Here is a 65069-nt window from a genome sequence, read left to right as displayed (position 1 = left end):
GCTTGGGCTGAACCTCCCCGCTGCTGGGGGAGACCGTGGTGGGCCCTGCTCCTGCCAAGCAGAGCTCCCGAGGAAGAGCAAATCCCGCTGTTTATTTTTGTAGGGGATAATAACACTTACCTACCGTGCATGCAGGTCTAAAAAGTACACTTGCTTCTTTGTGTGAAAATTGTGGCATGCACTCTTCACTTAGGAGGACTGGAAATAGTAGTATTTGTTCTGTGAGGATTCTTATGAAATACAGTCATGCATTGATGTAATTTCCACATGTTTTCATGGACTCTTAAGTTTTTCTTGTCTTAGACTACTGTTATAGTTACAGTTTGACCTTCAGTCCAGCAAGTCTTCCTCTGGAAAATATTCAGAAATGCCCAGAACTATCAGAATTATTTTCTTTATTTTCAAACTTTAAAGAATTATTTCTGACACCGCTGTTCTTGACCTAGGCGAGAGAACGGTGCAAAACAATGGCTATAAAATACTACACCCCCCAGTGCACTGAGCGTGTCTCACTTCTGCTCTCTTTGCCCTGTGCGTGTGATTGTACAGCATTGTGAATGCTCTGAAGTCTCTCCGTGCAGAAATCCGCCTCTGGCAGCGTCCTGTGCGTCCTGTCCGGGGCAGCTCTGTGGGAGCGTGTCCTGCGGGGAGGCAGGGCCCTGCTGGTGCCACTCACTGCTGGGGCACGCAGCGGCACCCGCGCTCATCCTCGGCCCCGGCCCCGCAGCCTGGGCTTCGCCTGGGCTCGGTCCCCAGGAGGCAAAATCTGCCCTTGGCCTGGGCAGGGCTCGGCCTCCGAGCCACCGGCCGGGGCTGTGCCTCAGCTCGTGGAGAGCTCTGAGAGAGCGAGGAGGGATTTCCACACCTGTGCCCGCAGCTCCTGCTGCTCTCTGTGCCAGGAGGGATTTCCACACCTGTGCTTTCAGCTCCTGCTGCTCTCTGTGCCAGGAGGGATTTCCACACCTGTGCTTTCAGCTCCTGCTGCTCACCTGAGGGATTTCCACACCTGTGCTTTCAGCTCCTGCTGCTCACCTGAGCTCTCTGTGCCAGGAGGGATTTCCACACCTGTGCCCGCAGCTCCCGCTGCTCACCTGAGCTCTCTGTGCCAGGAGGGATTTCCACACCTGTGCCCGCAGCTCCTGCTGCTCACCTGAGCTCTGTGTGAGGAGGGATTTCCACACCTGTGCTTTCAGCTCCTGCTGCTCACCTGAGCTCTCTGTGCCAGGAGGGATTTCCACACCTGTGCCTGCAGCTCCCGCTGCTCACCTGAGCTCTGTGTGAGGAGGGATTTCCACACCTGTGCTTTCAGCTCCTGCTGCTCACCTGAGCTCTGTGTGAGGAGGGATTTCCACACCTGTGCTTTCAGCTCCCGCTGCTCACCTGAGCTCTCTGTGTGAGGAGGGATTTCCACACCTGTGCCCGCAGCTCCCGCTGCTCTCTGTGTGAGGAGGGATTTCCACACCTGTGCTTTCAGCTCCCGCTGCTCACCTGAGCTCTGTGTGAGGAGGGATTTCCACACCTGTGCTTTCAGCTCCTGCTGCTCACCTGAGGGATTTCCACACCTGTGCTTTCAGCTCCTGCTGCTCACCTGAGCTCTGTGTGAGGAGGGATTTCCACACCTGTGCTTTCAGCTCCTGCTGCTCACCTGAGGGATTTCCACACCTGTGCTTTCAGCTCCCGCTGCTCACCTGAGCTCTCTGTGTGAGGAGGGATTTCCCCACCTGTGCCCGCAGCTGCCCCTGCTCACCTGAGCTCCCAGAGCAGTATTTCCCTGGGGTACCTGCACCGAGGGAGCCCCATCCTGTGCCCTTTTACATTCCAAATGTAGCATCAGCTGACTGCTTACATTGTGAAATTTCACATTTCCATTTACAGTTTACAGTTTCTTCATAGACGGGTTTTTTTTGACCTTATATTTTATTCAAGCTTTTCTTGACAGTTTTAGGTAAATGCTGTCTTTGCTTATGCATCATTTACAACTGTTCTTTAGCTTTGGGCACAGTTCACACTGCATGATTTGTGACACTATTCCTCTTTTTTCACGGACTGGGTGCTCTCATGTTTATGAGTTTTATTTGTTTTCCCTGCGACAAAAATCCTCTGCCCTCAGCATATATTATCACCCTGATTATTAGTTTTTGTTTACACATCGAAGCTTGCTTTTACTATGTAAATAATGTTCTGCTCTGATGGCTGAGACAAAACAAAATTCACAAGAGTGTTTATAAATATTTATTCCTGTGTCTTCCCAGGTTTTGTGTATCCTGTGCTCTGAAACACTCCTGGAACACCCTGCTGCATCTTGGATAACTTCATGTCAGATGTCCTGGATAATCTTCATAGCTGATGTGGTAGCAGTAAAGAAAAGGTATTTTGCCTTTTACCTCACAGGCTGCTTTTTTACACTGTGGCTGATGCGACACTGGTTTCTAAAGAAGCCTTTAACGCTGCCGGGCTGATACATGAGAAAGCACTGTATCTTTCATAAAATGAGATTAGAATGGGAAGGGTGTGTGAGACAAGACTGAAATGTGACTGCTGGGGCTTTTCCTGCTGAGCCTGTACTCCCTGGAACTCGCTTGCTCGTGTCACACCAGCACTGGAACATTCCATCACCACGGTGGCTTGCCTGTGGCTGCCCCCTGGCCAGGAACCAAATCTTTGCTGATGCAGTCGTCTTGATGGCACTTCTGAGGAGATTAAAGGATGAGGTTTCTCAGATGATTTTGCTAAGAGTGATTAAAACAAAATAATTTTTCATTATCTTTTATATGATTTAGTGAAGATTAGAGGGAATAATCCAAATTTTTGGAGGATTTAAAAACGAACCATTCTGCTTGCAGCTTTTTAGAAGATTAGAAGTTTGAATCTGTGAAGATGTTCACAGCTTTGTTAAGATGCATGCAGAGTTCCCAGCTTTAGTTATTACAAAGATACTGACAAATGATACTTTATTTTTAATTTTCTTCTCATCTTGTGGTGGAGAATCACAATCAGATTTTCAAACATAATAATAATTAAGTTTTTTTTTCTTTATCAGCCTTAAAATAAGATGCACCTGAATTTCTTCTGTTTGTCTTTAGCTGAGATACACAGAAAGCTTAGAACGTGGTGAAGAGTGAAGAGGGAATACAGATCCAGGCTAGTGTGACATTTCTGTACTGGTGGTAGGGCTCAGGAGCAGGGGACAGGCAGTGGTGGTTTTCCTGTTCTCTGAGCTCAAACTCAGAAGATTTAGAAGCTCTGAAATTTCAAAAGTTCTGAAGAAGTTTGTTCTGAAGTTCTAAGGTTTACCTGGCTGGACCACTTGCTAAGTTTAAAGGCTGTGGGTGCCAGGGGATTGAATAAAGCAGCTGAGGAGGTGGCACCACTGCCTTTCCATGCCCTGGTTTTGCTAGAAGAAAGTTAATGAATGTGTTTATTACAACTCACCTCCCCCCCAGAAATGTCAGTCCCCACATCTGCTTTGGTTACAGCTGCAGCTGCCTCTGCCTTTGGAGAAGCTCTGACCTGCTCTGGGCCTGTGTCTCTGCTTCCACGGCAAACTGAGGAACACCCTACTGTGAAATCACAGCTTCCCTGGCATAATCAGACAATCTTTGGGAATAACTTAAAAATCCAGTGTTGAAAGGAGATCCTGGCACTTTGAAACATTAACAGCCTTCCCGGGTGACAGCCCAAGGAAGATAAAGGATGGGAGCAGGGAGCTTTTGGAAAGAGTCCCAGTTATCCTTTGTTTTGAAACACTGATCTTTCCCTCTTGCCAGAAAAGCCTTTCCCCACTGTAACTGGTGGAACTGGGATGGGCACTGACAGCTCACGGGGACGGGCTGAGCCCCCAGGCACTGAGGGTGGGGAGGTGGGCACAGACGCCCTTGGGGTCCCTGGAGGCTGAGTGCCCACAGATACTGAAAGCAGCGTTTCTAAGAGTGAAAACACTGCTCACGTAGGTTTCACTGCTGGCCTCCTGTTCAGTGGGACGTGTCTGAAACGGCTCTGGGTCTCTCTGCCCCTGCTTCTGCCATGCTGTGTGTTGGTCCCAGATGTTCTCACTTGGGCTCTTTGCTGGTTTACAGTGAGAAGAAGCAGGACAGGAATGTTTGAAACGTTACAGCAGTTTCTAACACAGCACATACTTCCACCATTTGTTTCCAGGTGGTATTTAAGACGATGCAATTTTACATGCTAGAATTATCCTCTGCCAAAACAAAGATTAACAATTCTGGGTTTTGTATTTTCTAAAGAAGAGTGCTCTGTGGTTACCTACCAAGGTATATTCAGTGAGTGTTTCAGTTTTCTAGAGCTGCAGCCATTTATAGTACACATCCCACCTGCTTTCCATTAGTACTTGAATTCATAAATTATTTACATGCTTTTGGAAAAACCTAGGCTGTCTTATAAATTCTTTTCTCCCCTTAACTGCACCAGAATAATGGGTTTTATGAGGGCCTGGTTCTGTATCAGTCAGCTGCTGTTCTTACCAGGAATTTTTATTTAGTTTATTCCACTTCCCGTGTGAGCTGCAGAAATGAAATCTCATAACTCAGTGTGAGCTGCCCGTATGTGAGGGAACAGTGACATGTCATTGTCTGAATGTAAATGGAAGATATTTGGAATTGTCTGAGAACAATGCCTGGGATTAAAGGGATGCTGTGGAACATGGAGCACTGCCACAGGAATACAGCTGCCAGCTACAGGACATCCTTGGGTGGTAACATTCCAAGTCACTTTGCAGAAGAGGGACATGAAGTGCCCCAGGCCCCTTAAATTAAGGCTTCAAAGCAAGTCTGGGGTGAGGCCCATTAAAGGCAGGGCTTGCAAGCATGTCCCAACTCCAATAAATGTTGAAGCAGGAGGGTGGTTTGGGACAGGAGGTGTGTCATGCAGCTCCCCAGCAGAAAGAAGTCAAGTGGTACAAAGCAAGGAGTTCACTCCTGTGCATTTGGAGTCCTCATCGTGATGGAGGGGTGACAAACTGAAGAAGTTGTTGCTCCCTTGGAGTTTCAAGCACAGTTCCTGGTGTCCCCTGCAGTAATCTTTGGAAGATTTAGGGTGGAAATAGGCCCAGTAGAATGTGTGATAAGTTGTACCTGTATCTAACAGCTGAGAAGCTGGTTGGGATTTTCTGTATATAAACACTGAGAGAAAACAAGGTGCAGTCTGGTGTTGCTTGTTTGAGGAATATAAAGAAATACTAAACTTCATACTCTATCCTCATTTCTGTCATTCCTAACGAGCCCACTCTCCCAAATTAAAGGTGCTGTGTATGTAATTTGAATATATCTTATTATAATAGAATCTTCTCCTTACTCTTCTTACGTTTAGCAACTGTAATTTAGATTTCATATTTCCATCTGAAGTTAATTGTTATTCCTCCTAGTTCAGAAGAAGCTGCCAGGGGTGCCTAATGAAGAGAACTCAAGGTAAATTATGCCTCTTGTCAGTTAATTTAAATTTTGTGCTGGCATTCAGAAGAGATCCGTCTCATAAACATTATTAGCATTATTTATTTGGGGAAATTATTGTGTATATGAAATAAGCTTTTTGGAGTGAAGATTTCTTCTGGCCAGACCCCACAGTGCTCTGCTTTGCTCTTACTATTTTAAAATTGTGTAATTTTGGCAGCTGTTTAAATACATGTTCCCAACATAATAATTTTCCATACACACTTTTCCCCAGAATGACAGGGATTGGGCTTAAAAAGTGTTATTTTAGGACACGGTGCGGGAAGGAAAGAAACACTGACTATGTTATACAGAGGTTAAGCAAAATCCTGGTGCAGCACGACAGGCACAGAGAACAATTCCAGTCGTGGTAGCCAGAGCTGGCACCATCCATGGAGCCCAGAGCCCTCCGGAAAGGAGCAGGGCTGTGTTTGCTCTGGTAACACAGAGAGAATGAAAGCTCTCGGGCATCTCAGCACCCTGATCTTCCGGGCAGGAGACAGGATCCTTAAGGGCAAACGGCTCCGGAGTTCCTGGGTAGTGGACTGTGCCGGCTAAATAAAATGCTGCTGTGAAGTGAAGGTGGGACCAGCCTGCAGGTTCTGTGGGAAGGATGTGTAAACTCAGCTCCTGAGGAGAACCAAGAAAACTCTGAAGAGATGAAAAGGACCAGAAGAGAAATAGCTGAGTCATCCAGTTTTCCAAAATACAGCTGGAACTGTTCCATCTGCGGTGTGTGTGTCCCGAGTCAAGCTCCAGTTAGTTCCCTGGAGTCAGATTCAGGATCAGTGCAAGGTGGACATGCTTTCATTGAAGTTGACAGCCTCACATTCTTTCCCACACAGCTGACTTTAATCCAGCCACTCAAGTGGTTGTAGATGGTTTATGGAGCTGGTAGCAGGGTCATAAATCCAGATTAAGAGCCCTGGGCTTGCTCATTCCAATTTGGTTTATGGCAGCGATGAAATGGCCCTGCCAGTGCCTTTGTAAGAGAATCCTTTCAGGGCTAGTCTAAGGCAGCTGCATTCCTGGTTGGAGTTACCTTCTGATTTCACATGCTGTAGGAACAGAGCGATGGCGTGGAGCAGCTCTTGCCAGCTCTCAGTTGTACCTGTTTATGTGCTGTGGCCTCTTGATTTGAGTCCCCCTGTGGCTGTGGCACACCTGGCAGGTGCCACACACCCATGTGCCACCATGCCACGGCCACTGGCCACTGCCCAGGGGCACCAGGGCTGTTGAAAGAGCTGTTCTTGCATCAGCTTTATCCCCCTGGCCGCGTGTGCTCCGTGTTTGGTGTCAGTGCTGGGGTACAGCTGCTCTGGGATTGCCTCACTCATGGCTGGGTGACCTGCAGCACAGCTGCCACCCCAGCAGCTCTGCAGGAAAGAGAAGCTCAGGGTCCGGGCTGCCTGCTGAGCTCAGCCTCCACTGCCATAGCCAGCACAATGTTTTGGTGTGTAAGGCCTTGAGAAGGCACTGCTGAGTTTTGGTATGCAGATCTTCTGATTACAGCTGGCTGCTCTGTGGGCACAGGCACAGCTCTGTACTCTGAAGAGTCTCCTGGTAGTTTCTCAGCCGATAAGATAAATTCAGCCTAAACAAACAGAGCAAGTCAGATGAAGTTATCCTTCTTCAAATACACATATTGATTATGTTATCTGTAATAATAACAAAATAAAGAAAATGCACCACTTCAAATAGAACCAAGGGGAAAATCTCACTATGCAGATAAAAGGAAACCAGTCAGAACTGATATTAAAAATACAAAAGAAAAAGCAGAACTGAATGACGGGTCTGATTATCCCCCAAACATTCTGCAGTACTTTTGCTGATGCAGAATTGCCCAACACTGAGCTCAAGGGGCTGCTGTTGTTACTCACCTACTCTCTCTTGGTGCACAGGGCGTGAGGACACCAAAACCCAGCGTCGGAGCAGAGTTTCCAGGCAGTTTTCACTGGGTGCCTTGTTGGGGTTGGTGTCTGACAACAGAAACACAGATCACAAACCATGACTCTTTTGCACTCGTGTCTGAATAAGTGCAGGTGTTTGGCAGCAGGAGCACCACAAACCCCAAGCACCGCGTCCCAACAGAGCAGCTTTTGTTGAGCAATAAGGAAACCTTATTCCCTCCCTGTGCAGCAGGGAGCAGCTGCAGCTGGTGCTGGAGAGCTGCTGAGCACAGGGACCAAACCCTGCCCTCGCTGTGGCGCCCAGGCACCTCTGCTCTGTGCTCATGCAGAGCCCAGAGCTCCCAGAGCTCCGTGGACGAGGGGAAGTGCTGGGTCCACCCAGCACTGCTGCTCTCCTCTGGCTGCTCTCCCCAGGAGCTGGGACGGTGCTTCAGCACCCGGAGTATCCGTGCTGGAAGCTCTCCTGGAGCCCTTGCCACTGCCAGCATCGTCATCAAATTGGCACTGAAATATCAGCTCACCGTGGTATTTTTGTGCTCTTAGTATTTGAAACCTAAGTCTTTGCTGGTCTTCTTCCCTGTGAGGGGGGTGAGCTCCACGGGAGCTCTCATGGGGTGGCTTGGTTTTATCACCTGACCGTGAGCACACGGGTGTGTCACTGGTGGCCATCTGTGGACCACACAGCTCTGCTGTCCTGGACTCAGCTGGGAGAGACTGGGAAACGTTTCCAGCTGGAAAGCAATCTGTGGCTGGATGTCTTGTTCTAAGCTGCAGTGGCCAGCAAACCCCCAGTGGGGCAGAGCCTCTGAACGCCTGTCCTGATGGGCCTGGGATAGGTGCTGGTAGCAAAGTTTCATCTTGGGTGGAGGCGTTCTCAACTCTAACATGCAAGTATTCATTTCCTTGAGCTATCACCAAACACACACTTTATCCCTTTCAAACAAAACATTGCCAACTTTTTACTGTGTCCAGCTGACAGAAATATATTTTGATTAACTATCGTATCACAACTTTTGACTTTCACTGAGTGTTTAAATAACCCCAAGAATCTTGCTGCTAATTCAATATTAGTATTTCACTCTGCTCTAATTTATGTTTAACAGTGTTCGATTTGAATCTCATTATTGTTTGTCAGGAGTTAATTCTGATGATCTTGGAGTTCATCTGCTCTTTGTGGTTTGGTCTCAATAAACACCATCATAGCAGGAAAAGGGATTGATTCCTGCAGTCTCCTTACACAAAGACACACATCAGTGCTACAAACCTCTCAGCAGATACGTGATGTGGGTCACATTCTGCCATGCCACTGCCGGAATTGGTAAAACAGGTGTTTTCTTGCACCTGATTATATATGCAAATTGAAAAGCTGGTCAGGTGGATGAGGTATAAAATAGAATCAGCACCAGTTATCTGGATGCAACATTTCTACAGAACTGTGTGTTTTGATAAATCCTTCCTAACTAAAGTGAGCAGAGGTTCTGTGAGTGAACCTTCCAGGGTTTATAGTCCTGAGTGTTCAGTGTTGGCATAACCTGCCAAGGTCAGTGATAACACTCCTTTGGAGTCAGGAGTGGGAGAATGAACCAGGATCCAATGCTTCAAAAATCCTGTGGGTTGCAGGATTTTGTCTGTCTTAGTCCCCCCACTCCGTCAGTTTTGAAAGTTTTATGACTGTTCTTTGAAACAGCAGTGATTGGTCTGGTAGAACCAAGATGCCCACAAAATACAGCCCTGAGACACAACTGTGTGAAGTTACAGGGACTGACCCCTGAGGAAAGAGACTTTCCCAAATCCTCATTCCGAAACATCTTGTTCCATCAGGAAGTGCACTTTGTTCATTTTAAGAACCAACCTGCTAACAGGCATTTTGGATTTAATTCAGCCCAGGAGTGAGATTTCTCACTCAGCATGGGTCTCTATTTCGTGCTCGGTTTGGTCTGGAAAGCAGAAGCCTGTCTGGATTATGAACATTGCTTGGTGACTTGCTGATTAATGTATATGTCAACATAAGAGACTCTGCCATTGTCTTTTTCATTTTTTCTGCTGAAAAGACAGTTATATTAATAAAGTGGATATGAACTGTTAGTTTGGGGTTTTTTAAAGTAGGCAATCCAGCTAGCATGGGACAATCATATTTATTCAGTTTGAGCACTTTGGTTAATAATGGGGGTTTGTTTTTCAAAGGACAAATAGGGTTTAATATATTGGAGTGAATTTCCATAAAGTCAGAAGCCCAAGGCAACACAGAAATATGCTGCATTTTTGTGTGCTTACCGTATTTCTATGCACAAATCAACTTAATTGTGTGCGTGCTTTTGCTTGGGGCCTTGTGCTTCTGCTTTAAAATGAGGGAGTCTTTTATTTTGTTTTCTCTTAAAGCAGCCTTTCTTAGGAATTGGCTCTGCAGCTCGTGGCTGCTGTGGGGCAGTAGCAGAGACAGTGGGAAAAGTCAGGAATGAGACTGTGTTTATGCTCCAGGACTGCACCCAAAGGTGCAACGGAGACTTGGTTCCACAAATCCACCGTGCCTTAATAGCCAGGCTGAGCTCAGGCTGCCCAAAATCTCAGCAGGCCAGCTTGCACTCCTTCTAAGAACGACTGGGAGAGAATGGAGCAGCGAGGGCAGGTGAGAGGTGTGGAAGCAGGGCTGGTGCTCCTGAGGCCAGGGGCCCTGGGAAGGCAAGCAGACATTCCCAAAGCACTGAGGGCTCCCAGGGATTCCCGCTCCGGGGTCGGAGGGCAGTTGGTCTCAGAAGCAGCAGAGGTGTTTGTGGTTTCTTGGCTTGTCTGAAAACAGCAGCAGAGCCTGTCCCAGCTCGTGTGTGGAGCACAGCCTGGGAAGCTGCTCCAGGCTGGGCTGGTTCATTGTGCTCACCTGGAAACGGGAGTGTAAGGCTGGACACCTGGTTTGGACTGAGTTCAGCAGTGGGTAATGGAAGGGCAGACCCTGGGGGGGTCTGGAACTGCACTTTGAGTGCAGTGACACTCAAAGTGACACCTCAGCCAGGTGAGAGCTCTGTGAGAAAGAGGGAACCTGACCTGCAGCCACGTGAGTGCTCACCTGGGAGGAAAGGCAGAGACAGACCATCCTGGCTGGAGGTCATGTTAACCCTGGTGTCCTGCTCAGTAATTCTGGGATCAAAGTTAGGCCATTTCTCTGTGCTCTCAGCTCTGTTATTGGTGTTGCTGTGGCAGCTCCAGCCCCTCAGTGCACGGTGCCACGCCACACTGCAGCATCCAGCAGGCTCGCTCTTTTTCTGCTCACCCTGCAGCTGAGCCACCGCTCACACTCGAGGTCTCCACTCTTTGGCCTTTGCTGCTGCCCTTGACCAGCTTGGAAATGACTCTGATGGGAGCTGGGTGTGGAATAGCAGGAGTTTGGAGAAGGAAGGGGTCAGTGCAAACCCACATATCCCGTTAGTCCTGATGGGACACGCACAGAGAGGTGGTGCTGTGGCCATAGCTCCATGGGCTCTGGCAGTCTCTAATCCCCCCAGCTGTTCCCGGGGTTTGTCCGTGCTGGCAGACAGGGATGGCTCCTGTGTGGGCTGGGGTTCCCAGTTTCCTGCCAGCACTCACCCAGTGCTGTGCCCTGCCGTGGGTGAGTGTGGCTGAGCTCTGCCTCAGGGAAAGCCGGGCCAAACCCCTGGGCTGCTCCAGCCCCATCCCAGAGCAGAACTTGGCAGGCACTTCTATGAACTGGCAGAGGAAGGTAGAGGCCCATAAAGTGGTGCTGATATGTGGAGTGTGTTTCAGCAGGAGGGAGACATGCTGTTCCCAAGCCTTTGAGACCTTGTGGAGAAGGGAAACACACACCTGACTTCTCAGCTTCCAGCCACAGGCACCAGTTGTGGCAGTGCTGGGATATAAAGGCCAGGTCTAACATGAGAGCAGGAGCAATCCTGGAGTTGTACCTGCACAGGCTGGCTCAATCGCTGTCTTTGATCTGCCAGGGAAGAACTCATGCAGATGCTAAAATAAAGCTGACTCTTTCACCGCTCCAAGAAGCTGTCCCTTGGAAGAGCCAGTGCAGCTGGAGAGCCCCCCGGGCTGGGTGGCTGTGGAACAGCTCCAGTCTCACTGCTGGGCCACAAAGAGCTGCTGCTGTCAGGAACAGGGTCCAGCTGAGCATAGGGCTGCTCCCTCCCTGCCCGGGGGCTGTGCTCTGTGGGACAGCGGTAGGATTAAGCACCTTGGCAGTGCAAACCTAACGTCCATGTTAGCTGGAGGAAGGGAGAGGAAGGAAAACTCTGCCCAGTTTTCTTCCACAGCTCATAGTTTAGCTGCATTTGGTTGCTGGTATCAGGAAAAAACATGTTTTCCATCAGGAATAGCATTTTTCCCCTGTAATGAACCACAGCATCTTTGTTACATGGTTCTGATTAACTGAGTGAGAAGTAAGACCTGTAGGATTCTTGCTTCTTTTTCTTTCTTCTGGTATTCAGTATTTGTATAAGAATGGCCAGTGGCCAGCTTAGCTGGTTGTACAAGAGTGAGGAACAGTTTGCATGCCGGGTGTGTACATGTTACATTTGGGGTTGGTATTAATCCCGAATTTGCTGTTCATGGAAAGCTCATTGGTGTGGCTGCTAAAATCTGCAATACACTGAGCAGTCACTTACACCCAGAACCCACCGTGGGCTGGCAGCATGCCTGCGTGGATCGAGTCAGAAACGGAAGAATTCCATCAGGATTCAGGGAGACAATTATTTCAGTCATGGAGGGATTGATTTGGGAAGACTGCAAGACAATTTCTAAATTTGTTCTCAGATTGCAAAATCTAAATTCTTCCTGGAGTCCCACAGGTGATGCCAGGTTATGCTGCTCTGTCTTCCCACTGCCAGTGGGGTCTCCAGGGGGGCTTTTCATAACTGGGGGCTGGTGATCTCACCACATATGGGTGAGGTGAATGTTCCCCTTCCCGTCCTCTCTCCTTCCCTCCTGTGCTCTCTGACTCCACAGACTTTGCTAATTCTCCTCGGCTCCCCCATGTTCTCCTTCAGCCTCCTCCAGTGCTGCTTTTCCTCGTGTTTTGCTCTCCCTTTCTCTCCATTTCCATGTCCTGAGCAAGCTCCCATCCCTGCTGCTGTTCCTGTTTATACAAGCTGCTTCACGTGAAGGAAATTAAGAGGTTGTTTAGCCAAACTGTCTCACTGCATGTTTTAATTCTCTAGATTTATGATAGAGCAGCTGTGGCTGAATCCCATTTGAAAGCTTTTGGGACTTTTTCCTATAAGTGTGAAATGATATAAAACCTTGGAAGGGGTGAAAGATTATATCTAAAGCAATAACAGTAAAATCTGTTTATGTTCGCGCTGTTTGTAATACAAGACTGATGCATTCTTTCACCAGGGAACTTGCACCTATAGATAATTTTAAGCCCACTTGCCATGTGGATTGGTGTCTCCCTAAAAAGTCCCCACAGTGCTGTTGTTCACCAGAAATGACACCTGAATATTTTAGGATTGAGGGGGAAACGGGGCACCACGTGCAGCTTAGCCAACATGCCAAGCAGGTCTGAGTGGGCGTGAACACAGATTGCTCCCATGTGGAAAGCAATCACAGTCTGATCAAGTCATTCAGCGCTGAATTCTGCCCTCAGAGGAGGAAAGGAAGGAAATTCCCTGTGGAAGGATTCCAGGAATGGCAGTGCGTGGCAGGCACGTTCTTCTCTCTTAGGATTTTTTCATCGAGCAGCACAGAGACAAGAAAGAGAAAACAATTTCTATTTCTGCTCCGTGTTTCCCCATGTGGAATGTGCCTGGAGAATTGTTCACCTGGGGTGATTGCTTGGTTGGATTCTGGTGAGGATTGTTGGAGCTGATGGCCAATCCAACCCACCTGTGGCTGCACTCAGAGAGGGTCAGGAGTTGTGAGTGAGTTAGATACGGGAGTTAGAACAAGTAGGTTTGTGGTGTTAGTATCTCCTTTAAACAGTATATTAATGGTGCATTAATAATACAAATATTAATGTATTATGGCATTCAGCCTTCTGGAGTCAGACATCAGCATTTCTTCCCACCGGGTTCACCTGCACATACAATACCAGCGCAGGCAGATTTGCTGTGCAGGGGAGTTTGGGTTTGTCTCCCCTTGCCTAGGGGAGCAGCCTGGTGGCATCCAAAGTGACTCAGGTCACCAGCTCAGAGACCTGACAGGCCACTGCTTCGCTGCCTTCCTGTGCCAGCTACCACATCCATGGGGTGCTGTCCTCCCAGGTGACAACAGCTTTATCACTGAGGAGGATCTCAGTTTGAGTTTTCCTTCCAGGCTCTTCTCCTCTGCTTGTCACTTGGGGAGTGAGGCCACAGGGATTGGAATGGTGTCCCTGATCCTTATCCTCACCCTGCAGGGATACTGTGTTCAAGCTGAGTACAAAAGTGTACTTTTCCTTTCCTCTTTCTTTGCATCCTCCGGTGGAATTAGGAAAAGAAAAGGAAAAGGACTGTGTACAAATTAAGTGTAAAGATAGTGTGAAAATGAAAGACATTTCCATGGCTTCTTCCATGTGATTTTACAGAAAATGCAGGAATATTTTCCCAGTGGATTTGCATCTGATGTATTTCTTCTTTCTACATAAGGAAATGTTAAAAAAACCCAGAAGCTTTAAATAATAAAAGAGGAAGACATTCCTAGTGAGGCTCAGCAGAGCAGTCCCAATTTAAGTAATGTAACTGTACATTCACTCTGGACCTTTGTCAACACACATTAAAAATACCTCATCAGTTTAACCCATTTCCTTCTCTAGGAGAATCCTGGGAGATCCTTGCTGCTGAGTGAATGAGGAGCCACAGCCAGGCTGGGAAAGGAAGCTCTGAATGTTTAATTTCCCTGTTGCATAATGCCCTGAGTGGCTCGGGCTGTCTCAGCACGCCTCTGACCAGGCAGTGGCACCCTGGCAGTGAAATGGGGGTCCTCTGCTATTGCCAAGAGAATTAATCCTGATTTGCATAAAACTTCCAACTTCCACCACATAGAATTGTGGCTGATGAAGTTGATGCATTTGATGTACCCCTGAACAAAGAAAAAGTTAAAGTGTATTTTTTTTATCCTGCTGTGAGACTGTATTTACTGTAGTTTCTATCACTGCAATGGGACATTTAAGAGAATAACTTGGTTTAATGGGCCTAAGTTATCTCATATATTCATTACTATGAAGAATGGATTTTGATGAAGTAGTATTTTCCTTTTTATAAATCAGGCATTGCAGCAGTGTCATGTAATGCCTCACTGCCCCATCTGCTTTTCAATAATCAAAGTTCTTAATTTAGATTTGTTTGCATTGGGTTAAAATTAAGTTTGATTCCTTTGTGCCTTTACTTTGCACTCAGCATGGCCCAGTAACATGAATGGATTTGCTTGATTCGTGATTAATTTTGGAAGGTCAGATGTAAACAAGTGAAGGAAGAAATACTAGGAGGGGTGAGGCTGGAGCACCAGGAAAAGGGGTGGCTTTGTGGGAGCCCCCGAAGCAGCAGCTGATGGAAAGGCTGTGATTAAGTTGAGGCACTGCTATTGTGTCATGACTGACAGCCCCAGCCTGCTCAGGGTACGGAGGAAGGATTTATTCACAAACTGTGCCCCAGATGAAGGAGAAGCCTGATCCTTGTGCCAGGAGCTCACCCAGGTGTCAGGGTGCTCTTCAGGGGCTCAGTGCGTCCCAGCACGGCCAGGGGATAGCTTTGGGAATGTCTGCTTGCCTTCCCAGGGCCCCTGGCCTCAGGAGCACCAGCCCTGCTTCCACACCTCTCACCTGCCCTCGCTGCTCCATTCTCTCCCAGTCGTTCTTAGAAGGAGTGCAAGCTGGCCTGCTGAGATTTTGGGCAGCCTGGGCTCAGCCTGGCTATTAAGGCACGGTGGATTTGTGGAACCAAGTCTCCGTTGCACCTTTGGGTGCAGTCCTGGAGCATAAACACAGTCTCATTCCTGACTTTTCCCACTGTCTCTGCTACTGCCAGGGACGGGGGCTGTGCCAGGGTCAGGGGCTGTGCCAGGGATGGGGGCTGTGCCAGGGATGGGGGCTGTGCCAGGGTCAGGGGCTCTGCCAGGGACGGGGGCTGTGCCAGGGTCAGGGGCTGTGCCAGGGACGGGGGCTGTGCCAGGGACGGGGGCTGTGCCAGGGTCAGGGGCTGTGCCAGGGACGGGGGCTGTGCCAGGGTCAGGGGCTGTGCCAGGGTCAGGGGCTGTGCCAGGGTCAGGGGCTGTGCCAGGGATGGGGGCTGTGCCAGGGATGGGGGCTCTGCCAGGGTCAGGGGCTGTGCCAGGGATGGGGGCTGTGCCAGGGTCAGGGGCTGTGCCAGGGACGGGGGCTGTGCCAGGGTCAGGGGCTGTGCCAGGGTCAGGGGCTGTGCCAGGGATGGGGGCTGTGCCAGGGTCAGGGGCTGTGCCAGGGTCAGGGGCTCTGCCAGGGACGGGGGCTCTGCCAGGGTCAGGGGCTGTGCCAGGGTCAGGGGCTATGCCAGGGTCAGGGGCTATGCCAGGGTCAGGGGCTATGCCAGGGACGGGGGCTGTGCCAGGGACGGGGGCTGTGCCAGGGACAGGGGCTGTGCCAGGGTCAGGGGCTGTGCCAGGGATGGGGGCTGTGCCGGGGACGGGGGCTGTGCCAGGGACAGGGGCTGTGCCAGTGTCAGGGGCTGTGCCAGGGACAGGGGCTATGCCAGGGTCAGGGGCTATGCCAGGGACGGGGGCTGTGCCAGGGACAGGGGCTGTGCCAGGGTCAGGGGCTCTGCCAGGGACGGGGGCTGTGCCAGGGTCAGGGGCTGTGGCAGGGATGGGGGCTGTGCCAGGGTCAGGGGCTGTGCCAGGGACGGGGGCTGTGCCAGGGTCAGGGGCTGTGCCAGGGATGGGGGCTCTGCCAGTGTCAGGGCCTCTGCCAGGGTCAGGGGCTGTGCCAGGGTCAGGGGCTCTGCCAGGGTCAGGGGCTGTGCCAGGGACAGGGGCTATGCCAGGGTCAGGGGCTGTGCCAGGGTCAGGGGCTCTACCAGGACACCCTCGGACCCCCCAGCAGCCTTCGCCTGGCAGAAGGAAAGACGTGGGCACGGTAAACAGAGGAAATGACTCGGGATGCCTGGAGCAGTTCTGTGTGGGGAGGTTCAGGCGTCCCACCAGGAGCCAGCTGAGCCTGTAGCTCTTCCCTGGACAGCTCAGGTCTTCTCCCAGGATGTGTAAGCTGCCCCACACTAAACCCATGGATCCTGGGGATGGAGGCTCTTGGTGAGGAGTGCTAAGGGAGAAGTTTTCTTGGTTTTCTTCGTCCTGTGAATCTGTATTTGATCCAGGCTCCTGTGCTGGGCTTGGGGACACATGGGTGTCCCTGAGCTGGCAGAGGTGCTGGTGCCAGCAGGATTGGGCTGGAGGCTGTGTGGCCTCTCTGCACTCCTTGCCCCATTTCTGGAGGGAGATTGGGATGGAACCACCAAACCAATCCTGTACACAACAGCGCACGTCAGAATCAGGGATGTGTTCCCACAACTGGGAAGGTGAAGCGTGTTCCTTGTGAGTGCTCACCAGCAAGAGTTTCACAGTCAGAAGTGACACCCGCGGCTGCTCCTCAGGGAGCTGATATTCCAGCCCTGCCAGGCCTGGTGGGCTCAGCAGCCAGCACAGGCGCTCAGGGGGCCACAGCTGCCCTGCCAAGCAGCCCAGGATGGGATGAACTGCTCCTGCACCCTCCTGCAGCACAGACTTTGCTCCAGTCCTACGCTGGAAGGGTTCCTGGAGCCACTGGTGGGTTCTGTGCTGGCCTTGCTCTTGCACTGTCACAGTTTTCAGCTGCACATTTGCTTAGGGAGGTGCTGCACTTTCACTGAAAACAATTATCAAAGGCTGGGGAGAGTTTTAATTTCAGGCCATTTATTTTAACAGAATTAGAAGCAGTGTGATTTCTGTGAATTTTAGGGGAAGTTCTGATACAGTTCTGGGATTGACTCCTGAATTTGATGGACTGTCACACAAGGATCAAATCAAGCTGAAAGGAATTGAAGTTGTAGCTGTCATGTGGAGTATGACAGCTGTAACTGCAGAGAGGGATGATCCAAATGGCTTGCCTTCAAACCCCTTCATTTTCCTGCTCACTTTAATCTGTTTGGACAATCTCAGGTCATCTGCTCTGTTACCTGCCACAATTACCTGTCATGGAGAATCTAGAGTCAATTTTACAGGGGGAGCAGCATTCCCAAAATATCTTAGTGTTGTTCCAGTGTATGTGGAACAATCCCTGGGGGAAAAAAAGGATCTTTTTTTCTCTTGGCAGTTCTTTATGAAAAGTTTGAGCTTGCTCACTTACAGGGTTAAAATGATGTCTATTTATGCAGGATTTGTATCAGAAAGGATTTACACACGGAATGTCCCCAGGTGGGATGGACACAAATGCCTTTTTGTGCTGGAGTCCATTGTTTAGTCCCTTTCCTTTGAACGCTTTCTCCCTGGATCCCTAACATGCCAGGTCTATGGGCCAGTGTGCAGCCAGGCTCACTGTGGAGGGGAACGTGCAGAATGGATCTGACCTCCCTGGGGGATCAGGATTGTTGCAGGGATGCAGCCTCTGTCACCAAGCACATACTTGAAACATGAGCATTGAGATATCTTGGAACAATCTTGGGACCCTTTGCTTTCTTCCAGCATCATTCCACCCTTGTGAAGGGGGTGGCTGAAGGGGGCAGGAGGATGAAAAAGCAAAGAGAACTTTTGCAGGAACGGTGTTCATATATTTAGTGGCAGACGAGATTGGCACAGAATGTTCAAAGGCACATTTCTGCCTGATTTTCCTGGTATTAGTGAAGCTAAAATAATTTCTAGTTTCATTTCTAATAATGGTTATAAGGAATGGACTGGATTCCTGTTATTGGGGTATTTTTATACCTCCCCAAAACGGAGCTCTAAGTGGGTGCAAATTACCTCTGTAATTCACAGGTGTAAGTATCTGCATCCCATTATCAGAAAGATTTAAAAGAAGAGTTGGTGGAGAAGCACTTGCCTAAGCAGGGCTCACTGCAAATTAATTATTCCCAACCTTCTACTTTTTTTTTTCCTTCTCCCTCTTTCTAGAAAACAGTGGAGAGAAGCTGATGCTAAAGAAATGATGATTTCCCAGCCCTGAAGACCTGAACCGTGCTTTGGTGAGTGTTTCCCTCCCAGTTCAGCCCACATGCCTCAGCTGGAACTGTGAGTCTGGGAGGAATCTCTGCTTGGAGCCCTTAAGTCCTTATTAGCTTGTACTCAACACTTCCTCGAACAGGCTAGGACCCAATCGAGCTGAAATTGCCTTGTTTAGTGTGTGAGCGAAACCCTGAGCAGGCTGTGCCGTGACACACGGGGTTTGTGAGCACCCAGGGGTGCTGTGCCCATGCCAGGGACACACTGGCAGTGTCAGGGTGGCAGCTCTGCCCAGGGACACCCATTCCTGGCACGTTGTCACCGGCCAGAGCTCACAGTAAAGCCGGGTCATCCTGCTTTCAAACCAGGCACATTCTCCTGCTCCAGCTCCCACGTGAGCACACATTCCTGGAGGATTCTCTGCCTGAAGGAGAATTACTTTGCAGCAGCATGGCATATTCACTCCAAGGCGGTGCCATGTGAGCGGGTCAGGCTGCAGCCTGAGTGGCCTTCCCTGAGCCTGACCCCTGCGCAGAGCTGTGCCTGGCATGGGTGGGTGCTGGGGGTCCTGCTCTGCTCCTGGCACCGTGTGGGGTGGCTGCAGCCTTGTCCTCGGGTGCTGGGGGTCCTGCTCTGCTCCTGGCACAGTGTGGGGTGGCTGCAGCCTTGTCCTCGGGTGCTGGGGGTCCTGCTCTGCTCCTGGCACCGTGTGCCTCCAGCCTTGTCCTCGGGTGCTGGGGGGCCCTGCTCTGATCCTGGCAGTGTGGGGTGCCTCCAGCCTTGTCCTCGGGTGCTGGGGGTCCTGCTCTGCTCCTGGCACAGTGTGGGGTGCCTCCAGCCTTGTCCTCGGGTGCTGGGGGTCCTGCTCAGCTCCTGGCACAGTGTGGGGTGGCTGCAGCCTTGTCCTCGGGTGCTGGGGGTCCTGCTCTGCTCCTGGCACAGTGTGGGGTGGCTGCAGCCTTGTCCTCGGGTGCTGGGGGTCCTGCTCAGCTCCTGGCACAGTGTGGGGTGGCTGCAGCCTTGTCCTCGGGTGCTGGGGGTCCTGCTCTGCTCCTGGCACAGTGTGGGGTGCCTCCAGCCTTGTCCTCGGGTGCTGGGGGTCCTGCTCTGCTCCTGGCACAGTGTGGGGTGGCTGCAGCCTTGTCCTCGGGTGCTGGGGGTCCTGCTCAGCTCCTGGCACAGTGTGGGGTGGCTGCAGCCTTGTCCTCGGGTGCTGGGGGTCCTGCTCTGCTCCTGGCACAGTGTGGGGTGGCTGCAGCCTTGTCCTCGGGTGCTGGGGGTCCTGCTCAGCTCCTGGCACAGTGTGGGGTGGCTGCAGCCTTGTCCTCGGGTGCTGGGGGTCCTGCTCTGCTCCTGGCACAGTGTGGGGTGCCTCCAGCCTTGTCCTCGGGTGCTGGGGGCCCTGCTCTGCTCCTGGCAATGTGGGGTGCCTCCAGCCTTGTCCTCGGGAACCAGAGGGTTTCCTTTGCAAGGGCTGCCTGCACAGGAGGGGAGCCAGAGGGGCACAGTGCAGGTTTGTGGCTCTTTCCAGGTGGGCTGGACTCGAGCACTGAGCTGGGCTCCCAGCAGAAAGCAGCTCAGAGACATGGTCTGTCTGTGCTGTGGCTAGGGCTGGCTGAGGTCATCGAGCCTCCTGTGTGCCCCATTTGAAGCTGGTCAGAATGTGGGAGAACAGCCAATAACACACAATTGTCAGCAGCAATGTTCCAGTCTTTGTCAGTGGACAGCTCAAAATGAGGAACACTGACTAGCACTGCTCTTATTCCCAGTGGAGAATTAACTCAGGTAGCCAAGATGGTCACTGGGGAAAAGAAGAGATCCCTCACAATTCTTGTCTTCCCTATCCCCTGTACAGAAATGCACATCCAGCTGTTCCAAATGGCAGTATTCCCACTGAGAAGTGTTAGTTGGCAACAGCAGTGGGGCAGTGCTAAAGGAATGATGGATTATTAAATTATAATAAAAGGATTACAGAGCTTTCTCTTCCTTACAGCCAGGAAGGAATTAATGCCTGTAAGTTCTGCTAGCCAGGGATGATAAAGATACAGAGCCACAGATCTTCATTAATGCTGCTGTACACAGAGGTTGCCTATTTGAGCTTGTAATATCCCAGCTGGTGTGTCCAGACAGCTACAGAGAAGGGGCAAACAGAGTCAATTCTGCTCTCTGAAAGATGACCAGAACCTGAGGACAGTTTTCCAGATGAGCTGGGTTACAGACAGGATTGAAAGACCAAGTTCTAGAAATATCAGGAAGGTGAGAAAACTTACTCCAGTGAGTCAGTCCTGTGAGCTTCCACTGAAAACTGACTTTTTTCACTCTGGGATTAACTCTGCATCTTAAATGTCCAGTGAACCACATCCTGAGGTTTTGATTCAGCCCTTGTTCATGTCTGATCCAGTCAGACTCCCACGGAATTCTGTGAGAAAAAATGAGTGATAATCTGTCATAAAAGCTCCTGCAGTGTGCGTGCACAGGCAGAGATCTGCTCTGTCTGAGCCAAACTGCCCAAGTTCCTGTAACTTCTGAGACACTCTAGAGCAGTGTGAGGGGATTTCAGGGAATATTGACCATGTGGTTTACATTGCTTTTATTCTTCACACACCAGGGCTTGAAACTCCGATGAAAGACAGGTAGAATCTGGCTTTGGAGGGGCCAGAAAGAGAACTCAGTCCTACCTTCTGGCTGGTGCAGCAAAGGTCTGTGGAAGAGTGGGATTACAGTTCTGTCACCTGGCCTTTAAGGCCTGCTGCAGGTACCCTTAAGGGCTGTGGGAATGAATGCAGGGAGCTGGATGACACTGTCCAGCCAGAGCATTTATGTCTGAATTGATTTCCACAAGGAAATTTGCCCGAGTTCCTTTTTTCCAAGACTGCTCTTCTGGGAAAACTCACTCCAGTGTCTGATCATGCTGACCTAACCTTCTGCAGCCTTCCTCCTGCCGCCCCTCCTGTTGTGACAGCAGTGGGAAAGGGCTTTGAGACATCGTTTTCTCCTTAAGTGTCACTGTCCTGCTTTTTATCCTTTCCCCTTGCTGGGGGCAGTGAGATATTGAGTGGCACCGGCCATGCCCTTAGGGAGAAGGAGTTAAGTAAGCTGGCTCCTGCCTGGAATGAGCGCTGTGCAGCTCCTCTCCCCCACGTTCTGCCTGTGCTCTTTATTTCTGCTTGCAGGGCTTCTGCTCAGCAGCTTTACTGAGCCTCCTGTGCTGGTTTCAGCTCCAGCTGCTCCCATCTGCACAGGGGGATACAATTCTGTGTGTGCTGCTTCTCCTGAAACAGCAAATTTTAGTGTAAATAAATTCCCACGTGAGAAACACACAAGAGAGAAGGACTTGGAGCAAGTACAAGTAGGGAGGTCTTAAGTGTTCCCAAAAATTCCTGAAAGCTCTCAGGGATTGCCCTTTTACAGCAAACGCTGCTGAAAACTGGGAAATGCTTGACAGGAACAGCTCCAGGACCCCCTGGAAGTGCCCGTGAACCACTGATGCTCTGCAAAGAATTCAGAGAACATCACTGGGTGGGGACTACTGCGAATGAGGAGGGATTATCTATTGCCTCAGAGTCTGGGTGAACTTGAATTACTTAGCACAGAATGCACAGTTTAAAAGAAAAGTTCTAGGAGATGCTTTCAATCTATACATTAGCCTTGCTCCAATTAGAGCAGCTCATATATTTGACATTTAAATTAGACTTAATTTAATAACACAGCTTAGAATATCATTTGAGATCAAAGATGCAGAGTCTTTGAATCTTTTAGCATCCTTTTAAATCTCTTCAAGCCCTTGTCAGTGCTGTAGCATTCTTTTAGGACTAGGTAGAAGCACATACAGAAATTTACAATGTTTTATTACAAATGATTGCTTGTTTCAGTAATGAAATGTAAAAAAGATAACACACTGGCCTAAAAGTAGGTGAGAGACTGTAAAAATTAAAAAAAAAAAAAGTACCTGTTAAAATAATAACCACACTGAGTCATTAAGGGCTATGTGAGTTCCTCACGTGGAGATTAGACAAGAAAAATGCTGACTGAATTCCAGTGGCAGGTACTCCAGCTCCCCAGAGGGCAGAGGTATTTTAAAAAGAGGGTTTTTCTTACTTATGAAGGCCTTTGTCTGTGTTACTGCTTCTGCCGAGTCCTTTCCATGCAGTATAAAACTACGAAGCGCTGTGGAACGAACAAGAAGCACACAGGAGATGTGGGTTTTAAAGAAGTCTCTGGCTTATTTCAGTTCTTGTTCATACTTGGTTTTGCCACAAAACACCTTCTGTTTGGGGTTCCCGGCCGGGGGGAAGAGCTCCTGGCAGTTGTGCTGAGGAAGACACGAGAGGGCTCCGAGGCACCTCTGGCACACCTGGGTTGGGATGTGCATCCATCCCCTGCCTCTCGGACCTGCCAGGAGAGGCTGCTGCCCCTGGTCAGAGCCCTGGGCCGGGGAGGGAAGGGAGATCCTTCAGGACTTTGTTCTCCTGAAACAAAGAGGAGTGCATTGAAAACAAACACTTTTTTATATGGCTGAACTCCCCCACCTGCCCCCAGGCCTTGCACAGTACAGGCATCTCTGACTTGGCTGAGAGGGTTTTTTAAGAATCGACTTCACAAATTGGTTTTGTTTTGCTCTTGCTGCGGGGGATCAGTAGGAATGCCACAAAGGAACAAAAGGAAACACTCCTCCAGCCAAGCTTTGCTCTCCCAGCCCTGCAAACCCACTCAGGCCAATTCACAAGCAGCAGCAGAACTGAGACAAAATGTTTTAACTCCAGAGATCCCCGGAGTACTGATCTGTGGGCAGGTTAGGGAGACAGAAAGTGGCTCACTGATGAAAGCACAGGTCAGTGCTCCACTTCAGGTGCTGCAGTTCAAAGCACACCTGAGTGAGCAGGTTCCCAGCAGTGCCACCCCATCCCACAGCCAGCCTGGCTCTGCTTCAGAAACAGGGCGAGGGAAAACATCATGAGACCCATCACTGCAAGAAAATGTGTCACAACAGGTGTGTCACTGTGCCACCCCTGACACACAGGGGATAGGAAGGAACTCAGCCTTTCCTCTTGGTTCTCAGGGCTGAGCTGGAACCTCAGTAAATGATCTCCTTATCTAGGGATGCAGAAAACAGGTTCAGTGTCCCATTTTTACTGATAAAGGGAAGGGTATACCTTCCCTTTTACTGGAAGGGAAGGTAAAGGCACCGTATCTTCCAGTTACTCATCCATCCTATAAGAACATGAAAAAAACCCAACTTGGATTAGGCTCTTCAGCATCTGTGTACAGTCCTTAATTTTCCCATTCATTCTTAGGGATTTTACCTTTACCTAACTTTGTATAATGAGGCTCTGAGGAATTAGCTAATTTGTTCACCCTATACCAATCTTATATAAGTTTGATTTTTGTTACTTTGAATATTCAGGTACAGAACACTTGGGGTCCTGCCTGAATGCCATCAAGGTGTCAGGGAAGACACCGAGTGCACAGGATTGTGCAAACCCCACGTGGTGGTGGCAAAACACCTCGGGGTGACCCAGGGAGAGCAGCTGGAGCCAGGTGCTGGGAGAGGTGCTCGTGTTCCTCCCTTTGCACTCAGTCGCGTTCGGCGGTCACAGAAGCGTCCCACGGGGCAGAGCAGCTGTCCCCTGAAGCAGCCCTGGTGAAGCACGGCAGTGCTGCCGCGCTCCGGCTCCGTGCGCTGCGTGTCCCTGCCCGGGGTCCGGTGTCCCGGCAGCGGCGCCGTCCCTGTCCCTGCCCCGGGGCCGGGCTCAACGGGGCTCCTGGGCAGCGACGCGGGAGGCAGAAATCGGTCCCAGAAGGGAGAGCGACAGAAAGCGGGAATTGGGAAGTCACTGTGATGCTTGGCAGTAAGTAAGAGGCTGGTTTCTCTACGTTTTGCAGTGCGGTGTCCCCTGGCAGCGGGCACAGCACTGCCCTGGGACCCCGAGGGTGGCCCCGGCTCACTGCCGGACTGCCCAGCCCAGGAGCGCCCCGAGGGAGGGAAATCCCCGGCTTTTGGCACCCGGAGCCCCCTTCGGCTCAGAGGCACAGCGCTGGCACGGCCCGGCTCCCCGGCCCGGCGGCGGCGGGCCGTGCCGGGATGTCCCGGTCCCCGCCGGGCCGGCAGGGCGCAAAGGCGGTGGAAGTGCGGGGCTGCAGCTCCCTCTGCTGCAGGAAAGCCCCGCCGGAGCCGCGAGCAGCGGGGGCTGCGGCGGCCGCGCCCGGAGCTCCCGGCCCGCTCCCGGCACAGCCTGCAGGTGCTGGGCGGGGACGGAGCCCCTCGCACGGCGCTGCACCGCTCAGGACAGGAGCCTGCCGTGCATTTCGTGCTAATTCCCCCAGCTCCCCGGTGGTTTTAGCGCCTCGTCCTGCACAAGGGACCAGCGCAGTTCTGCTCGTTTCTCGCTCAGTGTGTTGCTTGGGCTAAAACTGCCTGTAATTATCACTGCTCATTTTCCACGGAGCACGAGCCCAGTCTGGACTCTTAGGAAAGCCACAAAACCTTTGAGGACTCGGTGCTGAAGGCGTTCCATGTGCTTCCAGCAAAGCTGCCAGAGGCTGCTGGCTTTGTCCTGTGCTTGCCTTTCCCCCCCTCTTTCAAACTCAAAGAGGGGAAATGTGGGTTCAGTCTTGGGAAGGAATTGTTCCCTGGCAGGGTGGGCAGGCCCTGGCACAGGTGCCCAGAGCAGCTGGGGCTGCCCCATGATCCCTGGCAGTGCCCAAGGCCAGGCTGGACAGGGCTGGGAGCACCTGGGACAGTGGGAGGTGTCCCTGCCATGGCAGGGGTGGGGCTGGATGGGCTTTAAGGTCCTTCCAACCCAAATCATGTTGTGATTCTATGACTTTAAAGTCTATAAAGAATGGAGATGTGGTTAGTAATGATAATTATTAAAATATTATCAATAATAGAGCAGATTATTACCTCCAAAATAACTTTCCCCTTATGCACAGGGAAAGAACCTGGTTCTTCGTTAAATTCCCTTTAATGTTGACATTTAGGGGCTTTCGTTTAACCTCTCCAAGGCTTCAAAGCAATTTGCACAGTAGATTTCCCCCTTTATATATCAAGCTCACATCAATGCACTTGTATGGAATATGTAGGTTTTTGCTTTGATGTTATCGTACCTTTTTTTCCCTAGTTGCTTGTGTTTTTCTGCTCTCATAGTATGAACTTAATTGTTATAGAAAGCATATTCACTCCATGAAATTTTCCATTTACATGTACAGATGAATATGATTTTATGAGAAACACTTGTATGCTTCCAGGCCCTTTCTCTGGGTCTGTCGTGAACACTGGTGGCATATCTGGAAAAAAGGGGTGCCTAAAACCCACAGGAGCTGCTCTGTCCTTAGTGCAGTTTCTTTGGTTCAAAGCAGGTTTTCACACTGTGTATATTTAGCAGCAGTCCTTTGAAGCACCATTGGTCTTTGCTGTGATTGCTGCACAGCAAACGTGCATTTGGCATTCCAGCTGCTGTGGCATTCCAGCTGCTGATTCACTGCTGAAGAGCAGGAAAATGTGCAGGAAAATCGTGATCAAACACCCCCTCCGGAAAATACACAGAGGAAATGCTTGAACTGAGCAGACACTGAGAAAGAAGGTATTCCACTTCGCGCTGTGCCAAAATGGCATTTTTATTTCATTATATGAAGCTGAACACGAGAAGTGTGTGGTGAAGTGACTGAAACCCCTTGCCATTAGCCGTGCTGCTAACCGCACTGATTCCAGAGGAAGCGCTAAAGTAATTCCACGGAGTTTAACAGGCTGGTAACCAGCAGTGCTTGCAGCTCGGTCTGGAGAGGAGCGTCCCCGATTTGCCGCTGTAGTGAGATGCTGGCAGAGGGACCATGCCCCCGCTGTGTCAGGCCGGGCAGTGTGTGGCACTGCATTAGTCACTGACCGAGCTGCAGCCAGCCCGGGGCTCTGCTGCCGCAGCCTCCCTTCCTCGTGTCCCCCAGCCCCGTGCTGCTCCTCGCTGCTGAGAGATGAGGTCCTGTGCTTTCCCACCGCCCCGCAGCCGCCGCAGCTCCAGGTGACACTCACCGTCACCACCTCCCTGGATCTGTGCGTGTGGGAATAGCAGCCTGCTTGGGCCAGCCAGCTGATGGGAGCAGCTTTTTTAGCTCAATTCCTACTTGCCATTTTTCAGTCATTCCTGCACTCCAGGCCTTTGGAGTGAAGCTTCTTCATGGAACATCCATATTTTACCACTTCATCGTGAAAATGGATGTGAACTCCATCATCTCCAGTGGTGGTGTGTCTGAACCTTAGCTGTCATTTCTTCACCCCTTTGAAGGGGTGACTGAAGGCAGAACTTGGCTCTTTTAGTGCAGGCATGTGAGCAAGAGCTGTGCTTTTTGTGACTCATATATATTTATTTTTCTTTGTACACACAGTTATCTTGCATATTTCTGGTGCCAGGCTTTCTGCTCAAAGCAGCTGAGCAAGAACAGAGACATTTAGAGTGGATAAGTTGTATCACCAGTATAAATTTACAGGTAATTAAGTGAGATGAAAAAAAGCAAACCAGAAATGCAAGTTGGAAAATGGTCCTTATTCTGTGCCAGGAGTCCTGGCAATGCATAAAGACAAGGGCAGATGCTGCAATAACCTGATGCTCATCAGCCAGCACTGAGACAGGAATCCAAACAAAGGGGAAAATGGTTTGTGGTGGTTCTTGTCACACCTGATCCACTTTCCTGGATGTCCATTCCCCTGTGTCCCTTCTCCCTCCACTGGGAGAGCCCCGCAGTGCCAGAGCCTGGGACCAGGTCACCAACCAAGCTCAACTCCACAGGAGTTCAAGGCTGCAATTTCAGAAGGGAAAATCCTCCTGTATTCCCAATTACAACTTGCTTTATCCTTAATTTTTTTTTTTAATTATTATTTCCTAAATAAATTCAGTTAAGTAGTAAGGATTTCCCTATTTTGGAAAATCTCACGGCCTCTTCCAAATTCTGTTATAATTAGTTCAAGACTATCTCCAACTGTTTTCCTGAGAGGAAACCTTTCCTTGGCTGCAGGAATGTTGGCTCCACTTGCCTGCAATCTTTTAGCAGTGTGGTATCTCCTGACAGGATGCAGGTTTCGGAGTGGTTGCTCCAGGCTTTAGCAGAGCAAGACACAGGTCTGGGAGCCATTTCTGGCACTGCTGCATGTTCTGGGAGCTCTGTCAGAGACTGACTTCCTTGATTCCAGGGGCTGAACTTTGGCTCCAGAAGTTGTTTTGATGTTCTCACTCTGCTTTCAGGGGCATTATCCTATGTTTGAGGAGGTAAAAATGGAACAAAAGCTGCTCAGGATTGTCAGGAAGGACTAAACTCGATCCATCAGGACTGAACAAGGCAGAAGTGCAGCACAGTCCAGTCTCCCCAGCCCTCACTGATCCCAGCTTTTGGCAGAGGTGACTGTATGTGATGAGATCAATGTTTCTTTAATTGTTCTGTTTAAACTTTAGAAGTGCCAGGCTGCCCTGAACCTGTGACATCAGCCTCGCTTTCTGAACTCAGGGAAGTTTTCCCCAGGTGAAAACCAGGAGCCATGAACTGGGCACTCCTGAACAGTCAGAAAAGCAGCAAATGAGGTACATGTGAGCAAAATGAAAGTTCAGATTCTTCAGTGTTGTCATGTGAGACCCTGTAAAGCTTTGATTTTCTTCCTTTGATCATACCAGAACCTCCTCTCACACACTGCAAATTCTTCTGTAATTTTGTCTGAACAATCCCGCTTGAGATCCCAACAAGCACAGATGTTCAGACAGATTTCAGAGTGAGAATGAATAATGAAAATTCATTATGTTCTACAATGTCCCATTTAGAGCAGTGAGCTTTTTCTGAGCACTAGTTTGAGCTGTAGTGGGCTCTGGGGCTTTCTGCATGGGTTATGGCACAGGAGACAACCACGGGTACTTCTTTCTTCTGCTGGTTGTGATTGGCAGGGAAAGGTTTCCTGCTTGGGAAGGTGCTCCGAGGCCTCCCCGCGTTCAGCAGGAGGGTGTGACTGCCAGAGGTGTCAGAAGATCTTTAAAACTTCTCATCCAGTGGCCGGAGTGGGAATGCTGATTTCTGATGGCAGTTTCCTGTTCCAGGGGATTCCATACAGAAGCTGTGGCTTCAGGCAGCCGCTGGCACTGTCATCAGTGTCTGTCCCCTGGTGGCAGTGCCCTCCTGTGCCCATGGCAGCTCTGCCACGGAGTGGATCTCATCTGGAAACAGATCAGAAAAACGATCCATTATGGGAAGATGAGTGTGGAGCAAGTTAAGAAGAAGTAAAAATCTCCCCCTGCATTGTTCCTACCCTAATGCACGCCCTCCTTGGGGCGTTGTGGTGATGTAGGGAGAGACTCCCTTGCCTGCTCCCATCCAGCATGGGAGCAGTGAGGAAAGAAGGAAATACCCATGGAAATGACTTCATTGTTTCCTCTCCACCATGTAAGGACAGCCATTCTGTTGTCGAGCTTGGAGGATGCAGTTTATAAAGGCAGGGTGGGTTTTCCCCTGGGAGCACAGTAAATGAGTGAAGCATCTTCCTTTCAGTTTTTCTTAGCACTTTGTGGAAAATGGAATTTTCCTGCTGTAGGTTTTGCTGGGCAGGGAGGTGGAGGGAGCCGGCTGAGGGTGCTGGGGAGCAGGGCTGGGCAGCAGCTCCCTCCCCGTGTGCAGTCCTTGGAGTGCAGCTCTGGGACACAATTTCCCACTGACGTCAGGCCCTGGACGTCAGGCTGGCGCAGCTGCTGGCCATTAGCCACACGGGAGGGATCACTGCTCTTCCAGCAGGCAAAGGCTTCGCTGTTAGCCCTGAGCCTGAAGCGTTTGCTCTCTGCACTGCAGATGTTGCTTCTGTTGTTTCACCTGCAGCTTGTTTTGCAACTTGTCGTTGTGTTGGGACAACACGTGCCATCTTCTGTGCCTTTGGGAAGCCACTGACTCCAGGTTTTTGGATTCTGATATAATTTCCACTGGAATTTGGCTTAGTCATTTTGTTTCCTCTTTCTACTTCAATGTGTTTTCTCTTAAATGTCTTCCTAACGTTGATACAGACCAATATTTATTGTCTGCTCGTGGCTGCAGTGCTGCACTTGCATCGAGTGCCCAAGGTACCCCACAGGGAGTTGCTGCTCTGATCATGATTTGCCGTTTGATTGAAATGTTTTCAAGGGAAGATAAGCAGGCTTTTAGGATTCCTACTACATCTGTAAGTGGCCTTGGCAATGCTCGGGGATAAATCCATCCTGTGCTTAAGCAGTTCACAGTTACCATTGTCATGGTGACCTTTGTCCTCATTCAAATCTGGCAGGAGGTAAAGGGTGGAACAGTTCTGAGAAGCAGAGGAGAGTAAAGAAAGCTCATTAATATTTCACTGAAGAGTGGTGAGTGAAATCACACGTTAATCCCATGAATTTTCTTATCAGCAGACAAAATGGAGTGGAGGGATCCTGGCACTGGCAGACGTTTTCTTGTAGGAAGAATTCAGTAGTGCCTTCTGTTTGAACAGATTTGGGGGGTTGAAGAGACGTGTTCTCATTGAGTAAAGAGCTGTGCCAGACTTGACCAGCTCCCAGTTTTCCCAGTGCCTGTTGCTGAAGGTTAGAGATACCCAGTGAGTGATACCGGAACACTGCCTTAAGATCTTTGTTCTGTTTTAATTGAAATTGAGGGCTGAAGGGAGGCTGGGCATTGTCAAAGAAATGGGAAATTTACTGTCTCAAAATAGGATAGTGGATAGGACACTGTTAGGGGCTCAAAGACCAGTGATATCTTCACTGTGAAAAGGCTTCTGGCAGGTCTTTCAGAGGCAGTGCTATATGAGACATTAAAATAATAACAGAATCTGATTCAGGAGCCAGCTCAGTTTCAGAACACTGTGCTACTGGATGTTGTCAGGCCCTGGTGGAGAGCTGGCACAGGAGTGGATAATACAAAATCTCTAATAAAAGCACTGGTGAAATGGCCGGGAAAACAAAATTACTGCACCTTTTCCTATGAAATAAATCTCTTTTCTGACCCCTAGGGTTTGTTTTCTGCCATTTGTGAGAAAGAAAGGCCCATTTTGCCATTGAATGCAGCTTACTCCAAACGAGTTTCAATTTTCTCTAGACTATGAAATATTTTGCAGAACCTAACAACTTCAGGAATTCTAGGAGTAAAGGCTTTTGGTGGGATACTGAAAATGGGGTTATCTAACTTAGGCTCAGGTCTAACAGTAACCTAGATTTCCAGGCCCAATGCATCTGGCATCATCTGGGCATGTAATCCTGGGAAAAAAGGGTTCCTGGTGATTAAAAATAATGCCAGCACCCCAACACCCCAGCCCAAAAATAAAGCCATCATTTTGGGCTTGGACTTAACAGATTATCTCTCAGGTTAATAACTGTAAGCTAAAGAAAGCTGAGTATTTACATTCATTTCTGCACACATAGCAGTGAAGTTAAATATAGTTTGTAAAAAAGACTCACAAAAATACTATGCAAGCATACAAATCAGGCTGTTTTGTGAAGCTCAGTAAACATAAAAGAAGCAGCATTTTAATCAAAATGAGGAATTGCATCCTAATCACCTCTCAGCACATGCATATTTCATAAGTACATGTTCTGCACAGCAAACGCTGTGTAAGGGGCTGCTGATCTCAGCTCTCATCTCCCCAGCTCTCCCAGCACAAGCCAGGCTGGCTCTGCGTAAGCCCAGCCTAATGGAGCCGTACTTGCTCATGGCTCTGGGAAACATTTGAGGAAATAAAACAGAGTAGCAGCCATGCTGTGCTGCGCAGCGCAGAGCACTGCTGCCAGAGCAGCCGCTGCTCCCTGCCTCTGCAGTCTGCAGGGCAGAAGCTCTTGGGCCCCTCCCTGTCCCCAGATGATGCTCACATGAGGGGCCTGGGGTGTCCCCAGGGCGAGGGGGCTGGCTGTCCCAGTGATGGTGTTTTACCAGCAGGGACACTGATGGAGACTCCACTTCCCTGTGAACACAGAGTCCAGTTTGTCATCAGCCCCAGGGAATAAGGTGAACACATGAAATGAAAAGATTCAGTGTTTGAAAATACTCCGGCTTCTTCTCAAGCATTATTTCTTTTATCTTTCTCTGAAACCTTCATCTCCGGGGCAGCGAGCCATGGTTTCCATCTAGGCTGATGAAGGGAGATGTCTATGGCAAGGCTTTCCATAGTCCCTGGTATCCTGCTGACACGCTCTGTCCAGCCTGTGCTGGCACTGAGCCTGGCTTCTGCAGTCCCTGTCACAATCTGAGTCTCAGAAGCCGCAGATCAGAGAGGCTGGAACCCTCACTGCAGCTGAAAGGCTGTTTGCTAAGTGTGATTTTATCGTGTTTGGGAGGTTTCCCCTCACAATCTCATTAAAATATTCATGAGTTCTCTCTCTTGGCTGGAATCATTAATAAATAGTTGATGTCAGTGGCATCGCTCTGCACTTCCTTTCTGGATGGATCTTTCAATATTCCACACGTTCCCGATCTGACACCTCCTAATCAGGGTTCAGCTCCGGGGCAGAGCTTTGTCAGGTGCTCATCCCCTGAGCATCCCTTCCTCAGACACACTGGGGACTCTGCACTCCGCACAGGGGACACACCGACCCTGCCAGGGCACTTCCCAAGGCACAGATTCCCAGGAACTACAGCTGGTGGCAGCCCTGGAGCCTGGGCTGAAGGTTCCCCATCAAAAGTAGGGTGTAGGTAAGAGCAGTGCTAACCAGCACTGTTCTTATACAAGTTCCTGGTCCTCTAGAGGCAGACTTTGGTTCCAGAGCTTTCAATCTGTCATTAAAACTCAATTTGATCACAGCTCCTGGGGCTGAATTTCCCAATCTGCTCCCTCTGCCTTCCTTGCAGCTGAATGGGAGAGAAGGTGATGGGGAAGTAAAGATGGAGCAATGAAGGGCTGAGACAACTCATGGCAGAGCTCTTGGGAGTACACAGCAGGCAGGGAAATGTGCATTTTACACATGGCTCTTGCAGCCATTAGTTTTACCATTATTGGAGAAAGTCCCATCTACACAGCTGATTTTCTGCTGCTTCCACATGGGGTCACAGCTGGGTCACTCCAAGCATATGCCATCTTCTTTTTTTATTCCCTCCCTTCAGAAAGAGACAGCTGTTTCTTCATCAGTTTGGATTCCACGTTTAACCCTCCCTGTGCAGTTTCTCACAGTGGTGTGGTGTTACAGACTGCACAACGTTGGCTTTTTCTCCAACATGCCACAGACACTGTGGAGCCTCCGAAGCAGGAGTGGCTCCCGAGCAGTGTGGCATGGCTGGGTTTGCTCAGTGACGGGCGTGACCTCCCTGGCACTCTGGGTTGCAGGTGTTCTATTGCTGCTGCAGCGACACAGCGAGCCCAGAATCACTCGCCTCAGGCTGTTCCATGAGCTCCACTCCCAGCCTGCTGGGCTCTGTGTGAAGCGAGGCCAGAGGGGAGGTCGCATCTCAATGGATCTTCTCTTTGGGACCATTCCTGAGCGAGGAGAATTCACAGCAGGATAGGGAATAAATCCACGTACAGTGAAGACAGTTTTGGTGTCGGGACCTGCCACCATGCAGGGGGCTGATGGCAGGGAAGGAAAAACAGGCCCTGAGGAATCTCCAGTGTCCTGCCTCCTGGCCCAGTCCTGGACAGACTTCTGGCACAGCCAAGGACACACGCAGAGGAGCCTCCTCCTGTCTCCAGGCTCTGCACCAGCATTGCCTGTGCCTTTTTGGCAGAGCTGTGTTATTCCATTCTCCCTGTTTCTTTAGAACATTCAGGACACGGGGGGCAGTGATAGATAACTGGAATCTGACCATTTTGTAAGTTATGATAAAAGCTGCCACAGAGAGTAGCAAGGTGCAGTTCAGATCGCAGATACACTGTGTGAGAAGACAAACTGAACTAATAAGTCACCTGGCTTGAAAGGGCAAGGCAGTAAAAAGCAGCTTTCTTCCCAAGAGCACGGATGAACATTTCCCGGCGGACAAACGGGAGCACAGGATGGACTGCCCTGCCCGCAGTGCCAGAGAGCTGCGGAGAGGCAGAGGAGGACAGCAGGGGCAGGGACCGGAGTGAGGAGCAAGACCCCGAGGGACCCTGCAGGAAGCTCCTTGCTCTCTGCCCGGGGCAGGCTGCCCATGAGGGCACAGCAGAGCAGTTTGTCAGCACCTGATGAGGCTCGCCTTGGGGTCGTGCGAGGAACGGAGGTTTTCAGAGCCCAGGCTGAGCTGAGCGGCCACGGGCAGATGCCAGCGGGCTGCCTCACTCACACAGCTCCCTGCTGTCCCCGAAAGGTGTCCGGGAGCGTCCGTGTGCCGAGAGGGAGCGGGAACGGCGGGCAGAGCCCGTCCTGCATGCCGCCCCTCCCGCCCGGAGCCAGGGAACGCGAGCACTGCAGGCGGCGGGCGAGCCCCGGCGCGGCTCGGCACTGACGGGAATGACATCCTGGGCTGACATCAGCGCTCGCAGCGGAGGTGTGGCTTGGCGGGGGCGCTGCTCCGGGCTGGCAGCATCCCCGCTGCCGTCCTGCCCGCGCGGCTCCTCCCTGCTGCAGCTCCGGCAGCAGCCGGGGCCAGCAGCCGCTCCTGCGGCTCGCCACCGCCCGGGCACGGCTCTGCCCGCCTCCAGCCGCAGCGCCCGCCACCCGGCAGGGGGAATGCCATGTGGGCACCCGAGCAGCCCGAATTCACCACCTGACAGCACGGGAACGATTTTGAAGAATTCCATTTTTTTTGTTCCAGCACCTTCGCTGCTTCATTGTTGCCTGGCTTTTTTTTGAGTCATTAGGGGTGCTGCCACCCGAATATTTCTTCATCAGATGCCACAGAAGAGATTCTAGGAAAACAAAGAAACTTGTGATGTGGAGCTGACAGTTCTGGTTTCAGCTGGTGAAAACTTGCAGAATCAGTGAGAAGGCAAAGGAGAAAAATGCCCAGGACAATGTCGGTAACTCCTGGTAATTTGTCACTCAATGGGACGAGCTTCTTGACAGACAATCACAGCATTATGGACAAGCCCAGTGAGCAGAGAACTTGGAATGTCTTTCTGTTCTGCTTGACTTTTGCCATTGCACTCCCAGCCCTTCTGGGCAGCATTTATTCACTCGTTTCCCTGCTGAAACTGCAGAACAAAACCCCGGTTTCGATGATTGTGGCCTCTTTGGCAGCAGACGATCTGATCAGCGTCGTGCCAGTGATTATTTTCATGCTCATGCAGTGGTCAAGCAAAGTCCTCCCCCAGCCTCTGTGCACCACCTCAGCGTTTATGTATTTATTCCAGGGCATTTCTAGCAGCCTGAAAGGGTCTCTTATAGTTTCTTACAACTTCTACACCCTCAACACGACCGGGACACCGAGCTGCAGCTCCTCCAAGCGCCGTGTGAGTGTGGTATGGGCCACGCTCACCATCTGGACTGTCAGCCTGCTGATGTGCATTTTGCCTCTCTGTGGCTGGGGCAGCTACATCCCCACGTCCTGGGGCTGCTTTGCTGACTGTGGCAGTTCCTACGTCCTGTTTGTGTTCCTTGTGTACTCGCTGTGCTTCTCCCTCCTGGCAGTGCTGGCTGTTCCCCTCACGCTGCAGCTGCTGTGCTCAGGTGAGCCCCAGCTGCTGCACACCGAGCACCTGCAGGGCTCTGGAGGCTCCATCTCCCCCGGGACACCATGGGGCTGCGGTGCTGCTGCCCCTCCGCTGCCACTGCTGGACCCTGGGGATAAAACCCGGGAGCCTTTCCAAAACTCAGAGGCAGTTTTTGGGAAGGGTGTGGCTGAGAGCAGCACACAGAGCAGGAGCTTCACGGTGGGCTTTGCCCAGAAACGATTCTCGCTGATCCTGGCACTGACCAAAGTCCTTCTCTGGCTGCCAATGATGGTAAATTCTCAGATGGCTTCACTTTCCAATGCTCACTTACATTTCAGTGGGACATCACCCGTGGGCCATGGATTGAAACAGATGAACCGTGGCCATTGCAGTTGTTCCTCGTAGCGTAGTTGTGCCAGCAGAAGTCCTCTCCAGCAGGTCTGTGTCACTGCATGAGTTTAACTGGTGCCCAGTGGGCTTGGCAGAGCCTGGCTCATCGCTCTGGCACTCTCCCATCACACCATTCGTGCCACATGAACACCAGGGGCAGTAAGGTCCCCCTTGGGTACTGCCAGCTGTGGGACTGGGTTTGCTCAGCATTCTGGGGCTGGGAATCGAGCTAAGAGCCCCTCTGTCCTGTCCTCTGAGACACATCCTTTGGGTTAAAAAAATAGGAGTTTGGTAGGAAAATGCAGTTTGGTTGCACCTTTGTAAACCCTGCAGTGCTGGGGCGGGAGGGAGCGCTGCCGTGGGCACGTGTGTGTGTTTGGGAACAGGAACCTGAGAAAGGATCTGCTGGGAACAGGGAGCACGGCTCGGGGGCAGGTACCCCTGCCCTTGGGCGTACACCTGGGGCTCCTCGGTACCACACGGGACTGGCTGGCACTGGGAGCTGTTCAACGGTGCTCAGCATCTACATTTAGCTTCAGTGAGGGTTTTTCTGAGAAATGCAGCATGAGAGGAGAGCAGTCAGCGTGTTTCCTGTGCTGTCTGTTAGAGCCACAACTGTTGTCCTCAGCAAACACTAATGACAATCTGTGTCTTACAGAGGCGTCACATTCATAGCGAGATGTTCTCCTTGTTCCTGGAAGCATCTCATGTGCCCAAAGTGATTTACATTTCAAAATGCTCTGCCTTTCAGATACAGATGGCTGTCCAGTACATCACTGGGCTGCAGAGCCTTTCTTTTGAGACACTGAGCTTCCTGCTGACCGTGCTGGCTGCCGCAGTCACCCCGCTGTTTGTCCTGTCACAGCGCTGGCTCCACCTGCCCTGTGGCTGCATCATCAATTGCAGGAGGAACTCCTATGCAGTGTCTTCACAAGATGCCAAAAGTAAGTGTGGAAGGGTTGCCTTGGTGTGACAGAGGTTGCCAGACCTCCCCTGGTAACCTTCTTGGCATCTTCTAGAGCCCTGTTTTGCCTTGGGCTTTGTGTAAAGATAGCTGGAGGAACAGAGTGGGTCAGGTGGAAGAGGCTCACAGGGATCATGTGGTCTCAACTGCAAACGTTAAGGGCTAAATATTTGTGAGGAAGTGGGAGTTGTTTCCCATTCTCTGGAGTGAAAATCTTCTACCATCAGTGGATGAATTCCTGACCTTCCCTGCTTGTTCAGGGAGAAAGAACTCCTGAATCTTAGAGAAAAGCCATCCTCAGTGCATGGCTTTCACTCCTTTAAACACATCATCCAGGTGCAGAATGGCTTGTGCTGCCCCTGCTGCCCTTTTAGCCACTTTCCCAGAGAGAACGACTGCAGTTCATCTAGAAGGCAGTTCCTTCTCAGAAGTCTTTCTTCTCAACAATTTATTTTTTTCAATGGAGGGAAATTTGCCTGTTTCCAGCAGGAGCTGGATAATTTATTCCATGTTTTAGCAAGTCATCTGCATTGTGTTTGTAATCTCATTTTTCTTTTTGGTCTCAGCTCCTAACACAGTTTCTTTCCTTCCTGCTCAGCCAAGCGCAGCGGTTTTGAGTTCAACCTGTCGTTCCAGCAAGGCTATGGAATCTACAGGATATCCCTGGAGAACCCTCCCCACCCCAGCAGCGACGGCAAACCCTCGTCCTACCACAGCCTGGCGAGCTCTGCCTGCGGGGAGCCTGGCAGGGGCAGCGACAGCGGGAGCAGGGCACTGGGGCACGGCTCCCGGGGCACCCCGGCTGCTGGCCCAGGGCCCTGCCAGGGCCAGCAGGGCACCAGCGCTGGCCCCTCGGCGTTCCCTGCAGGCCCAGAGTGGAGGCTGTCCCACGAGGAGAGCCACGCACCCGGCCTCTCGGACTGGGAGTGGTGCCGGAGTAAATCCGAGAGGAACCCTCGGCAGGTAAAGGAGGAATTTATTCTTTGCTGATAATAAGAGTTTCCTTATGCAGCAGGAATGATTTTTACTGACATTGATACTTCCATTAGTCCCATTTTTTACTAAAACTCGTACATGGCATTGTGTAATATTTAGTAACCACAGGCCCATTTGCAGGTGTTGATCCTGCAATAATTTCTCACTTGTCTTCTTAACAATGGGGTTTTCTTATTTTGTGTGCACCTGCATGATTTGTATATGGTAAGAAGTAAGTATGAATTATGTTACTTTGTCTTAATGAATAGGAAGTTTCTCTCCAAAAGATGACATTTTCCAGAGAATTCCACTGAGGAATTCAGTGGCTGTTGGGCATTACAGCAGGTGGGAGTGGGGCAAGAGCCCACGTGAAGTCTGTGAGACAGGAGCTCTGGAAGGCTTCATGTAGGAAGGGCTCTCTGGAAGTCACCTAGTCCAACCTCGTGGTCCAAGCAGGGTGACTTCAGGGCCAGATCAGCTCGTGCTCAGGCTCTGCACACGCACAGGACATGGATAAGATGTATTGTGTGTTCAAATACAGGCTTCTCTCCCCATCTGATAAACACAAGTTTATCATCTGAGTCACAGTAGGAATTTGGCTGATATTTCAAATGTGACTGATCATCTCTTTCATAAAAAAACCAATGCTCACTCTATTGCATTGTGCAGAGATGACTTCCTGCATTTGGGGGCAAAATGGAGTGATGACTCAGCCTGGTTTTAATCTTCCAGTTCTTGCCAAGGCCTCATGTGCCATGTACAGCTTGGTTCATAAAAACTCGGTATCAGGTTCATAACTGTGGCTCTCCTTGCAGGAGTTTCCAGATGATGTTTAAAACAATAAAAAATTCTTTTCCCCATGTCCCCTGGTGCCAGTTCAGCTGCAGCCTTGGGACTGCAGCAGGTGTGAGCGGCTCTTTGTGAGCAGCTGGCAGTGGCTGTTTTATGTGCCCTGGGGCCTTGTATGGCACTTTTGGACATACTCTTCCCTTCTTGCACTACAAAGAGTCACAGCTCATCCACTTCTGACACCTTCCCAGGTATAACCCAGTGGCAGGCACTAAAGCTCCTATGGGGCAGAAGTTGCAGGCTTTGCAGTCACAGCTGAATTGGTTCTGACATTCAGCAGGGGCTGCCAGAGCTTCACAGCTGGCATTTGCTTTGCAGCTGGGAAGGGCAGAGCGTGAAAACTCTGCAAGCCTTGGAAAAATAACTTTAATGCATCGCTCAGGTTTGTGTTAGATCAAAGATCAATTTGGGCCGTACATTAATAAGCTGAAAACCATCTCCTTTATTCATCCTCTCTGGAAGTCCCAAAGCCTGAGAAAAGTCACTCTGTTCTCATCACTCTGCATTTCCTACGTGTGTTAAAGAAGACTCCCCCAGGCATTGATTGGCCACATCCTTCTGCAGGAAATACAGCGGTTCTTCTGAGAGTCCAGAAATACAGGGGCTCTTGCTGGAGTGCTGCTGACTTTCTCATCAAGAGGAGAAGCTGTAAGAACTGACAGCAGGAGGGAGAGCAGCCATCCCCATGGATGTGGGACCAGTGAATTTGGTGGAGCTGTTTGAAGAGCAGGTGCCAGACAGGACCCGGGATGCCTTTGGTTCCCTCTGGAAGCAGAGGGCTTGGAGAGTGGCACTTCCTTGGGGTGACAGTGATGACTGTGGAGCTGGTTGTCTCTTCATTGTCTGTTCTGTGAGTAAAGAGTTGCTCCATCAAAGTGTTTTCTCTGGAACAAAAGTGGCATGAGAGAATGAGGCAGCAGGGTTTATTGAATATATGATAGGATGGCTGTAATCGAGAGGGAGAGAGAAAATTGTGCTTGTCATTTCTAACTCCTGCTCAGCTGCATTTTTTAAAAACACCTTCAACATCCCATAAAATACCCGTGTATCTCCCTTCCTAAAGAGATTGAGTGTAAATATGTCATGTCTTATTTTGTCTATGCTTCAGTGCCCTCAGGCAACACAAATCTCCCAGGCTGGCAGTTTGTTCCAGGCTTGCTGATTATTTTTCTCTACCTCATCTGTGGGTTGCCTCAAGGAAACTCTTTGAAGAGACTGCACAGGTCCTATTTATGTGCCCTGCAAGGAAAGAGAGGGGGAGGCTGTGCAAGTGGCTTCGCTGAGCAGCAGCCAGCGCAGGCAGGAGTATTTAACATGAGAAAGACACAGCATCTCACTCCTGCAGGAAGGTTGTGAACATCCCCTTGAACACCAGGCACGGCACAGAGGCTGAGTTAGGAATGGCCTTGAAGGTTCTCATTGCTTCCCACTGGCTGGTGGGAATCTGCACCACCTGCACCCCTGCTGGTGTGCTGAGCTCTTCCCAACGGGGCTCTTCCTGAACTTGTGGTTGGAACTTGTTCCTGATTTCCAAAGAGGTTCCCGTGGCTGGAAAATCAATGTAACATTTCACCTTCCTCCTCTCGCCTTGCTCCCAGAGGCGTGTGTACGCTGTGTGGTGCTTGCTGGCTCCCTGCTGCAGTTCACCTCCGCTGGCTCTCTGGAGCTGCCGAGGAATGGCGAGAGCGGAAACATGGCCCAGGAGGGCACGGCTGGACAGAGCTCCTACAGCCCTTCCCTCCACGGTGTCCTCACCTCGGGTGCTCTGTTGCATCTCCTGGTACTGATAAATACAAATCCAGGCCTGTCTGCATCGGGCAGGCCACTGGCAAGTGCTGGGCTCAGGCCATCTGAGGTGAGCTTGTCTCTTCCTGTCATACCGCCTTGGCTCTGCATTTACTGCAGTCAGCCTCAGAAAAGGCAAATCATTGCAGTAATTCATTTCACGGCAGCTAATTTGCACTCTTAGGGAAGTAGAAGACTAAGCCTCTATTTTAAAACAAACAGAAAACTGATTGTCTCTGGAAAGAAAAAGCCGGGATCCTTACTGGAAACATTCTAAAAATAGACCTTTTCATCTCAAGCTGTGTTTGACCAAAGTAATTAGGAATGCAAACTCCTCAGAGCTGTTGTGGAGTGCTGGTCTTGTGCTTGGGAAGGCAGCACGGTCCAGCGGAGCCGCACGCTCACGGCACAAGCTGTGTGTGCTGCTGTGCTGCCCCTGTGCAGAGCCCTGTCCCAGGCAGGAGGAGCAGAGTCCAGGGCACCTGTGCTTCACTGGGACACTGCTGGCACACCTGGCTGCCACTTCCAGGGCCTGGCAAACCAGGAGTCGTGAGGGAGACTCTACAAAGGGCCTCGTGCTTGAGGCTGTCACCAGACACGGCAGAACCAGCTGGCATGGCGTCCCAGTGTCCCACTCAGCCCCCAGCTGCTGCTTTGACCATTTCCAAATGGAAATCTGTCTGCCAGAGCCTGCTGCGGCTGCTGTGGCCTCAGATACATGCAAGCCTTCCCTATGGACAATATCCTCCATGGTGAGTGCAGCCCAGACCCGCTCAGGCAGCGGGAGCAGGACAGGGGAGCTGCTCCTGACCCCCAGGGCTGGTGCGGGAGTTTCGCCTCGTGGCAACCGCAGCTGCCTCCTGTCTTCTGTGAACTCTGGGAGGCGGATGTATAATTAAATAATGAGGGGATTTGCCTGGTCTGTTCCGCAGAGGTTTCTCTGCTCGGAATGCATCAGCATTCCGTAAGGAACAAGGACACTTGTGATTTATTTCACTGGGATTTTCTGGTCTTTGCTTTTAAGAATTGCCCGTGCTGGTACATGGAGTTCTCCGGTGAAATCCCTGTCCCAGATTCCAACAGCCAGAACGCTCCCCAGGCATTGTGGGCAGGGGCTGCATGGGGGATGCCCTGATGTGGGAAATCCTCTCCACAAACAGTGGAACTTGGCGAGGGAAGGGCCGGGAGCTGAAGGTGAAGACTGAACTGCAGGGAGCCGTGGGCGGCAAAATACTACACAGGATGTGAAGTCTGGTTTGCTGGTGGATTCCTATTTATTGCCATGGATGTGTCATGAAAAGCAAAAATGGACAAGATAAAGGTCACTTTTTGTTCCCATTAATATTAATTTATACTGAAAGTAATTCCAGTAATAATCAGCGCTACTTGGCTATACCTAAACCCAGGATAAATGCTGGGTTATTATCCCTCCCTTGGGCCCCATAGCCATGGATTTAGTCCCAGCACTTGTATCCACAGTGCTCCCCAGAGCACAGCATTGTGGTTTCCATTGACAAATGGATTCTGTACGTTAGAAACAGGTAAAGGTGTCTGGAATCGAACATTTCCACTGGAACTGTTCAAGTGGGAAATGACAGCATTCAGTGTCTCCCTGGTTACTGACTGGGCAGTGACATAGGAGGCTTGATGGATCCTTTTCACTTTAACAGTAAATACCGATTTCTCAAGAGAAAACCTGAGAAGACTTTCAGAAGGAGGCAGTTTCAGAAAGTGATAGGGAAATGTCTCATTCTCCAGACCTGGAGTGCTCATTCCAGCAAGTGAGGATTGCTCATTCTCCCTCCAGTCTGGCAAATCAAAGAGTTTGATTAAACCAGACATAACCTTGCACTGAAGGAATCAGCTTTTATTTAAACTCTGGTTTTCATATTCTGTAGATTTCATAGTGAGTCACAGGCACTTGGGACTTCATACACTGAGGTGTATAATAATAAAAAAAAACTTCTTACTACTCTTTCAAGTCATAAATTCCAGGTGTGTAAAATTCTGCAAGGAGCAGGCAGTAAGAGGAGTTAACAACAGGGCAAACGTGGCCGATTTGTGCTGGTTTTTTTGGCTGATTTGTGCTGGTTTTTTTGGCTGATTTGTGCTGGGGTTTTTTTGGCCAATTTGTGCTGGTTTTTTTGGCCAATTTGTGCTGGATTTTTTGGCCGATTTGTGCTGGTTTTTTTGGCTGATTTGTGCTGGGTTTTTTTGGCCGATTTGTGCTGGGGTTTTTTGGCCAATTTGTGCTGGGTTTTTTTAGCCAATTTGTGCTGTTTTTTTTGGCCGATTTGTGCTGGATTTTTTGGCTGATTTGTGCCATTTTTTTTGGCTGATTTGTGCCGGTGTTTTTGGCCGATTTGTGTTGGTTTTTTTTTTTTTGGCTGATTTCTGCTGGATTTTTTGGCCGATTTGTGCTGTTCTTTTTGGCCAATTTGTGCTGGATTTTGGGCCGATTTGTGCTGGGGTTATTTTGGCTGATTTGTGCTGGATTTTATGGCCGATTTGTGGTGGTTTTTTTGGCTGATTTGTGCTGGATTTTTTGGCTGATTTGTGCCATTTTTTTGGCTGATTTGTGCCGGTGTTTTTGGCTGATTTGTGCCGGTGTTTTTGGCCGATTTGTGCTGTTTTTTTGCCGATTTGTGTTCGGTTTTCTGGCCAATTTTGTGCTGTTTTTTTGCCGATTTGTGCTGGATTTTTGGCCAATTTGTGGTGGTTTTTTTGCCGATTTGTGCTGTTTTTTGGCAATCTCAGCTCTAACAGTGCTGTTCCCCTGCAGCGCACGGGCGGGGCCCTGGCTGTGCCTCTCTGCGCCTTCCAGGGCACCGTGTCCCTGCAGGCCCCCACCGGCAAAACGCTCTCCTTGTCCACCTACGAGGTGAGCTCCGAGGGGCAGAAGATAACCCCCACGGCCAAGAAAATCGAGGTGTACCGCTCCAAAAGTGTCGGGCACGAGCCGAGCGCGGGCGAGCCTCAGGACGCGTTTGCTGACACGAGCGTGAAGATTCACCTGGAGGTGCTGGAGATCTGTGACAACGAAGAGGCCCTGGACACCGTGTCCATCATCAGCAACATCAGCCAGTCCTCCGCGCGGGCACGCTCGCCCTCGCTGCGCTACTCCCGCAAGGAGAACAGGTTCGTGTGCTGCGAGCTGGGGGAAAGCGCCTCTTACTCGCTGCTCATCCCCTCGCACGGCCCCGGCTGCGACTTCAGCATCTCCATCCCCGACACCGTGGAGGCCCATCGACGCAACAGCCAGCAGCAGCCCGCGGCCAGGGCTGGCTTCCAGGAGGAGATACAGCTGCTGAACAAAGCCTACCGAGAGCGGGAGGAGCAGGGCAGCAGCTAGAAAAGGCGTGTAATCCACACGCTGCCGCTGCTCTGACAGACAGCGCTGCCCTTGGCCCGAGTCACCCGAGCAAAGGCAGGGTCGGCTGGTTTTTTTCCTATCATGCAAACGTTATTTAGGCGCACTGTGGAATCAGTTCAAACTGATAGTGCTGTATCAAGGGGATAACAAATTCTCAAGTGCTTTACAGCTTTCCATAGTGGATTTTAAGTTATTTATTTATATACCTATTTATTTGAGGCACACGTGTGTCTAAAGGGAATCCTGAATAAAATCTTAAACCCCAGCTTTGGCGTTTGTTGGCACTGGGTGGCGTGTCTGCAGGAACCTGTGGAAATGAGGGAGCAGCTCCACATGTGGGAAGTTACAGCGGTTTTGATTCACTTGCAGTCCTTGTCCACATCTAAATCGACACAACACTATAAATACTATAAATACTTTTCCAACACCTGGACATCACTTAAAGCTCATTGGCTGCTCTTTGTTTCACGGATTAAAACTCTTCTTGTTGATTAGGCCTGAAAGCATACGAAGATCAAACATCAAGAAAACGATACAAATTCCCCATTCTGCAACTCACTGGCCGGTCGGGGACTCGAACCCGGGCCCAGGGGGGCGGGTCAGGGTGAGGACTCGAACCCGGGTCGTTCGGGTGGGTGAGCTCGGGCCGGGCTCGAACCCGGGCTTGGAGGGTGGCTTAGGTCGGGCCGGGACCCCAACCCATGTTGGGCCGGGACTCGAACCCGGATCGTTCGGGTGGGTGAGCTCGGGCCGGGACTCGAACCCGTACGGGTCGGGTGGGTTCGGTGGGGCCGGGACTCGAACCCGTACGGGTCGGGTGGGGTCGGTGGGGCCGGGACTCGAACCCGTGCGGGTCGGGTGGGTTCGGTGGGGCCGGGACTCGAACCCGTGCGGGTCGGGTGGGGTCGGTGGGGCCGGGACTCGAACCCGGGGCCAGGACTCGAAGCCGGGCGGGTCGGGTGGGTTCGGTCGGGCGGGACTCGAACCCGGGTCCATCGAGCTGCGGGCGGGCGGAAGTGCGGCGGCGGACGAGGCGGGCGCTGCCGGCGGACGAGGCGGGCGCTGCCGGCGGACGAGGCGGGCGCTGCCGGCGGACGAGGCGGGCGCTGCCGGCGGACGAGGCGGGGCCGCGCTGGGCCGGGCTGAGCCGCGCCGGCAGCCGCGGCCATGAGCTACGAGGAGCGCCGCGGCTGGGGCCGCGGCCGGGGCCGGGGCCGGGGCCGGGACCGGGACCGGGACCGGGACCGGGACCGGGACCGGGACCGTGACGGCGATGGCGCCGCCGCCTCCGCCGCCCCCTCCGCGGCGGGCGGGCCCGGCGGGCGGGGACGGCACCCCGGGCACCTGAAGGGCCGCGAGATCGGGCTGTGGTACGCCCGCAGGCAGGGCCAGAAGAACCGCGACGCCGACCGGCAGCAGGTGAGGGACGCGGGACGCGGGACGCGGGACGCGGGACGCGTGCTGGGGCAGGCTCTGTGCCGCCGCGCCTCGGAACTGCGCCTCGGCAGGAGCGGAGCTCGCTGGGGATGCCGAAGAGCCGCTGGCCTAGCAGAAGGCCGTGTGAGGGGTGCTGAGGTGGCTCTGTGGTACGCGGGCTCCGCGCTGATGGAGGCTCTGCTTTCTGCCCTAGAGAGCTGTGGTGCGCATGGACGAGCACAGGGAAGAGCAAATCGAGCAGCTGCTGAATTCTGTCCAGGCTAAAAACGACAAAGAGCAAGAAGCCATGTCCTGGTGGTCCGGGGATGAAGAAGGGTAAAGAGATAGGATTACCAGTTCTTTTATTTACTTTGAATTGCACAAACCTTCCATAAGCTGGCAGGAAGATGTGTCAGAAGTGATTTACCTTGATTGAGTGTACTGGCTCAACAAATACTCTCCAGGTTCTCCACTTGAATGGTCACACTGAAATGGCTGTAGTCATTGCTGTAAAACTCATTCATTATTGCTGACTTCGAGGTGTTACATTTCTACTTAAGCTCATAAAAGCTCTAACTCATCTCTAAGCCTACTCCAGTAGATATATGGGATTTTTCAGCTCCATTGGCCTCTGGAATTACTCTTCCAGAGGTGGGTTTTGGCTCCTGTTTTCAGTTATTGTGCAGTCTCAGAACATTTTCGCGGGGTCTGTTCTGGAGTCGTTAAGGATTTGCAGGAATAGCTGGACTTGGCTGGTGTGCTGAAATGAAGGGATTTGGGCTCCTTTTGGCCGAGGGATCCAGTTATGGGGCAGTGGATCAAGCAACAATTCTCTGCTGATGTTTTGTTGCTTTGTGGCTTCGTTTGGTACAAAAGAACGTGTTGTTTTTTAGATCCTGAGGTCAGGTTTTTGGTGGTTTGGGACTTTGTTTGGTTTAATGATTTTCACTGTAGTGACAGACCCAGAGCAGCTGGGGCTGCCCCTGGATCCCTGGCAGTGCCCAGGGCCAGGCTGGGCACTGGGGTTGGAGCAGCCTGGGACAGTGGAAGCTGTGTCTGTCCATGGCAGGGGTGGCACTGAGGGGCTTTAAGGTCCTTCCAACCCAAACCATTCCCTGGATCTGTGTTCCCGTGGACTGTGGGTTCATTCGCTGCTGGCTGTAATTACCTGCACTCTGCATGTGGTCAGGCACAGCTGGAATCTGAAGTTCTTGTTCTGTGATTCCAGCCCTGCTCCAGAACAGCCTGCCAAAGTGAAACCAGATGCTGAGAAAGCTCCTGTGAGACAGACACCAGCCTGGGGAAAAACGTCCCTGGATTTGGATGTGGAATTCCTCTGTGAAAAAACCGAGCAGGATGCTGATTTAGATGAGCAACTTAAAGAAGACTTAATGAAGAAGAGATCTGATCCCAGATATATTGAAATGCAGGTACTTTTCCCTGTGTTAAGTTGAAAACTTTTCATTGGGATTTTTAAAAAATTAAGCTGACCTCAAAATGTAATGTCTTGTAATTTACTAGAAAGTTGTGATAATGTAACTTTTGCTAAAATTATCTTTAGAATTCATAAAGTTCATATCTATTGATAGAACAGTGATTAAAAATCGAAAATGACGAATTTCAGGGACAGTTATAATCTGAAATTTGAGGCTGACATGTTGTTTTATTGGGTGGGTTTCTCTTTCTTTATTGTGGATTGTGTCCCTGCAGTTATGTCTGAAATGAAAGCACAACACTGGGCTCTGAAGGAGTGGCCTCTTGAAAACAGAGGTTTTGTTTTGAGCAGCCACACATAGAAAATTGTCTTACCCTGAACACCAGTTCTCTCTTCCATACCCGGCCCTGCTCTTGCAGCTGTATATACCTTCCTCATCATGTACTGAATTGCTGGGCTGAAATCGTTTTTCTAAATTGAGCAAAACTGAAACAACACCTGGAATTAAAGTTATTTCCCACGGACCTGTGTTTATACAAGTGTTGCTGAGCAGTTTGTAATTATTTTGCAGTTTAGCCCAGGTTAGAGGTGAAATCTATTCTGTTGCTTCAGTGCTGAAAAGGTGTTTAAAGAGAAACATTATTTCTTTTTCCCCAGAGATTCCGACAGAAGCTCCCCTCGTTTGGGATGAGAGAGGTGAGTGTGTAGTGACAGAGCCTCTGTGGTGCAGTGCTCCAAAACGGGGGAGAGCAGTTGTGCCTGTGACTGGCAGCAGTCCTTCGTGGCCTTCGGGAAGGGCAGAAGCCTCCCAGGTTCTGACCCTGGGGGCTGATTCCTTTCCAGGCAGTACCAGGGGCTCACTGATTGTGATGTGGGGCTCAGTACAGCGTTCTCATGGGAATGTAACTGGGAATGTCATGGGAATACATGGCTGCTGCATACATTTAATCTTAGGTCTTCTTTTCCTGCCAGCTAAACTTCTAGAAAGTTCCTGGTTACTCAGATTGTTATGCTGTCTTCTGTGTACAAAATTGTGCCCTTTGTCAAACAATTAGCCAGTTTAGAATGGAGTATAATGCCAATTAAGCCTTTTTAGCTTTAACCACAGACTGACTGGCTGCACTGCTGGCCCTCAGTGCCATTAGTTTCCCAGTCACAGGATAGGGTCAGTGACAGTAGGGGCTGTTATTAATTATTAATCTTAGGCTGTTATGCAGTAGAAATGGAGTATTCTGATCTGTTTGCTTTTGCAGGCTCAGTGGGTGATTAGTGAGCTCCTTCCTGCAGTCCCTCTATTTGCTGTAATGTCCTTTCTCTTAGCATTTGTTTCTTAAAATAGTCAGGCTCTGCTCAACAGTCCTTGGGGTGGGGAGGACGAGGCTGGGAAACTGTGCCTGTTGGAACAAGGAATGTTAAAATATTGTGCTGAAAACCTTTAGTTTGTGCAGGCTTGGAGTCCAACAGGGCAAAGTCTTGTGTTCAGCCTCCAAAGATCTACAGGAGCCAAGCAGGAAGCAGAAAGGTTAAAAGTGTATTTCAGGCTTTCATTTTAGTTCTTCTGTATTATTTTCCTACAGGATCTGAAGTATTTAAAGCTAGTGTTGAGGCTGGGTATGCTTTAAACCCTACACATGGGAAGTGCAAATGTGCAGAAGTGGCTTCTGTGAGGTTTAAGCTAAACTTTTTTGGTAGCATTGCAAGAAGCAGCCGAGCATTTCTTCAGCTGTCGACACTTTGCTCAGAGTTCATCCCACAGGAGAGAGAATTCCCAGATGCTCTGCAGTCTGTTTGCAGCAGCAGCTCAGTAACTGCCGTGTCTCTGCGTGGGCAGGAGCTCGTGAGGCTGATCAACGCCAACCGCGTGACGGTGATCAGCGGCGAGACGGGCTGCGGCAAGACCACGCAGGTGACGCAGTTCATCCTGGACGATCACATCGAGCGCGGGCTGGGCTCCACGTGCCGCATCGTGTGCACGCAGCCGCGCAGGATCAGCGCCATCTCCGTGAGTGCCCTGCCCCGGGCTGCGCCCCAGCCTGCTGTGAGCAACAGCTCTGTAGCGTGCGCTAGCTGGATGTTCACGACTCAGCCGTCCATGGAGTACTGGCACTGCAGCCTCTTTCTTCCCTGACTTTAGTCATGGGCTCTATCTGTGGTTTTAACGCATTTGGGCAGTGCAACTGCCTTAAGATAAAAACTAATGCTGTGTGAGGCCCTCTAGAGGTGTGTTAATGAGCAGGAAAGCATCTGGCTTTCGAATGCTCAGTAGTTTCTCTCCTTGACAGTTCAGTGTCAGATGGCCAAGCTCACCCTGCTGAAAGGGGAACGAGCTGCTCATGCCCGAGTGGCTGTGTTCCTCTAGAGTCTTGTCGCTGGGTCGCTGCTCTCAGGGGAGGAGAAAAGGGGCTCTTCAGGGCATTTCTTTATTTATATCTCAGTACCAAGTGTTCCTACTGGTGAGCAGCTCAGTCACAGATCAGCCTGATGTTCTTTGTCCCCCTCAGGTGGCTGAGAGAGTGGCTGCTGAGAGGGCAGAGAGCTGTGGCAACGGCAGGAGCACGGGGTACCAGATCCGCCTGCAGAGGTGAGCGGCTCCCTGGCAAGGGCCTGTTGTTATCCCAAGGAGACAATTTGAAAAGTAGTTCTAAAAACAAATAACGGCTTTCCTGCTGATATTTTCCCCTGAAGGAATTCCTGCAGGGAAAGAATAAGTTTTTTTTTGAATTTTAGGAAAAGGTTTGAGTGCATTTACTGTATTTTATGCCCCATATGACAATGGCTAATCTAAGTTAGGCTTTGTCTAGTAAGTCCTGTTTTCAGCTCTTGTAAAAGGTTCTGCTGTGGGCAGAAATAAAACTGATGTCCCTAATCAATGAATTTCAAGGAAAAGTGAAAATGCTAAAGGGAAGAATGCTCCAAACCATATTTGGAAAGCAGTGTGGAAAGCAGTGCATTTGCTACACATATTTATGGACTAATTCCCTGGGACCATGTAATAGGTGCAGTGACAGGGGCTTGCAGAGCAAAAGCTTTTACTCTTGTAGTTGGCTATAATTTAAAAATCTGAAGTGGTACCAGCACATAAGGGAACCCTTTTGTTGGAGCAAAACTGCTGGTGAGAGAGGAGAGCTGAGCCCTCCCAGCATATTAATTGGGGTTCATACAGTCTCTGCTATTTCTCTGCTCCCAGTGCTGTGCATGTGAGTGCCCTGTGTGCTGAGCTGGAGAGCTGCAGGAGCTGGGGCCAGCACCTCAGTGTGCAGGAGATGGCAGAGGGTGCCTGGGAAGTCAGAGCTTCTCCCTGGTCCATTCCCCAGCCACTGAAGGGATGCAACAGTGGCCTAATTCTTTGTTCCTGCCCTTGTGCTGTGAGTGAGGGAGGCAGAGTGAGGCACATCTGCATCGTGTCTGCAATGGCACCTGCAGCTGGGGTTTAAGGTTTTAGGGCATTTTGTCAAATACAGAGGAAAACTGAGGAGTTCTTATTGTGTCTCTTTCAGTCGCCTGCCAAGGAAGCAAGGTTCAATTTTGTACTGTACCACGGGAATTGTCCTGCAGTGGCTCCAGTCAGATAAGTAAGAGCTCCTGTTTAATGAGACACTGAATGCAATTATGAAATGAGTAAGGCCTGTTCCAAACAGTCATGGCTCTACTTTTTATTTTTTCCAAGACCAAAAGTTTAATTTCTTCCCCTTCTGTTTTAGGCACTTGTCCAGCATCAGTCATGTAGTTCTTGATGAAATCCATGAAAGAAATCTTCAATCAGATGTTTTAATGAGCATTATTAAAGATCTCCTGAATGTTCGGCTGGATCTGAAGGTCATACTGATGAGTGCTACTTTAAATGCAGAGAAGTTTTCCGAGTACTTTGGTAGGTGAAATGCTTCCTAGAAATGTTCTTAAGTAATTTAGGCTTCTATAGTATAGTGTAGTTCTCGAATTACAGAATTGATTTGTATCAAAAGAAGAAATTACTTCAGTTTTAGAAATATCTGCCAGCTGCTGGAGATGCAGTTTCTCTCAGTTTTATCTCATTATTGTGACCTGATATTGCTTCTGGTTTTGCTTTTCAGACATACTATGGAAACAGAATCCACAGAGTGTTTTCCTAGTAAATATTTACCATGTTTTAGCATTCTTGCTGTGAGGGGGCGAGCAGATTGAACTTTGAGTTGTTCAGTCTCCCAGCTTTTTCCAGTGGCTGGAACCAGTTGAACTGGTGTGCAGAATACTGCCTGCTGCCTGTCCTTTTTTATTCAGCAGCCTTATGTGGGGGTGAATTTGACATCTTCCCTGACAATTGGAAATGTCCTGTAGACATGGCAGCTGTATTACAGAACTAGTGAGGAATGTTTATTGCTTCTATTCTTTCAGTGCAGTATTTCATCAGTAGTTTTAAAACTGAGTTCTGCCTCCCTCCACAGACCATTGCCCAATGATTCACATCCCCGGGTTCACTTTCCCAGTGGTGGAATATCTGCTCGAAGATGTCATTGAGAAGTTGAGGCAAGTGTTTTTTCTGAATATCATTTCAGAGAGTGTTTGGGTGGGGGGGCTTAGCTTAGTGTATGTGTGCTCAACTTGGCATAAAGAAGAATTGCCTGTATTTTTCAACAGAAAACCTCCTAAGGGGGGCCTTGTACAGTAATTACAGATGGCACACAATTACCTGGGAGTATTGGCTTGAGGAGGAGAACAGTTCTCTGTTGCTGTGGTGAATTTTCAGGTCTCTAAATTAAACTAGTGTTTCTTACTCTTCTTTTTTTTCCCCTACGTATTCTCATATTTGATTGGTCCTTGCTTTTGTAAGATTTCTGTCACAAGAGAAACTGAAGATTCTTGCAGATGATCTAGCTAAAGCACAGCATATTGTCCATGGTTTGGAAAACTGTGCAGCTACTCCAAATTCCCTAAGTTTCAAATGGAATTGTGTTTGCTCCTCCTGTGTAAAGGTACACCCCAGAAAAGACGGACCGCCGGCAGCACTGGAGGAAGGGCTTCATGCAGGGCCACATGAGCAGGCCAGAGAAGGAGGAGAAGGAGGAGATCTACAGGCAGCAGTGGCCAGGCTACCTAAGGCAGCTGCAGGACAGGTTGGGCCCAAGTTTCTCTTCTGCTTTCAGTTTTCAGGCAGCTCTGAAGTGACCACCATAAATTAGTGCTGTATTGTGTTGCTGGGCATTAGTAACAGTGGGGTAGTGGCTGCTGTGGAAAATGGTGATGGAATTGCCTGTACAGTTGGCTGGCAGCTAGTGAAGTGCTTTAGAGACAGCAGGATTAGCTCCCTTTGCCTCTGAGTTGTTCAAGTTAAATTGCAGTTCATTACCTAAATACAAATTGTCAGTCCCTGGCTCATTGATGAGAAGGAGAGAGGTTGTGCAAGTGCTTCAGAACAGTTCAGTTGTGACATGGTAATTCTTCAGCTGTTCTGAACTGACAGTAATCACACTGAACTAAATGTGGAGAGTACTTTGGAGGTGCAGGAATTGCTCAAAGAACTGAGCTGATTGCAGGTGGGTTCATGGCTGGGTGGCACACTCAGAGCCAGGCAGCAGGAGCAGGAGCCCTGGCTTTACATGTCTCTGCTTTCCCTGCTGCAGGTATTCAGCAAGTACAATCAGTGCCCTGGAAATGATGGATGATGACAAGGTGGACCTGGACCTTGTGGCAGCACTGATCAGACACATTGTGCTGGAAGAGGAGGTACAGTGGGACTGAGCTGGGGGCAGTGCCAGAGCTGGCAATGACTTTGGCTGGTCACACAGAAAGAAGAGAAATTTTTGTTTGCTCTTCTTAGTAATTGAACAGTTTTGAATTACTCTTATGTTCAGATAAATACATGGAGGTAGCTCTTTTATAGAAAAAAAGCCCTTGGCAGAGTGTACCAGGTTGGGTCAGTGAGGTTTCAGATCTCACATGCCCACCATATATCAGTGTGCAAGGAGCTGCTCTCTGTGCAGTGTGTGATGTGTTCTGATCTCTCTTCCCTTCACTGCCTCTTTTCTCTGTAGGATGGTGCAATTCTGGTGTTTCTGCCAGGCTGGGATAACATCAGCACTTTGCATGAGCTCTTGATGTCTCAAGTCATGTTTAAGTCAGGTAAAACCCAAACTCTCCGTGGCACTTCTGGCAGTGCCGTTGGGGGCAGACTCCTTTTGCATGGGGTTGCTGCAGTTGTGCTGGATTCATTGTTTCCCTTGTCTCCTCTCCAAAGTGTTCAGCAGTTTTTGTGTGTCTGTGATACCCTTTCTTCTGCTAACAACAACTCATTTTTCTCAGTGTGGGAGTGACAATCTGAAAAACAACCTGACCTTCATCTTCTTCCTCTTGTCCTTTCCTGCAGCTGGGAGAGCTCCCATCCAAAACTAAACTCCATTCTCTGTGCGCTTCCTCTGCGCTTCATCCTTGAGCAGCGTCCCCTGCTTTGCTGACAGTTCCCTTAAATCCTGTTGATTTGAGAACTTCTTGCAGACTCTCAAGTACTCTGTGCCTGTCTGACACACTTTAACTTGTCCTTTTGCATCTCTCATATTTCCGTCTCACCTGTCTTAGCTGGGCACTTGGCTGTTCAGATAGTGACGTGCAGTGTGGTTGTGTACACTCCATAGATGCAGAATTCCAGTTCATTGAAAGGCTGAGTGTCAGTTTGTGTATTAAACGTGACCAATTATTCAATTACTTCAGAATTTAAAAAGGAAGTCTGAATTACTATACATAACTTTATGTATTGTCTTAACTCGTCATGTTATAGCATCATAAAAAAGGCCTTTATACCTTTTTACTTTAGAATTTGCTGTTATGATACAAATACCTGTGATCTCAGAGCAAGAAGCAGTAGCCTGACTTGCAGCCTATTTTCTCTGTTCTGCATCGTTGATTTAATAGATTTTCCTGTAAAATTGGAAGTTTCTGTGCTTACACCATATCTTTTACTGATTTTTAACTTTCAGATAGGTTTATTATCATACCTTTGCATTCACTGATGCCTACTGTTAACCAGACTCAGGTATGCTTCTCTTTCATTGCAATATTTCACAATTACAAAAAAAAAAAATGAAGCACATGTTTGGTTTTGGCAAAGACATAAATGAGCCTTGGATAATTACAGGTGTTCAGGAAGACCCCGCCAGGAGTGAGGAAAATTGTGATTGCAACCAACATTGCAGAAACCAGGTAAGTGCCTGGCTGCCCAGAGCCAGGAAAGCTGTGTGTTTAACAAAAGAAATGGAAGTGATAATTTAAAGTATAAACCTGTTTGATGTTCCTGAAAATATGTTTCTGTGTTTGTGCCATGAGTTTATAACACTTTATCTTTAGAAATATTTATAGTCTAAACAAAGTTTTCCTAGAATTGTTTTAAACAATTCAACCAGCTACATTGTTTTGAACAGTTAAACTACAGGAATACTAAACAAATGCTAGAATGATTTGTACAGGATAATCTGAGCTGCCTGTCCTCCGTTCAGAATCCCAGTGGGAACTTCTGCCAGACTGAGGAGACTGAATCAGCTCTTTCTTGAACTGTTCAGTAGCATAGTTCTTAATGAAATTCCAAAGACAGATTTTTTTAATTGCTGACTCTGGGAGGGAATAAAGAGAGGCCAAACCCAATCCTAGGTAACACCGGCAAAGATGAAAAGTTGCTTTTTCTTCCTCTTTTTTTTCAACAGCATCACAATTGATGACGTCGTGTTCGTTATAGATGGGGGGAAAATAAAGGAGACTCACTTTGACACCCAGAACAACATCAGCACCATGGCAGCAGAGTGGGTCAGCAAAGCCAATGCCAAGCAGAGGAAGGGTCGAGCAGGAAGGTAGGAGCAGTGGGGTGCTTGGGGAAGTTGGGGTGTTGAGTTTCCAACAGTACTGAAAGTTCTTTATTATTTGCATGTGCTAGCACTGCTGGCTCTTGTTCTGGGCAGAGAATGATTTCCTTGCCTTCCTAGGAAGCTGAATTGACTTGTGTTGTGTTTAACTCCAGAGTTACCCTCCTATAGAAGAATGTCCTGCATTTTGTTGTAATTTTTGTCACTGCCCTCACACCTGATTGATGAGGCTGATGCAGTAAAGGGGCAACGGTGTAAAAATTAATTTCTGTGTTCTCTGTGCCTCTTTCCTGCTGATGGGTCTTCAGAAGACTGAAGTGGCTTTTACGGTTGAATATGCTTCAGTTCTAATTCCTTGAGGAGTTTTGGGAAGCTCTTTCTAAGAAACAGAACCATAATGTCACAGTTGCATTGGGGGAAAAAACCCAACAAATGACCAAACCCAAAAGAGTAGTTTCTTTAAATCATTGCAGAGTTCAGCCAGGCCACTGTTACCATCTCTACAACGGACTGCGTGCCAGCCTTCTGGATGATTATCAGTTACCAGAGATCCTGAGGACACCCTTGGAAGAACTCTGCTTACAAATCAAGGTAGATGGAGGAATCTCCAAATATATTTATTAGCTACTTTTCCACTGGGATAGGTGGTTGAGAGAATAAGTTAATGCAGCAGTGAGCCTAGGGTTGTTAATCCAAAATTCTGTTACACCAGAAATGCAGTGTATTTAGCCAGTAATTGCAGCAACTTTTGTAAATGCACACTTGTATTTGGGTGCATCAAACCCAGGGGAAACAGAATTGTCTGGAATCAATAAAAGGTGAACTCAACTAACAAAAATTTGGGCTGTGCTGTCTCCCAAATATCACATGTCATTCAATCAGAGAAGCTTCAGTGAGAATGCCAGTGAGTCAATTTATATAATCTCTTAAAAGAATTTTACTACAAAGTAGTTTTAGAACTGGTGTAAATTTCCCTTTTTGGCAGTTTGCATTGAATTCCTTATGAAAGCAGAAGGATTGCCATGTGTATATGAACTGAATGAAGAATAGATCCTTCTGCTGCAAATTCCATCACTAATATATTTTTTTGTCCTTAGTTCTTAACTAAAGAAATTCTAACTCGGGCTGTGAATTACTCGCACTATTTCCATGAGTGTGGTTATGCTAACCAGTTTTAGACAGCTGTCTTTCTCCAGTTGCTGTAGGCTTTTGTTGTGATTTTTCTTTCAGATCCTGAGGCTTGGTGGAATTGCCTATTTTCTGAGCAAACTGATGGACCCCCCGTCTCGTGATGCTGTGATGTTGGCCATAAATCACCTCATGGAGCTGGTAAAGTGTTGCTTCATCTGCTGAGAGCCGTGGTGCTGTGGGTGTTACCAGGCAGCTGTGACTGCACAGCTCTGGGCATTGCAGCCCCTTACCCTTGGTGCAGAGCCTGATGGACCCTCACTGCACAGAGGGGGCACTCCACACAATCCATGATGCTTAGGGGCTCTGCAGAGTGGTTCTGAGGGACTTTGTAAATGACTTCAAACTTTGTAAATGACTCCAAAGTGACACTGCACTTAAGTTCCCTGCAGGTGTTGATTTAACTCCCTCCCTTGTACCCCTGCTGCCTCCCCACCTTCCTGTTGCAGGTGGGTCAGTGAGGAGTTGGAGACAAATGAGGCACGTGGGAGGAGCACCTGGTATCATTGTTCCCTTGGGTGCTGGGGAAGGAGAGGCTCAAGGCACGTTTGTTCTGCTGACTCCTTGCTCTGGTGATATTTGCATAAATGAGTTGTAGCCAGAAATAGAGACGTCTGGTTTGGATATCAGTGGGTGATATCTGTGTACCAGTGGCTTTTCCAAGGAAATCCTCCCCATTTCACATGATGTGTTTGTTCTTTCCTTTCTGCCCTCCTCGTGGCAGAATGCTCTGGACAGGCAGGAGGAGCTGACTCCCCTGGGCGTGCACCTGGCCCGGCTGCCCGTGGAGCCGCACATCGGGAAGATGATCCTGTTTGGAGCCTTGTTCTGCTGCCTGGACCCCGTCCTGACCATTGCAGCCAGCCTCAGCTTCAAGGACCCTTTTGTCATCCCTCTGGTAAAGTCTCACAGATGACAATTACACGTGGGAATGAATATAAGAATCTCAGGAGGATGCTGGGACTCAGGTGTTACACTTTAAGAGCACTTTCATTAATGTCACGGTAATTACATTTTTACTAGTGAGGTTGCCTTCACATACTATGAATTATCATTTTTCCTGTGGAATATTTGAAATAACTGTAATTTTCATGTGTTACATACAAAGTACTGCTGTACAGATGTACCTGAATTTGGAGAAGAGAACTGTCATGTCAGTCTAGGTATTATGTAGGTTCTAATTTTTAGGGCAAAGAGAAAATCGCAGATGCAAGAAGAAAGGAGCTGTCAAAGAACTCGAAAAGCGACCATCTGACTGTGGTGAATGCTTTCACTGTAAGCATGTTTTCATGTGTTTTTTTTTTCTTCTAGAATTTTAATTTGAGTAATATAGATGATCCTGAGGACAAAGCTGATCAGTTTATGTTCTTTAGGCTTTCTTGTTTGGCTTCTACAGAAACATAAAACCAAACTGATTTTCATCTTTCTAGTGTTGCATAATCTAGTGTTGCATAAGTAACCTGATTTCTGGTGGACAAGTCTGAAAAAGACAAAGGAAATGTAGTATTATGGTTACCTTGCTGAAGTTGTTCATTCTTGTCCTTCTGGCCTCTACAAGAGGCTGAAGCCAACTTCAGAAGTGCTGGACGTTGTGCTGTATTGTGTTGTGGTGAGGAGAGGAGGAAATAAACGGCCTGGAAAACGCAGTTACTGCCCAGAACTTTAACTTTGTTAATGACAACAAAGGGTGGCTGCTCTGGCAAACACAGCCAGGTATCACTGCCCGCCAGGGAAAAAGGAAGGTTGTGATTCAGCGTATTGTGAAGTTGTGTTTTTCTGCACTGTGGTGTGTGCATATGTACAGAGAGATCAAAGGATTTACTTTCTCCCTGGTAGGGAACGTGTGACTCTTTGTTCGCCTCCAATTTTGGCTGTCCTTAAGTTTGTAGTGTTCACTTGCAAATGCCTTGCAACTCTGGTTTTCATTCCTAGGGCTGGGAAGAGGCTCGGAGTTGTGGTCTCAGGAATGAGAAGGACTATTGCTGGGAATATTTCCTGTCCCCAAATACCATGCAGGTAACAACATCCTGCCAGGTTCAAACAGGATCCTGTGTGGGGGGAAGAGGAGGAGCCTTTGGCACAGCATCATTCTGGGGCAATTTCGTTGTTTCCTAGATGCTGCATAACATGAAAGGGCAGTTTGCTGAGCATCTCCTTGCAGCTGGATTTGTGAATAGTAGAAACCCCAAGGATCCCAAATCTAACACCAACTCAGGTAACCGTGGAGGGAAAGGGAGAATTTATCCCAGCTGAAATCTCAGCTTGCAGAACTGCCTCACTTGCTTCTCTGTCTCCTGCAGGTAATGAGAAGCTGCTCAAAGCAGTCATCTGTGCTGGCCTCTATCCCAAAGTGGCAAAGATCCGGCCCAGCTTCAGCAAAAAGAGAAAAATGTGAGGGTTTGGTTTAATGTTCATTTGTATTCAGGGTGTTTTCTACGTGGCATAATTTGGCATGGTGATGCAGTGGCTTGAGTGCATGAATGAATCTCAGTTTAGAGTTTGAGTTGTGGTTGTGCCTTACTTCCTCTGAGAAGGGTGGGATTGTTGATTTCTTAATATCTGGATTCCTGCTAACACCTGAAATAACTTGTGTGACTTTATCATGCCATGGGTAATGTTACAACATCTCAGTAGCACTGCTCTAAAGGGGTTCTACAGCAGCAGTCCAAACACTGTCACCTCTGGTTGTTTGGGAAAGGAGACCCCAGGGATCCTGGCCTGTTGTTTTATCACTTCCTGTATTATCAGACTCTTTTTTTCTTTTTTTTGTTGGTTTTTTTTTTTCTTTGAAGGGTGAAAGTTTGCACCAAGACAGATGGATCAGTTAATATCCATCCCAAATCGGTGAATGTGGAGGAAACCGAGTTCCATTATAACTGGCTCGTGTACCATTTGAAGATGAGGACCAGCAGCGTGAGTTGGAGCTGTGCTTGTGGGGTTCATTTGTTTTATTATCCCCGCTGAATGAGGCTGGATCAGGGTTCAGAGGGGACGTGAACAGCCTTTGTTCTGGGGCCTTCCTGTCCTAGGCCATTCCTTGTACACACCATCAGATTAAATCCTTTGTGATACTGGGGTATTGTACCCCAGTACAATACTGGGGTTTAGTTCTGCGTTTAGTTGGTTTAGTGGTTTGTTCTTGGGTTCTTTTCGAGGATTTGGGTTTCTTTAATGTCTGGCAGGGGTAAATTCTTCTAGTTTTTTTGGTTTTTTTTCATTTCAATCCAGTCCTAACACTTCTCAATATGCTGGCATTTTTTCCTCTCATTGTTATGGACCATCTGGTTTGATTTCACCACTGTGTGAAGGACTGAAAGACTTTGGGACCATTTTTGCCCTTGTTCATGTAACTTTTGTTGAACTGAGTTGTGTAATGCATTTCTTCAGAATTTGTGAGTAACTGAGTAAGGGTCTTCTGGAATTCTGTAGGAGTCTCATTAGGGATTACTGATGGCACTTGAGGTATTTTGAGGGTGATCAGACAATTCTGTTGTTGTGCAGATTTACCTGTATGATTGTACGGAGGTGTCTCCATACTGCCTCTTGTTCTTTGGAGGGGATATATCCATTCAGAAGGATAATGACCAGGACACCATCGCTGTGGATGAGTGGATTGTTTTCCAGTCTCCTGAAAAAATAGCTAACTTGGTCAAGGTAACTGGTTCAAAATAATGTACCTGAAGGCTCAGTGTAACACTGGTTCTGCTTAGGGATTTCTGGATTTGATATTCCTGTGGGCCAATTGATTTATCACGCAGGGAGATGATGTTTGAAATGCACTCCCAGCAAGCAGTTCTAGCTCACAAAGTAAGCCAAAGAGATCTGATTTTGCACAGATGCCGTAGGATGACTTGGTCAGTACAGGAGATATCCACATGGATATGGAAACATGAGAGTGGGGTTCCTCAGTTAACAGGAATGGGTTCCATTCCCACACCCACACTGTTTAATACGAGATCCCAGAAATCATACCTGACTCTTTTGTAAATTTTATTTTTAACCAGTCTCTTTAATCCTGAGGTAGTTAGCTAAGTGCTGGGTGGGCTGTTAGAGGCAGCACATCCAGAGATCTCATCAAAGACTGGGTTTTGAGGGACAGTGTTTGATGCTGAAAACAGCAATGTGGAAATGAACTGCAGGGAGAAGAGCAGGTGTAAAGGTTGGGAGAACAGAGGGCAGGCACTGCAACCTCTCTGTTGATGCTATGTGTAGCTCTAACTACCCATCTCTTTCCTTTCTCCTTCTTTTCCTTTATTACAACGCTTTCCAGAAATTGAGAAAAGAACTTGATGACCTTCTACAAGAAAAAATAGAAAACCCTCATCCCGTGGACTGGAACGATATTAAATGCAAGGACACAGCAGTGCTGACAGCTATTATAGACTTAATCACCACGCAGGAGAACGAGGGCGTCAGGAACTTCGCGCCGCGCTTCCAGGGCGAGCGCTACAGCTGACACCCTCCGCCCGGCCAGCCCAGTCTCCTCCTTTTTTAAAGCCTTTCTTTAGCTAGAGGAACAACTTTTGTAGGGTAAGCTGGTAATTTCCTCATCCCGAGGAGCAGTTACTCGGAGCTAGTTGGCAGTTCGTGTACGTGCATGTGTTCTGTGCTCGGTGTAGCTTTGTGAGGGACAGAAAGGCGGTTGTTGGGTGGTGTAAGGTTCGTGTCCTGCTGTAGCTGTTTTCTTTGGGTTTTTTACCCATCAGGTAACAGATATTTAAAAAAACCTGCGCAAATACTGCTTAGTAAAACCTAAACTGTTTTATTTTTTTCTTTTAATGAGGTGTGGTGAGTAATTGTACTTGCTGTGTTATTCCAGCTGTGCAGCAGTCTGCTCACCAGCACTTCCACAGAAGGTAATTACAGCTTAATTTAACTAAACTTGAAAACACTTGTTAAATTTTTATGGTGGGAGGAAACAGTATTCAGAAATTCTTCTCCTTTTCTGCATTTCATCCCATTCAATTAATCTTCCTTTGCTTTCTGTCCCCATCCATCATCACTACTGACTGAAATTGCAGATTGCAGAAAGCAATGGTTATGTGTTGGGTTATATGTTAGGGTTTCATTGCATTCGAGAGTTTTTTTTTTGGGGGGGGGTTTTTTGTTTTTTTTTTTTAAAGAAGTTCATGTATGGGTTATAGTATTCCATTAAGAGTCTTTTTTTGCAAGTCTTATTTCAACTGTTCTCAATGTTTTGAATGTTCTGTTTTGAATGATCTCCAGCTATGGAAGATGATTTGAATAACAAAGTTTGTTAAGGATTTTGAGGTTTATCCTTGAGAAAAAAAGCCTGGAAATATAACTTTTCTCCCTTCTTTGGTGTTTTGTTGGGTTTTTTCCTTTGCAAAAATGACCTTCATCATCAGGTTCAGGAGGATTTATGCTTTACTCTGAGGAAAGCAGAACAGCTCAGGTGAAACTTACAAGTCGAAGTACTGGCTAGATTGTGCTTTGCATTGGGTTAACAAGGGATGGAGGGTGCCAAGCTCCTCATTGCCTCTGCCAGCTGCACAAAACACATCGCTTAACCTCCCTCCCCACCACCAACTGACTGTTTCACCTCAGTGTTCTAAAGTGTTCTAAATGAGGAGGCAGAGGAGGAGAATCACCCGCCCCGGGAGCTGGGGGTACCGGAGGGAGCCTGGGCAAGGGGAGAAGAGATACTGGCGGCTGTGGGGAGGGAGGAGGCGAGCCCGGTTCGTTCTCTGGGAGACAGCCGGGCTGTGAGGGCCCTGAGGACAGCGGGGAGCCGGTCCTGAGGACTGTGAGGGAGCTGGTCCATGAGGGCAGCGGGGAGCCGGTCCTGAGGACAGCGGGGAGCCGGTCCATGAGGACAGCGGGGAGCCGGTCCTGAGGGCAGCGGGGAGCCGGTCCTGAGGGCTGTGAGGGAGCCGGTCCTGAGGGCAGCGGGGAGCCGGTCCTGAGGGCTGCGGGGAGCCGGTCCTGAGGACAGTGGGGAGCCGGTCCTTGGGGCTGTGGGGAGCCGGTCCTGAGGACAGCGGGGAGCCGGTCCTGAGGACTGTGGGGAGCTGGTCCTGAGGGCTGCGGGGAGCCGGTCCTTGGGGCTGTGAGGGAGCCGGTCCTGAGGGCTGCGGGGAGCCGGTCCTGAGGGCTGCGGGGAGCCAGTCCTGAGGGCTGTGAGGGAGCTGGTCCTGAGGGCAGCGGGGAGCCGGGCCTGAGGACTGTGAGGGAGCCGGTCCTGAGGACAGCGGGGAGCCGGTCCTTGGGGCTGTGGGGAGCCAGTCCTGAGGACAGCGGGGAGCCGGTCCTGAGGACAGCGGGGAGCCGGTCCTTGGGGCTGCGGGGAGCCGGTCCCGAGGACAGCGGGGAGCCGGTCCTTGGGGCTGTGGGGAGCTGGTCCTGAGGACAGCGGGGAGCCAGTCCATGAGGGCAGCGGGGAGCCGGTCCTGAGGACAGCGGGGAGCCAGTCCTTGGGGCTGTGGGGAGCCGGTCCATGAGGACAGCGGGGAGCCGGTCCTGAGGGCTGTGAGGGAGCCGGTCCTGAGGACTGTGAGGGAGCCGGTCCTCCGGGCTGCGGGGAGCCAGTCCTGAGGGCTGTGAGGAGCCGGGCTCGGCCCAGTGCGGGCCGCGGCTGCTCTGAGGTGGCAGCGGCTACAGCATCGCTGGAGGTAAGCCCCGGACTCAAAGGGGAGATAAAAGGGGTCTAAATAACTGATAACTGTGTGGAAATGGGAACGAAATAAATTGTAGTGAGGAATTTTCTGTGCTGGAAACAAGGGGCGTCGCTGCGGCGGGAGGGAACAAAATGGCGCCCAGGCCTGAGGGGCGGCACGGGCCCGGGCTGCGCGGGCAGGGTGGCTGCTCTGCGTCACAAATCGGAACTTTATTGAGGAAAAGCTGCCCGTAGTGCTGTCACTGGCGTAGCTGGATTAAAGGTAATGAAGAAAATACAGGCTGGCACATGGTACCTGCAGCATTCTCCTTTTTCATGGTCTTTGCAGTACTTAGAAGAAATTATGGCTAATGTTTAAATAATTATAATATGCAAAAAATAATGCAAGACTAAGGCAAAGGGGAATGGAGCCTGGGGAAGAATGGCAGTTTTGGTTGAAGATGAGTTCCCTCAAGCCCCACACTGTGGAGGCTTAGGGTCAGCCACCCTCTGAAGAAACGCTCAGGGGGTCACAGATCTTAGGAAGTGACTGAAGTGTAAATAGTGATATTGCTGTACTTTCTCACAGTGCTTAAAGCACACAGCCCAACACTCTTTTATGCAGAAAGGTGCCAGACTCCTCTGGGCTCGTCAGATTTTTCATATGAGCATAGATGTTAGGGGTGCTGCATTAGAGTTACTTTTCCATGCTAGCGCGTGGATGCAGTGTTTGGATTTGTGGTGTAAATGGTGTTCTTCCAGGTTTGGCTGAGCAAGCCCAGGGTCTGTGGTGGTTCTGGCCTTGCCAGCAAGGGGGCCAGGGTGTGCAGGGGCTGGGGCCACAGCCAGGACGCTGACCCAGCTGACCCCAGGGATGGCCCAGGCCATGGTGCTCAGGATGAAGCAGGGACGGAGGGGATGTTTGCAATGATGTTTGTCCTCTCGGGTCCCCATCCTGTGCATGGAGCCGTCTGTCCTGGGGCTGGCTGAACATCCACCTGCCTTCGGGAGGTGAGGAATTAATTCCTTGGGCTGCTTTGCACATGCAGCTGTTGTTTTAAACTGTCTTTATCCCAACCCATGACTTCTCTCACTTTGCCCCTTAGAGTCTCTCCCCCATCCCACAGTGGGGATGAGCTGCAAACCAGGCTTAAACCACGGCATCAGGTTAGCAAGATGTTGAAGAGGTAATGCTGATGGAAGGTTTGTAACTTGGGTTTTAAATGGCCAGCCCGAGACAGAGTGGTCAAAGTCATGTTGTACTCAGTGAGGTCTGCTTCTGTCTTAGTTTCCAGCACCTTCTAGAACTCTGCGTTATGGAATGTAGCAATTCAGTGACGTAGTACATTCTGCCTGACCTTCATGTTATCTTAGTTTGCCTGAATGATGAAGTTTTGATACAGCTGTTGAAAATCATTTGCAGATCACAGCAAATAAAGCCTTGGAGTTCCTCAACCTTGGTGCCAAGATTTACTGTTTATTTCCAACACTTGTGTTCTATCCACTTGATTGGCCTATGCGTGTTGTTTTAGAAACAAAATATACCTGGGAAACCCAAGAACTTTTGTGAATATATTTTGTTGAACTGTGATTTAAGCTGTGTGCATGAGTGTGATGCTGAGCAGATGGTGCATTCTGAGCATGTGTAGGGAGACAAAAGTTGTCCTTTTTTTTTATTTTCAGCAAAGTAGCTTTGCATGGTGGAAACAAATGTACTCTTTGCCATGGAAGTCAAAACCAACACTGCATTACAGCTTTTGTTAAAGTTCAGCAGATGCAGATGTCGTGTTTGCTGTGTTGCAGGGCTGCTATACGGCAGCAGCAAAGCCATTCCCGAAAACTGTTCCTAGGTGTGCAGTGACTGCGGAGGTGCCAGGCCAGGTTCAGGTCAGGTGGGCACAGATTTCTGAACAGGTGCCCCTGTGGAGCCACCAGGCACACAGAGGCACCTCAACTCACTCGAGATTTCGTTTGGGCAACTGAGAGCCCTTTATTGGCAACTTGCTTCCTGGTCAGGGAAGTTGTAGAAGGAAGGGGCCACACATTCCATGCCCTGCAGAAATGAGAGCTGATGTTGCAGTAGCAAACTCCCAGCTGGCTTCTGGCACTGCTGCGCGTCCAACTAGAAAGGAGGTACTGGCGTAAAGCCCACCTCCAGTTAGGAGAGTGTGTGTCTGGGTGTGTTCAGAGTGCTCAGGGGCTGATGAAGGGCTTGAGTTTTCAGATTATTTCCTCTGCAATAGCAGTGCTAACAGAGAAGTCAGTGTTAAAAATTACCTTTTTTTTTTTTTTGCTATCAAAGTGTGTGGAGTGGCTGAGCTCCCTGCCCTGGGCTCCAGGGACAGGAGGCTGGCAGTTAACAGTTAAAGCTGCGTTTGGACTGGACACAAGGCAGCAGAGCTTCACTGGGGGAATGGACAGAGCCTGGAGAGGTGGCGATGCCCCAGGTCTGAGGGTGTTAAGAACACTCAGGAACAGGATTTAACACCGGGTCAGCCCTGAGGGGGTTGGACTGCACAGGGCTGTAGGTCCCTTCCAGCTGAACTGTGCCAAACTACAAGAAGCAGAGGGAACTGAAGACTTGTCCCATCTCCCTCTTAACGGCGCCTCAGCAATGAGATGCTGTCCCAGGCCATTGCTCCAAGTCCAACGGGTAAATCTACATAGATCCATAGATCTACATAGATCCAACAGGATCTATGACAGATGAGGCAGGACACGGGGCGGTGCTATTTATCTTTACAGAACAGGAAAAGCTAAAATGCCACTGTTAACTGATGAGATTTACTTCCTCTGACAAAAATGACATTATCAATGGTCAGCTTCATGCAATTAAAACAATCAAAACTTTTTCTAGTAAGGATTTAAGAGCACTTTATTGATTGTTGTCCTATAAAATCATAGAAGTCTTTTAATTCCTGAAGAACTGTGTCCAAAAATAGGAAAAATGAAAAATGTCTTTACAAAACATTACAGCATTTTCGGAAAAACTAGGTATGAAAAATATATACAGTGTATTAAAAAAAATCTGAATAAAATTAATGCCTGGATTTATACATTCAGTTATGTGTTAAACATCCACATGTATACAGTGAAGTTTGTTAAAACAGTAGCAGTGTTTTTACTATGTTAAATAAGACTGTTCCATTTACTGTTTCTCTCATTACTATTTTATCAGTCCACTTATAAATTAATTTGCAAGGCTGTATAACCACTGTCACACTGTCCAGGTAAGTATTTTTGTACAAAATTACTGCCTTCCTAGTGTAGTTT

General features: G+C 49.5%; 2 protein-coding genes across 2 annotated transcripts; both read left to right on the top strand.

Annotated features, from left to right (window-relative positions):
• Nucleotides 1-34162: 34162 nt before the first annotated feature.
• On the top strand, nt 34163-43297 carry GPR149 (G protein-coupled receptor 149). The gene is made up of 4 exons (XM_068200130.1): nt 34163-35273; nt 36124-36316; nt 36935-37299; nt 42728-43297. The coding sequence occupies exons 1-4, from the start codon at nt 34332-34334 to the stop codon at nt 43295-43297; spliced, it is 2070 nt and encodes a 689-aa protein (XP_068056231.1). The 5' UTR covers nt 34163-34331.
• Nucleotides 43298-44470: 1173 nt separating this feature from the next.
• On the top strand, nt 44471-60454 carry DHX36 (DEAH-box helicase 36). Its single transcript, XM_068200129.1, has 25 exons — nt 44471-44737; nt 44949-45070; nt 45963-46164; nt 46827-46865; nt 48001-48171; nt 48671-48750; nt 49667-49741; nt 49871-50037; nt 50591-50672; nt 51119-51259; nt 51767-51869; nt 52178-52265; nt 53117-53172; nt 53275-53339; nt 53837-53980; nt 54466-54583; nt 55223-55321; nt 55905-56078; nt 56369-56455; nt 57113-57196; nt 57296-57395; nt 57481-57571; nt 57973-58093; nt 58682-58834; nt 59451-60454. The coding sequence occupies exons 1-25, from the start codon at nt 44486-44488 to the stop codon at nt 59634-59636; spliced, it is 3000 nt and encodes a 999-aa protein (XP_068056230.1). The 5' UTR covers nt 44471-44485; the 3' UTR covers nt 59637-60454.
• The last annotated feature ends 4615 nt before the right edge of the window (nt 60455-65069 follow it).

Source organism: Anomalospiza imberbis, chromosome 10, assembly GCF_031753505.1.
Source record: "Anomalospiza imberbis isolate Cuckoo-Finch-1a 21T00152 chromosome 10, ASM3175350v1, whole genome shotgun sequence".
NCBI lineage: Eukaryota > Metazoa > Chordata > Aves > Passeriformes > Viduidae > Anomalospiza > Anomalospiza imberbis.
This window is presented reverse-complemented; position numbering and strand designations above follow the sequence as displayed.

What these genes read in the sequence shown, in the direction of transcription:
- DHX36 (XM_068200129.1), top strand. Translation starts at nt 44,486, where the DNA reads ATGAGCTACGAGGAGCGCCGCGGCTGGGGCCGCGGCCGGGGCCGGGGC. An exon ending in TACCAGATCCGCCTGCAGAG is followed by an intron (nt 48,751 to 49,666) that starts GTGAGCGGCTCC and finishes TGTCTCTTTCAG; the next exon opens with TCGCCTGCCAAGGAAGCAAG. An exon ending in TGTCCCCAAATACCATGCAG is followed by an intron (nt 57,197 to 57,295) that starts GTAACAACATCC and finishes GTTGTTTCCTAG; the next exon opens with ATGCTGCATAACATGAAAGG.
- GPR149 (XM_068200130.1), top strand. Translation starts at nt 34,332, where the DNA reads ATGCCCAGGACAATGTCGGTAACTCCTGGTAATTTGTCACTCAATGGG. An exon ending in TTCTCTGGCTGCCAATGATG is followed by an intron (nt 35,274 to 36,123) that starts GTAAATTCTCAG and finishes TCTGCCTTTCAG; the next exon opens with ATACAGATGGCTGTCCAGTA. An exon ending in GTCTTCACAAGATGCCAAAA is followed by an intron (nt 36,317 to 36,934) that starts GTAAGTGTGGAA and finishes CTTCCTGCTCAG; the next exon opens with CCAAGCGCAGCGGTTTTGAG.